Source organism: Diadema setosum, chromosome 12 (assembly GCF_964275005.1).
Source record: "Diadema setosum chromosome 12, eeDiaSeto1, whole genome shotgun sequence".
NCBI lineage: Eukaryota > Metazoa > Echinodermata > Echinoidea > Diadematoida > Diadematidae > Diadema > Diadema setosum.
In genome coordinates, this window is record NC_092696.1 from 1,552,228 (window position 1) to 1,624,316 (window position 72,089).

The window sequence follows — 72,089 nt, forward strand, 5'->3', positions numbered from 1 at the left end:
AGGGAATAAAGAAGAAGGACATTTGATAGACATCAGGTGATTTTTAAGGGGATAAAGAAATAGATAGGACCGGCAGGATGTTAGGAGTATATGTTTAATAAGGAGAGGAGGTGTTTAACGAGAATATTTTGGTAGTGTGAGTTAAATTGGGAATCCTGCTGGAGGAGTAAGTTAAAGGGCTCGTAGCGAAGCTAGGTTTTGTTTTATAAATATTAGGAGGAAGGGAGAGTGTCAGGTTGGGTTCGAATCGCAGGTAGGTTACGCAGGTGAGAGGAGAGGGTCAAGTTGAGGACAGGTAAGCGGATTGGTCGAAAGAGGGTGTCAATAATCCAGGTGTGGGAAATTAATTAAAATGATTGGATAATGGAATTGTAGGAGGGATTTAAGGGTTAGTTTAAAAGGGCATGCATCGTAAGGAAAAGACAGATTTTGGGGATTTTGAGATTTTTAGATTTCAGGAGAATTTTTCACATTCGAGTTAGATTTCTGCAGACATTTCAAGACAATTTCCGGCACCCACTTTTGGGGGAAAATTCCGCCCAGATTTCCGCACACATTTTGGAGAGATTTCTGCGAGCAATTTTTGTGAGAACTTTTGCCCGGCTCGAGAGAGAACTCTGTCAGATATTCGAAGTTTAGCAAAGATGAAGTCCTCAGAGTAGCAGATTTGAAGATGTAGCCCGTTGGCATAATTTCCTTCTGAACGTTTGTGGGGAAAGACCGAGTTTGGCAACACACAGGTGGACTGAATTGAATTATAGTGGGGTGTCGTCCTGAACAATGATTGAGTTTTGCCATACTATTTATTAATATATAGTGTCGTGGGCCGAACTTTGATTTCTGATGTGGGGAACGGCTTGCAATTCCGAATGACAATATAATTAGCGGAAAAATCGGAATCTGATTCGAATGGAACGCCTGTCCGTACCACTGTCCGACGAGTTGCCGTGTAAAAAGTGATTGTGAATTGTGCACAAACCCCACCCCTGATGCCCACTAATATCCCGATGAGGCCGAGGAGCAGGTGAAGCGAAGCCCAGACAGCCAGATCGACGCAGCCGCATACTAGCCGTCAGGGAGATGCTGCGACGAGCCGCCGGTGCGACGGAAGCGGTACGGGTCGAAGGCGACGAAGGCAGCCATCAGTAGAGTTACATGTAGTGCCAGCGAAAAGGACTGAGAGAAGGAAGGACTTCCGTACATGACTGCAGTTACCCATGGACAATTTCCCCTCCCAATTAACCCCCCCCCCCCTTTGCACTTGCACCCGAAGCAGTATGTAAGTACAATAACCGAGATGAGATTGTAATGCGCATGCCCAGTTAAATTGTGTAATAGTGTTTGAATCGCCAGTGTCAAGTAATCATTGATAGAAATTGATTGAACAAGAGGAGATTTTCCCCTTGAATAAAAGGCAGTTAATTTTATGAATTTGAAGTAACGTTTTCTTAATTTTTGTCCGTAACTTAATTTAATAAATTGCTGATGATGTGCCAGGTGTGTCTATTTATACGAGTGCACTAACCAAATCCCCTCGCGTCTTACAGACCGGGCGCGAGCCCAGCCATCCCCTGCCGCTGGTATCCCCAGCCCAGGGCGGTGTGTTGGGTCGGGAGTAGAGGGTTAGACAGAACTCACTCCCTTTTGGCCGCGTTTATCAGCACGATGTTTTGAATAAATTTTAATTAATTATAAATAATGCAAAATGATGCATTAGAAAAAAAAATCTCCTCTTGGTCTAATAGTAGCTGGCGATTTGTTTGTTGTTGAGAATTGCGAGGTTGAAGTGATTGTTCAATTTCAGCTTATATGTTGAGAGGCTGATTATCAGTGAGTATTGTACAGTGGTTAGGATAGCTAAAGCGAACTTTAGGAGGCACAGCGGGTAGGGTTATAATCAAACATTTTTCTATTACAGTGAGATTGGTTGATGCTTTAAACATGGATACGGAAGTTTGTATGAATTTTTTTGTCAAACATTGGTGGCTAATGATGTTTTCCGCGATAACCTTGTTGGTGTCGTTGATCGTTTTACTCGTTGTCGCGTGGATTTATGCCGTAATAGGGTTCTAGTATTCATTCATTTTGTGGTATAAATTGTTTTTAGTGGATACCGTCTATTAGATTTCGTGATTTGTTTTGCGTGTTCCAGTTTTTTTTTTTTTGCACAAAATTCGCATTGATTTGTTGATATTTTCTTGCATGGACGAGAGCAGCAGGGGAATCTCCATACCCTGGGGAGATATCCGGAAGCTAGCTGCGAATTCGGGGTATTTCGCCTCTATCCGAGAACGAGGGTGGGGTAATAGGCTGATCCACTTATTGATATTACCGGAAGAGATTCGCAGGCCCCGAGACGCCTTTAGGGTTTTCTATAGGTATTCTCTGCGACTGCCCTTGACCCGATCCCAGACAAACATACCAATAGAAGATCTCATTTATCTTTGCGGGTACTTGCAAGTCCCGCAGGGTATCCTCCGACATATAGTCACACGCTTTTACATAAGACCAAGCCGCAGCGTGGAAGCGCTTAGCGATGCGCTGCATTATTGCGCCACTTTGGAATACTATGACTTTGTTTTGTAAGGGACTCCCTTACCGGTGAGCCCACGGGCACAGCATACTGTGGCTTCAAGACAGCTGAGGAGGCGGCTAAGGCTAGAGAATTGAATGAAACGACATTTTTGGGGAGGAAAATTGGGGTAGCCTGCATGCCTCGCACTTGCCTTTCTTTAAACATTTCAGAACCCAGGGTCCCTGAACAAAAACCACAAATTGTGGTGCAAAACCCCTACAAATTGTCCTTTTTTAGTGGGGATCCAAAGCCGAAGGGGGGCGAAGTTTCGTTCGAATTGTGGAGATACGAGGTGGAATGCCTCGAGCAGGACGAAACGTGCCCCCCTGACGCCCTCAATAGGTTGGTCAGACGGTCGTTGAGGGGGGAGGCGGGACAAATGGTCCTTAAGATGCCTCCCGATACGACGGTCTCCGGCATTGTTTCAAAGCTGGAAGGTTTCTATGGGACCCTGGAGAGTGGGGCGATGCTCCTACACCAATTGCACTGCACTAGACAACTCCAGGGGGAGGCGCTAGCAGCTTACAGCGCGCGTCTCCAGCTGCTGATAGACCGCGCGGAAAAGAGGGGAGGGATCCCCTCCTCCTCCAAAGATGAGACCCTGCGAATCGTGTTTTGGAGGGGGCTGATGGACGAAACCGTGAAGCAAGCGATCCGGCATAGGTATGAGGTCGCGACGAGCTTTGACGAGTTAGTAAAAATAGCACGCGCGATGGAACAGGAGGCGGCGGAAGCGCGCGAGTTCCGAGGTAGTGGACCGTCGCGGCCTCGCGCGCAACACCAGCCGGCTAGCGCGCAAGCGAGCGCCGCCCCCAAGGAGCTAGTAGCAGGGCTAGAAGAAATTAGAGATAGATTACAAAAGCTAGAACAGGGAGGGATGAATCATATTAATAACCAAGCTATAGGCCTAGGCAGGGAGGGGCATGTTACCGCTGCGGCATGGTAGGTCATTTTGCGAGGGAGTGTACCTTCCCTCCGGTACCTCGCGGCCCACCCTATATGGCTGCACATCCCCCTGCCCCTTTTCGCCCACCGCCCCCTCAGCATGCCCCGCCACCGATGCCCCCGCCCCATGCACAGCCGTTAAACGGACAGGACCCGCGTCCGTGGGGCAGGCCGTGGGTTAGGAAATAAGCAGCCAGATTCCTCGTAGTAGCAGCGAAGAAGCCACGGTTGTTGACAGGTTAATAGGAGGGGCGAATGAGGGCATTGCAAGAATAGGGGGGAAGACGTGTCGATGTTTATTAGATACGGGCTCACAGGTCAGTACTTTGTCAGAGGGGTTTTATAGACGTTATTTATCGAGGTTCCCCCTACACCAGATCGACAATTTGATAAGGGTCGAGGCGGCAAATGGGAATGCCGTCCCGTATTTTGGCTATATTGAAGTAGACATTTCATTTGACGGGGCCCTCCCCCAGGCAGGGAAAACCCCAGTAAGTAGTTTGATTTTGATTGTCCCCGAGACCCCGTACAACAAAACCGTCCCCATGTGTGTAGGTGTCAATGTAATACGCGAGTGTGTTAGATTAGGGAGGGAGACCGTAGGACCTCGTTTTCTCGAAGAGTCTGGGACTATGGAGGGCGTGACTGCCGCCTGGAAGCTAGTCTACGCGGCCGTCAGCGGTCCAAACTCCCCGAACGCTAAGGGCAATTTAGGTGTAGCTCGAAATGCCAGTCGAAAAGCGGTCCCCGTCCCGGCCCAAAAGGCCATTGTCGTGTCCGCTAAGATTAAGTTACGTCCGTCCCCAGTCCAGTATGACGTGGTGTTTGAGCCGAAATTTCACAACCTCTCGTCAGGGTTAGTTGTCGAGTCAGGCTTAGTGACAGTTAGTGAAGAGGTGCAAAAAGAGCAGAGTATCCCAGTTGTAGTTCAAAACCCGACAGACAGCACATTGTGGATTCCCCGACATGCCAAATTGGGGGAGGTATATTTATGTGAGGAACTCACTACTGTACAGTCCCAAGAGCAGGTAATTGAGAGTCCCCCATCCCAGGCCGAGATAGTTGCCTCCCAGTTAGATTTTTCGGAGTCTAGCGCCCCGGAAGCAGCTATCGACCGCGTTAAACAGTTAGTAGGACAATACAGTGGTGCGTTTAGCACCTCAGAGACGGACATAGGCCATAGTAGAATCGTGGAACACAAAATCCCCTTGGTGGACCCCACCCCCATAAACGAGAGATATAGGCGAATTCCTCCCGGTCAGTACGAGGAGGTGCGGAAGCATTTACAAGAGATGCAGGACGCAGGCGTAATTCGCGAATCTTATTCCCCATACGCAAGCCCAGTAGTGTTAGTACGCAAGAAAGACGGGTCCATGCGCTTTTGTATAGATTTTAGGAAACTCAATCAACGCACAGTTAGGGATTCCTATGCCCTGCCGCGGGTGGACGAGGTGCTGCAGATGATGGGGGGTGCCCGGTGGTTTAGCTCCCTTGACCTAAAGGCGGGATACTGGCAGATCGAAATAGCGGAGGAGGATAAATCCAAGACTGCCTTCGTTCTGCCACCCCCTTTTGGCCATTGGGAGTGTAACCGGATGCCCTTCGGACTCTGCAATGCCCCGTCGACCTTCCAAAGGGCTATGGAGAGGTGTCTAGGTGAGTTAAATCACACGTGCTGTGTTGTATACCTTGACGACATCATAGTTTTTGGTAGCACCTTAGAAGAACACACCGAGCGCTTTGGGCAAGGTCATTGACCGATTGGCCACCCATGGGTTCAAGCTGAAGCCCTCCAAATGTCACTTACTACAGTCGAAGGTTAGTTATTTGGGCCACGTGATTTCGGAGGAGGGCATAGCAACGGACCCTGGGAAAACGGCCGCCATCGATCAATGGCCTACCCCCACAAACGAACGCGAGCTGCGAGCTTTTTTAGGTTTGGCCGGCTATTATCGAAAGTTCGTGCCGAACTTTGCCCGCGTAGCGCGCCCATTGTACGAATTATTAGGGGGAACAGGGGGGAAGAAGGGAAAGAAGAGCATGAAACCACCCCCACCATGGACCTGGGGGGCACGGCAAGCGGAAGCGTTTCAAACATTAAAGGCCAAATTAACTTCTGCCCCAGTGTTGCAGTACCCGGATTTTTCCCAGCCCTTTATTTTACACACGGACGCGAGTAGGACCGGTTTAGGTGCCGCGTTATATCAGAAGGACAATCAAGGGAGGGAGCGCGTTATTGCGTACGGTAGCCGCGCAGTTAACAAGGGAGAGCGCAATTACCCCGCCCATAAGTTAGAGTTTTTAGCCCTTAAGTGGGCCGTTACGGAGAAGTTCCACGATTTTCTCTATGGTAACGAGACCCATGTGTACACCGACAACAACCCCCTGACCTATGTGTTGACCACTGCAAAGTTGGACGCGACCGGACACCGATGGTTGGCTGCTTTGGCAAATTATCAGTTGACCTTGACTTACAGAACAGGTAGGACTAACATCGACGCTGACATTCTGTCAAGGAACCCCCACCCCCAGACAGAGTCCCATAGTAAGGAGACAGAGGGTGATGTGGCACCCACAGTAGTTCAGTTAATCACCGCCGTGGCCCAGGGGCTAGGAGAAGCCCGAGAAACAGGTACCCCCTTAGTGGAAGTGGTAGGACATGACGGACTGGTACACGCCCCACCCCCCTCCCCAGATACGAATGACGCTGACCCCTTAGGTGGCCCCCTTGACTGGTGCAAGGAACAGCAGACCAACCCCCACATAAGTAGAGTAATTGATTTGAAATCGAGTGATAGGTTACCCCCAAGGAAAGAATTAAAGAGAGAAAGTCCAGAGGTACAATGTTTAATGAGAGAATGGGATAAATTAGAATTACGGGAGGGAGTACTCTATAGGAGAAGACTGGTAGATGGAAACACCCAATATCAGCTGGTATTGCCTGCAAGCCGACGGGAGTTTGTTTTAGATTTATTACATCCCAAACATGGTCATTTCGGTGTTGAGAAAACTCTGGATTTGGTCCGAAGTAGATTTTATTGGGTTCACATGGGGCAGGATGTGAAGCATTTTGTAGGAACATGTGAGCGGTGCGTGCGCAGGAAGGGCGCGCCGGCAGCGCAGAATACAGCCCCTTTGGTGAACATTAGAACCACACGCCCAATGGAATTAGTTTGTATGGATTTCCTTACAGTGGAAGAGGGTCAGGGCAGCTGCGGAAATATTTTGGTAATAACCGATCATTTCACTCGGTATGCCGTAGCCGTCCCGACTAAGAACCAAACAGCTACCACTACAGCAAAAGCACTGTATGAGCATTTTTTTCTCCCTTACGGTTTCCCCGAGCAGTTACATTCTGACCAAGGTCGCAATTTCGAATCCCAGACAATTAATGAATTATGTAAATTGGTCGGTGTAAAGAAAACTAGGACAACCCCCTACCACCCCCAGGGTAATGGCGCCTGCGAGCGCATGAACAGAACGCTGTTGGGAATGCTCTGCACTTTGCCTGAAGAGCAGAAACGGAATTGGAAAGCGCATGTGTCAACTCTCGTCCATGCATATAATTCTACCAAGCACGGGTCCACTGGACACTCCCCATTTTTCTTAATGTTTGGACGCCATCCAAGATTACCCGTAGATGCTTTGTTAGGGGCTAGGGAAGGAGAGGAGTTTATCTCCTCCGATGAGTACGTGGCGTGCCTCCGAGAAAGACTGGAACATGCTTACAAGCTTGCGGTGGAAACCGATCAGTTAGTCCAAGATAAGAATAAGAAAAGGTACGACGCTAACACTAGGGAGAATAAACTTGAAGTTGGGGATAGGGTATTAGTGCGTAACGTAGGGTTAAAGGGAAGACAGAAGCTAGCCGATAGGTGGGGTAGGGATGTACATGTTGTAGTGGGGCAGCCCAACGTAGATATACCGGTGTATCAAGTAAGATCAGAAACGGGGGGAAAGAGGATGCAAATGCTCCATAGGAATTTATTAATGCTTTGTAATTTCATTCCTATTAAGGTGACCCGGGCCGTCGGCCCCAAGCGAAAACAAAATGTCAGCTCCCCTCCCCCAAGTGAAATTGAAGTAGTAGAGGCTGAACCCCAGGATGTAGGGCTGGGTGAGGCAGTCGCTTGGCGTGTAGAGCCGAATGTCACCGGTGAAGGTAATCAAATAATTGACAATGAGTCGCAGGATAATGTTAGGGAGTTGGACCCATCCATTGATAATGTAACAACAGAGGCTAGGGAAGGAGATAGTAATGATAGGGACGAATGTATTGAATTGGAAGAGGTAGTAGATACCAAACCGTGTAACGAAGAAATTGAGGAACAAGTTGAAGCCCCAGGGGACGTGCCTGCCCCTCGGGACGAGCCAGAAGCCGCCTCGTTAGAGGAAGATCCTCCTTTGAGGAGATCACAAAGGTGCTCCCGCGCTCCCGAGAGGTTGGCGTATTCCCAAGTACAAAGAGGTATTGTACAACCAGTTATGGAGACCTTAAGTAGGTCCATTATTGTTCATGTTTTGTGTATAGTTTTGTTAGTGAAGTGCATTTTTGCTTTCTTATCTGTCACAGAAAGTATTGTTGTATTGGTTTTAGTGTTGCTTTGTAATGATAATGTAAGAAGAGTTACAAAGCGCTATATTGCCGAGTGTTTACGTTTCATTATGCTCCAATTGGAGGAAGATGCGGAGTCTCCACAGAGGGGACGCCCTAGAGAATAAGTGGAATTGTGATTTTCATAAATCGATACAGCAATTTCAAAATAGGCGAATGGCCCAAATTCAGCCTGCTGGCGTTGCTGTTTTATGCCTTGTGTTTTATAATGTAATGTTTAGATGATGTTGTGTTTTGCGCTTACGGAGCGGTCGGTTGATGTGCTATCTCTTTTAATCGATTTAGTCATCAAGCTGACGGAGTTGGAAGTAGGGATATAATTTTTTTTGTACCTTTGCAAGGACTAAGGAGATTTGTGCTGACAAGTCAATGTAGCAATTCTGAATAGGAAATTGGCCAATTTTAGCCTACCAGTTTGCTGCCCTTACGTTCGCATAGGGAATATTGTTAATTTGTTAATTACATGGATATGTGCCTTAGGGGCGGTCACCGATGTTCCATATCACATAATCGATTGGCCATCGAGTTGACGGTGTAGTGAAGGAGGATAGTAATTTTTTTGTAATGAAGCAACAATTAAGGAGATGTGCTTCGAAAAATTGATGTGATGTTATTATATAGGAAGGAGGGCCAGAATTTAGCCTACCCATTCATCGTTTTTAGTTGACGTTGTTTAATGTTGTGAATGATATTACGATGATTATGTGCTTATTTGATTGTATTCGCGAGCATCAACCAGTGCATGTATAATAGACGCAGCGGTAAGAGATTCGGGAAATGCTTTGGTTAATCATGTGGTTGCCTCTATATGGGAGGTTTCGTAGCCAGCATGCTGTGCCTCCGTTTGAATAGTGTATAATGTCATGAGTACTCAGCTTAGCAGTTATTGTGTTGTTGAAATTTATGTGGCATGTGGTTAGGGTTTAATGTTATGCATATAGTATTATGTTGTAAATATTTTGCGGACAGTGGCTGGCGACATGACAGTGTTGGTTCCCCACAAGCATTCCTGGTTAAAGGGTAGGGAAGGCAAGACCGGGCTGATGGGAAATGATGAGGACATCATTTTGTGAACAGGGGGGAAGATGTAACGAGCTGAAAATAGGGGGCTTCCAAATAGGATGGGTATTATAAAGAAAATAATAAAAATTTAGAAGGTCAGGAAGAAGATAGGGCAAAGCACAGGGTGAAGGAATAAAGGGAATAAAAGGGAAGGGAATAAGGTTCAGATAGCGGGCTTAGGGCATGGTAGGACATTGTAGGGAATCAGACAAAGGGAATAAAGAAGAAGGACATTTGATAGACATCAGGTGATTTTTAAGGGGATAAAGAAATAGATAGGACCGGCAGGATGTTAGGAGTATATGTTTAATAAGGAGAGGAGGCGTTTAACCAGAATATTTTGGTAGTGTGAGTTAAATTGGGAATCCTGCTGGAGGAGTAAGTTAAAGGGCTCGTAGCGAAGCTAGGTTTTGTTTTATAAATATTAGGAGGAAGGGAGAGTGTCAGGTTGGGTTCGAATCGCAGGTAGGTTACGCAGGTGAGAGGAGAGGGTCAAGTTGAGGACAGGTAAGCGGATTGGTCGAAAGAGGGTGTCAATAATCCAGGTGTGGGAAATTAATTAAAATGATTGGATAATGGAATTGTAGGAGGGATTTAAGGGTTAGTTTAAAAGGGCATGCATCGTAAGAAAAAGACAGATTTTGGGGATTTTGAGATTTTTAGATTTCAGGAGAATTTTTCACATTCGAGTTAGATTTCTGCAGACATTTCAAGACAATTTCCGGCACCCACTTTTGGGGGAAAATTCCGCCCAGATTTCCGCACACATTTTGGAGAGATTTCTGCGAGTAATTTTTGTGAGAACTTTTGCCCGGCTCGAGAGAGAACTCTGTCAGATATTCGAAGTTTAGCAAAGATGAAGTCCTCAGAGTAGCAGATTTGAAGATGTAGCCCGTTGGCATAATTTCCTTCTGAACGTTTGTGGGGAAAGACCGAGTTTGGCAACACACAGGTGGACTGAATTGAATTATAGTGGGGTGTCGTCCTGAACAATGATTGATTTTTGCCATACTATTTATTAATATATAGTGCCGTGGGCCGAACTTTGATTTCTGATGTGGGGAACGGCTTGCAATTCCGAATGACAATATAATTAGCGGAAAAATCGGAATCTGATTCGAATGGAACGCCTGTCCGTACCACTGTCCGACGAGTTGCCGTGTAAAAAGTGATTGTGAATTGTGCACAAACCCCACCCCTGATGCCCACTAATATCCCGATGAGGCCGAGGAGCAGGTGAAGCGAAGCCCAGACAGCCAGATCGACGCAGCCGCATACTAGCCGTCAGGGAGATGCTGCGACGAGCCGCCGGTGCGACGGAAGCGGTACGGGTCGAAGGCGACGAAGGCAGCCATCAGCAGAGTTACATGTAGTGCCAGCGAAAAGGACTGAGAGAAGGAAGGACTTCCGTACATGACTGCAGTTACCCACGGACAATTTCCCCTCCCAATTAACCCCCCCCCCCCCTTTTGCACTTGCACCCGAAGCAGTATGTAAGTACAATAACCGAGATGAGATTGTAATGCGCATGCCCAGTTAAATTGTGTAATAGTGTTTGAATCGCCAGTGTCAAGTAATCATTGATAGAAATTGATTGAACAAGAGGAGATTTTCCCCTTGAATAAAAGGCAGTTAATTTTATGAATTTGAAGTAACGTTTTCTTAATTTTTGTCCGTAACTTAATTTAATAAATTGCTGATGATGTGCCAGGTGTGTCTATTTATACGAGTGCACTAACCAAATCCCCTCGCGTCTTACAGTCCGGGCGCGAGCCCAGCCATCCCCTGCCGCTGGTATCCCCAGCCCAGGGCGGTGTGTTGGGTCGGGAGTAGAGGGTTATATATATATATATATATATATATATATATATATATATATATATATATATATATATATATATATAATTTATATATATATATATATATAATTTATATATATATATTTTTTTTTTTCACAGCTGTATATTGCTTGTATGTTGTATCTCATGTCAATGGGTAGGATCCAAATTGAATGTTAGGATGAGTACTAAAGTGTGTTTACAAGTGTGTTTCGAAAGTCTGGTTGAAGGCCTTTGAAGTGTTCGTACATCGTATTAAAAAAAAAATACTAGTAGTAGTACTTCATGGTATTGCTGAGTGCGGAAGTACTAAGTGCTTGTGACCGTTCGGCTCAAACTCGCACGCAAGTGTACTCAGTATAAGTTAGGTTGGTATCTTGCGAAATTATGGAATCTGCGAAATGATGTCTCAAGTGTTGTATGAAACGTATGAACCCGAGTACGTGTGGGAGAATTAAGTTTTTATCCAGACAGAATAATGAGGCTGTTTTTCATACAGTAGGCCTACTATTGTACAATGATGAATCGTCATTTCATTCTCATAATAAATATCATTATTCTCCCTTATATTCGCTATACGTGATCCCATTTCAAGCTTGTCGATCGGGAAGGGGGGGGGGGGGTCAGGGAGCAGGTGCCCCTCACGAAAGGTGGAGGGGACAAACATATAATTTTGACCCCCCATATAGAAATGGAAAATCCTTGCTGTTTTGGTTAAAAAAAAATCTCCAAATTTTTCACCCGATGCGTGTACCAGATGGTTGAATTTTAATTTATTGATTGATTGATTTTATTTCCGCAAAATAAAAATAAAAATATGTACATCAATTCTTATTGAATAATACAAAGAATCACAAAAGTACATGAAACTGCGGCTGGATAGCTCTACTCTAATTCAAAACACACAACGAAATCTCCCTTTTCTGGCCTGGCAGGATATAAAATCGAATAAAGAATTACTCTCAAAATGTAATCAAGAAGACATGGGTACTGTTTTTCTGAGACGAAGATGGATATGGACTGGGCATGTGGCAAAACTCAGGATATGCACTTACTAAAGGGAAAGACACCGCCGGCGCCACGTTTTCAAAAGTGTGTACGTGTGTGTGTGTGTGGGGGGGGGGGAGAGGGGCATTTCCGCGTTTCTTCAGCAGACAAAAAACAAACAAGCAAACAAACAAACAAACAAGCAAACAAACAAACAAACAAACAAACAAACAAACAAGGTCTTCAGCGCATGACCGGGCTCAAAGGTTAAGGTTTCATTCTATTTTCTTTTTTTTTTTCTACTAGTCTACCACCTAAGTTTCGAGGTATAAAAACAAAAAGTGTGTGTGTGTGGGGGGGGGGGGGGGGCGGGGGAACCACCCCCCCCCCCCCTTTCCGGTTCCCCCGCCCATGAAAGATGGGACGTCTCAAGAACACCTGGAGAAGAAGAATGGAGGAAGAATTAAAGGCCCTAAACGAGATCTCTCCAGAGAAATGGAGGATGTTCGTTGCTGCCCTCCCATGGCAATGGAGGCATACCAGACAGTAGGCCTTATTAACAAGCACAAGAAGTAAGTAAAGTAAGTATGGGCCTTAAAGTAAGTAAGGACGGAAACTTAAGTAAGTAAAGTAAGTATACCTATAACAAAACGCATCTAATTGAGTGGGTAAACTCTTAATACTTGAATCCAAATAAAACGACCAGTCAGCGGGGAGCCATAAATGGGTGGTTCGGTAACTCTTGAGGCCTGGGTGGGTTGATGAAACTGCACTTTCGGAGCATGCGCAAATAGAGGACGTATTTTCGCACTGATGATAATTTGTCAGACTCAAACCTAACCGCACAGTGTATCCGGTCTGCGTCTAGGAAGGAACAACGTGAAAATCTGGGGTGTTTTAATGTATTTTGCGATATATCGAGTTGGAAATGATGGTTGGCGTTTGATGGTGATATCAAGAGCAGGCAGTTTTCAAACCGTACAATTAATGGTAAGTATGATAAAATAAAGCAGCGAAGAATCGAGAAGTTCATGGATTGTCGCAGTGCAGCGCCTACGTACAGCAATGTGTGTCACTGGAGGGGAGGTACGGACACAGCCCTCCTCCTAGCTCCGCGCACCGGCTTGCCGCTCCGCTGTTGTTGTTCCATGTACAGTACCGCCTCCTGACTTTCATTGGGTGATTTTGGCCTGTGCTTTGGGTGTAATGACTTCATGCTAACCATGCATGGCCATGCTACAAGTACAGGTACTCATGCAGGTACTGTACAATACTAATAGCCAGTGTTCCTGCCCCAGCCCACTCGCTGCACGGCTGCTTCCTGATGAAAACGCAGGCCAACATAACTTTATTTTTGTTCATAATCATGCCGTGTAACTGTAGCAACTCCACTGTATGCTGCACAGTTCTGCTACGTACCAGTGACCACTTTTGCTACCCAACGTTAATAGACATGTTGCTATATCCTGTGCTATATCTTATCGATCATTGTCAAACCACAAGTACAGCAGTTGGTGTAAGGTAAATTTAAGTACGTAAACTTTATGTAAAGATAATGGTAGAATCCTATGGATATTTGGCCTTTGGGTGTCCAACACATCGACGCCCTACATGTACACTGTAGCATTAGGCCTAATCAAATGTTTTTGTATCAACAGATAGACAGGGTCTAACAGTTAGGTGACAGGTCCCTACTTAATAAAATATCTCACAATTTGCCTGAAATTTTATTCACGTGTAAAGAAAATACGGCAGCCTCTGAATTCACAGGTGCACATTGAAAATTCAATTTGCAGTACACGCTGCAAGAAAACTGCTTTAAACGCATAAGGTTATTTTGACGCGCTCATTTGCGCCCAATTTTGAAACCAACATCCAAACTCCCTCTTGACATGACAATACATTGTACGTGTGAAATGCACGTAATGCTTTTCCTATGTGTATTTATAGTCTATGCCATCATTGTTTTGCCGTTGATCTTGTTTATTATTGGGTTTTCCAGTAATATATTTGGACATTTTCGAATCCCCAATGAAGAATGCAAAAACCACTGCGCGTAGTCTCATCCATGAAAGTTCGTTCTTTACGTGCGAAGCTATAATTAGAGGGGTGTCGGTTTCAGTGTACAGTGTTGATGTGTTATATGAAACAGGGCCCGGCCAGGCCCGGTTTCATAAAGCTGTTCGTAAAGTTATGAACAACTTACGAGCGACTGGTTATCAGCTGGACCCCGTTGCAAGAAAGTTGCAATCAATTGCAAATAATTGCTAATTTTTAAACAACCATTCTGATTGGCTCAGGGTCTGCCTTATTAAGAAGACATGCATGCAACAATGATTTTGATTGGCCAGTGACAATCAGTTGCAAGTTGCGTTTAAACGCAAAGTTTCTTGCAACGGGGCCACTTCTGCAGATGTGCTATACTTATCAGAATTTCCATAATTCAGCACAAGAACTGATCACCAGTCACTCGTAAGTTGTTCGTAACTTTACGAATAGCTTTATGAAACACCCTGGAGTACTCATAGTACTGGGCTCGACTATGCATGGGGCTACCAAATTGCAATTGTTTAGCATGGGCATGTAAGCAGGGAGTGGTGTGGAAGCACTGAAAACACTTGACAAACAAGACCGGCAGGGTGTTTCATAAAGCTGTTTGTAAAGTTACGAACAGCTTTATGAAACACCCCCCAGGGCATTTGAAAAGTTTGTTTGACTATATGGTAAAGTTATCCCTGTGAAGAAACCAAGTTAAACCTCAATGATATACAAAGCATTATACTTTTGATAGTGCTAAGCATATTACTGTTAACCCGTTGAGGACGAGTCCCGAGTATACTCGGGTCTATGGGGAATGCGTGTTATAGCAAAATCAGTTGGTCCTCAACGGGTTAAAGTAGACTACAGGGCTTTTTACACTTGCAAATTTTTGCTTAGTCACGTACGAACGGTTGGGCTAAGGGGGGGGGGGGGGCCTTAGCTCCACCATTGGTACATTGTACCGGACTTTCCTTAGCCCACTTTCTGTTTACACTTGTTTTTGCCAAAGTGGGCTAGCCCCTCCGATAATCCCGTACTACATGTATCTGGCCCTGCAAGAAAGCAGGGTTAGCACCGCAATTGCGGTGCCAAGCAAGCGAGCGTAGACAGAACGAAGAAATAATCCGGGGCTAAGCGACGGAGATGAAGTCCGACACGCACTGACCAATCAGAAATGAGATAATCAAGTGCTGCCGGTGCGTGCGTGTACAGTGCACAGCGTAATCATGAATATTCATGTGGTTTGGAAAGTACAGGACTAAGAATACGAGTGTAAAAAGGTCAGTTTTCTCTTTAGCCCAGGACAAGAGCTTAGTATGGGACTACAGTGCACTCCCGTTATAACGAAATGCTCGGGACCGGCAGTTTTCTTTCGTTATAGGGCAAGTCCAAGATAACACGCGCGTTACGTATGGGACATTCAGAGACTTTTATGACCTGAAAAATAGTGTTAATGACTCTTGATCATATCAAACTTTATCATGGTGATTGATATATAGGAGAAGTATAATCATGCAAAAAATGGAGAAAACTGACCCTCACAATTATATTCTAGAAGAGAAAATATGTGCCGTTATGTATGGGACCAGAAAAATTTTGTTTTTTTGAACATTTTTTTCAACCTCAAAACTCTCTGAAAGTATTTCATTCTACAACTTGTAACTCACTGTGATGAAAGTCACAACACTCAAGATTATCATAGGTAAGTTTCGTGTCATTAGGTAAAAAGCTCTAATTACAGGTTCTAATTAAAGACAGACATGACGTGTTACGTATGGGACAGTTACGTATGGGACAGTTTGTCCCCCATTCATTTAGTGTGTGAAGAACCATGTTTATGGGTATTTTGCATAATTATTGAAGTAAAATCAGTTGAAACTACTCAAATACTGATCCAGATTGTCAAGGAAACAATATTCCCCAAATATTCACCATCCTAATCATATTCAATCATATTTTTATATTTTTATGACTAACCTGAGTATGCATGCCCTTTGTCCCCCATTCGTTTAGTGTGTGGAGAGACACATTTATGGGTATTTTGCAAAATAATTTTGCAAAATACCCATAAACAAATTTTTGCATAATTATTGAAATGGAATCAGTTGAAACTACTCAAATACTGATCCAGATTGACAAGGGAACAATATTCCCCAAATATTTACCATCATAATCATATTTTTTAAATCATATTCTATATTTTCATGACCAACCTGAGTATGGGGTATGCCCTATTTTTATCAGGATAGTTACTACTGAAAAATTGAATAGTTTAAAGTGTTTACTTCCATTGATGAAGGGCATTTTGCCATTTCGTTTCAATAAAAAACAACTTGACACAAGAAATATTAATTTTTATAAATAAGCAATACCTGCTGCGTGGAACCCCAGTGATCGAGTAGATATACAATGTATGATGTCTGTCTAGCAGTCAGGTCATTGATTCGAGTCACACCTCAGTATGTATACCCATGAATTTTGTCGTGGCTATTATTGAAACCTGAATAAGGACAATTTGTGTATCACTTGCAAGAAAAAAAAATCATTTTACTTTATATTCTTTTTAAATATTTATATCACAACCATTTCAAATTGGATCTCCATCACTAAACTTTGAATTCCTCTAGTCTTAGGATTGTATGCTCTTTAGTAATTCATATAATTGGTTTCCAATTACATGTATCTCATTAAATGTTGAAAACTGAATCCCCATTTCCACAAAAAACTATACCATCCCTTTAATGCTGTTTTTTCATTGTGTATTTTGCCATTTTCCCCTCCCCCTTTCTGAAAATTGTTCAGTCAAGTACATGTATTCTTTAAAGTGTCTATAACTCAAAAAGTAGCGACAATGTTGGGATGCTTTCTTCAGGATGATTGACCATTTGTGTACTGAGAGACCTTCCCAGCTAGCTACATGCATTTACATGCATTATGTATGAGGATGTCCCATACGTAACACATTTGTCCCATACGTAACATTATTTCAATGCCTTATAAAAAATATTCCTTTTACTGTTTTTTCTTTTTTCTGTGGTATTTAATTTCTCTAAACAATAAATTAGAACTTTCCAAAAGGGCATTAACATAACCTTAGCAATTTCAGAAAAAACCTAAAAAAATGACCTCAATTTGTTACGTATGGGACATCTCATGATAGGACACGAGCTAATTTGCATAATCATTTGCATAATCCCTAAATTTTCATACCAAGTTAAACTATTTGATGAACTTCTTATGTCCACATATTAATCAAATATAATTTGCTTTCCTTTGAATTAATATGAATTTTTATAAATGTCCCATACGTAACGCTGTGTTTCACATTTATGCAAATGAAGCCCTTGAAATTTGCATAAATTTACGTAATATAATTTTTTCCTCCATGGAAATCAAAACTTCAACTCATAAGATTCAAAATGATACCAAACATGTCAATATTGAGCAAAGATGAAATTTTGCCTTCTGAGGGGACCTTATCTTGGACTTGCCCTATAACGAAATTTCGTTATAACCGAACAAATACAATATATAACGAAAACAAGGAAACCACGTATACAAGCATATTCTGTTTGCGGAACACTCATCATACACTGGAAAGCTATGTGAAATGTGATGGGATAACTGTATTACAATAATAAACGCAAGTTCCCCTCAGAAACTATGCATGACACAAGGAGCGAACACACAGTGGTGTCAAGCGTTCACCCATGCAGAGACGCTATAAATGCTTGTTCCGCTACGTATTTTTCGAAAGCAATTTGCATTTCGTTATAACGGAGCACATTTCTTTTTTTTTCTTTGTCTGTGGCGCTCGGAAAAGACTTCGTTATAATGGAAATTTCGCTATCGAAACCGTGTTCGTTATAAGCAAATTTTGTACCATAGACTTTAATGGCGATAATTTTGGGACCTGAAGATTTACTTCGTTATAACGAAATTTCGTTATAACCGTGTTCGTTGTAACGGGAGTGCACTGTAATTGGTGAGTGAAAAAAGCTGACAAAATTGATATGGGATTATCGATAATCTTGGGTGAGAGAAAGTACGGGGTTAAGAAACACAAGTGTAAAAAGGGCTTTAATGTACGAGGAGTGCTCATCCTAAAGTGACATTATTATGATGAGGCGCTCTCAACTCTGTTCAAACCGTGCCCAGGGTGCCTTGAAGTGCGCCAAGTATTACGTTACCCCTTTTGAGGCTACAAAATTTTGTATTCATCATTTGGGAGCTTTCCTTAAATGCTCAATGAATCAATTGATAAAACTGTAGGGACCAACACCATGCCTGCGGCATTATATTTCACGTTCTGGCTGGTCACAGTTAGCTCTGGAAGTGGTATGGGGTGTGCCCTTTGCATACGAGCAGAACTCTAGGTCCTTATATTATTATTAACGGTAAAAGTTCATGTGCTTTGTAACATGGGAAAAGCATGTTGTAGACTAAATCTCAGAGTTTTCAGTGTTTATACAACTAATATTTGGTTGGCGATATTCACTGGTTTGCAGCACATGCGGCATGGGCAGCTCCTAATGACAGCTCCTCTTGATACATGCTGTACTTTTACAATGCAGCAGTGGCTACTTTTTGCTGGTATTTTTTGAACAGTTACATTTATCTGTAAGAGATCATGTTGCTACTTTTGGCTACACAATGATTTGTTTAAGAGAGGCATAATCAATGTTGTAAGCTTCAGTCCACCGAAGCTGGAAAATCCAGTCTGAAGATTTGTGTCATGACCTTGTAATAATTATGATTTAATTTACCACACCGATAGAAATAAATCCAAGTTACAGCCTTCCTCTTTCCAAGAGATTATTTTTCTCTCTCTCTTTATGAATTCTCTGTCTGAGGCGTTACGCGTTATTAAAGTTTTCTGTCTAGATATTTGTGATGCTACTTTTTGCTATGTTGATTCTGCATGTCTTCCATTACAATACATACACACACACACACACACACACACACTCACAAAAAAAAAACCAAGAAAACACACCTCACAAATAAACAAGCAACTAGTGAATAGCATAACGATGCAAATTGACAATAGATAGTAAGTCCCCATTGATGGCACACGTTTACATCAAAACTTTTCAGAGTGATTGTGAAGCCATCTACGAAAGACCATTAGTGCCACGGAGAAAAAAAAAACTACTATTTCTACTAATCTGTTTAAACAGATTATAATCTGTAATAACAGATTACGGTATTTCTACTAATCTGTTTAAACAGATTACGGTATTTCTTCTAATCTGTTTAAACAGATTATAATCTGTTATAACAGATTACAGTATTTCTTCTAATCTGTTTAAACAGATTACATTATTTCAACTAATCTGTTTAAACAGATTATAATCTGTTATAACAGATTACAGTATTTCTTCTAATCTGTTTAAACAGATTACATTATTTCAACTAATCTGTTTAAACAGATTATAATCTGTTATAACAGATTACGGTATTTCTACTAATCTGTTTAAACAGATTACGGTATTTCTTCTAATCTGTTTAAACAGATTATAATCTGTTATAACAGATTACGGTATTTCTACTAATCTGTTTAAACAGATTACGGTATTTCCACTAATCTGTTTAAACAGATTATAGTAATTCAACTAATCTGTTCAAACAGATTATAATCTGTTATAACAGATTACGGTATTTCTTCTAATCTGTTTAAACAGATTACGGTATTTCCTCTAATCTGTTTAAACAGATTATAATCTGTAATAACAGATTACGGTAATTCTACTAATCTGTTATAACAGATTATAATCTGTAATAACAGATTACGGTATTTCTACTAATCTGTTTAAACAGATTACGGTATTTCTTCTAATCTGTTTAAACAGATTAGTAGAAATACCGTAATCTGTTTAAACAGATTAGAAGAAATACCGTAATCTGTTTGAACAGATTAGTTGAATTACTATAATCTGTTTAAACAGATTAGTAGAATTACCGTAATCTGTTATTACAGATTATAATCTGTTTAAACAGATTAGAAGAAATACCGTAATCTGTTTAAACAGATTAGTAGAAATACCGTAATCTGTTATAACAGATTATAATCTGTTTAAACAGATTAGTTGAAGTAATGTAATCTGTTTAAACAGATTAGAAGAAATACCGTAATCTGTTTAAACAGATTAGTAGAAATACCGTAATCTGTTAAAACAGATTACAATCTGTTTAAACAGATTAGAAGAAATACCGTAATCTGTTTAAACAGATTAGTAGAAATACCGTAATCTGTTATAACAGATTATAATCTGTTTAAACAGATTAGAAGAAATACCGTAATCTGTTTAAACAGATTAGTAGAAATACCGTAATCTGTTATAACAGATTATAATCTGTTTAAACAGATTAGTTGAAATAATGTAATCTGTTTAAACAGATTAGAAGAAATACTGTAATCTGTTTAAACAGATTATGGTATTTCTTCTAATCTGTTATTACAGATTATAATCTGTTATAACAGATTAGTAGAATTACCGTAATCTGTTATAACAGATTATAATCTGTTTAAACAGATTAGAAGAAATACCGTAATCTGTTTAAACAGATTAGTAGAAATACCGTAATCTGTTATTACAGATTATAATCTGTTTAAACAGATTAGTAGAAATAGTAGTTTTTTTTTTCTCCGTGGCACTAATGGTCTTTCGTAGCCATCTCAAGGCAATGTTTCAAAAATGTTGCTAGCAACAGAGCTGAGATCTGGCAGATTTGAAGTGCTATTCCTTGAGTGTCTAGCGCAGGACAGTAAACCAAACTTTCCATGGTCAATGCACAGGTTTCTTTTCTATGGCTGTACAACACTCTCTATGATGCACAGTTTTTTTCTACAGCCTTACAGTGTTTATTCGAGCTTCATGTATGATGCAGAGGTTTCATTTTTTACGACCTTGCAAGGGTCACTCTCTATAATGGACAAGTTTTATCCTTAAATACAATGGTAACTTGACAGATTGGCTCAGGGCAGTGGAATATTAAAATATTTCTTCCTCTTTTTGAAAAATTGATTTAAATGTTTGTAGATGAATGTTGGCAAGAAAGGGCAGTATATCAACCATTGAAGATGAGCTGATTTTGATATAACACACATTTCCCATACACACCTGCCTGAGTATACTTGGGACTCATATTCAATGGATTAATTGCTCCAGATCAAGTAATGAATGGAGAAATAGTTCTAACAGATTTACATTGTATACAGTGCAGTAATTAAGGTAATGATGACATCTTGATGTGGACAGGTATGCATCCAAATTCCTGCCAAGGCATGTCTGTTATACAGCATTGTAGTTCCACTTTGAAAGCACAATTTTGTAAGGTCTGTATAGCTTTTAAGCAGAAAGAATATCTGTAAGTAAGCATTCATCATCATGAAGGACAGCTACAAAGTGTAAAAGTAAGTTAGTTTGATCAAATATATCCCATTGACATTGTTATTATCTATGGAACATACCTTGTACCATGGTCTGTAGCAAAATCCTTTTGCATTTTAGATGCAAAGTCATGTGCAGATGTTAGAATATGTCCCTGTTTAAACATTATACATAACTAGTGTTTAAACTCCTGTATCTAGGGAAACAGATAGCACTGCCTTTTAACCGGTTGAGGACTGACTGATTTTGCTACAACATGCATTTCCCGTAGACATCTGCTCGAGTATACTCGGGACTTGTCCTCAACAGGTTGATTAAATAAAATTGATACAGTGTACTGATGTGAACACTGTCTTTAAAAACAGAGCTGAAGTTTTACAAGTGTATGCTTGAGTTGATTCAACTAACAACTTAAACATACAGTTTAGATGGACTATGATTTTAATTCCAGGGCTAAGTCATATGTGCGTATGTTGTAGTTTCTTTAAAAAAACAAACAAAAAGCAACAACATCCTTGTGCAGTGTGTTTTTTGTACTTCATGTGAGGTCTTGGAGTGAGACTAGCAAGCAACCATTATCTGATACAGAGGAAGTGTTTGTGAAATGAAAGGTGACATGCTAAGTACTATTATCCTTCATTATATCAGTTACAACCTGTAAATCACTGTACATTGGCTACACTTAAATGTATAATCACAGTCAAGTTCCTCTAGTTGAAATGAGGAATCCAATATCTACTTTAAAAGTCAAAATTACATTGTAGTAAAGTTATGGTGCAATAAAACTAGTGTCAAGGTATGCACTTCCATGTGTAAACTGTATATTTTAAATTGAAGCATGGAGTCAAAAGGGGTCTGAGCTTTTGATCATAGCAGAATCTTTGTTAGACTCAAAATGACATTTAAAATACAAAGTTTACCTTCTAGATTTTATGGGATTGTTATGGTGTAAATTGAAATATAAAATAGTCTTCTGAATGGTTAGAATTAAATCTGTAAGATTTGTATTTATGGTACCTTGCAAGGGGTCTTCAAAGATTATAGCCAAATTTGGTCTTTGGCAATTCATGTAGATACCACTTTATATTCAATTACTTGTTACTCTGAGTGAAATTCTGCATTTTCAAGAGAACAGGGATGACAACACTTAAAGGATGCAAACAAAAAGAAAAGAAAGACTCGCAATTCTCTAACTGCTTATACAAAAAATTGTACAATCTGTAAGGGGGCAATACAACTTGAATAAAGATTACCAAAACAGACAGCTCAATGCTTTAATACAAGAACAAGATACTAGCCCAAACTTGTTCACCTGAAGTGGATACCCCAATAGTATTCCCTTTAAGTTTGAAAAAAAAAAAGAATGTGGATGTACTGCACCGAAAAAAAAAACACCCCAAAAAAATAATGGGAGTGTGTTTGCTTCAAACCTTTCAGGTTCTTTGTCAAGTAGTGCACCTGCCCTGCTCCTTTTAGTGGGTGTAGATTGTACATTGTATGTTGTAGGGGTACAGTGTACAATGTAATGGTACAGTAGGAGGATGTGCATTGTACTGAAGTGGAATCTCCAAACAGGTGCAGAAGAGTTACACTTCATACAGTGAGTTGATAGCAAATCATGATAGCATTGAGCATTTTGATGATGACATTTGACAATTCAATACAACTTCAGGCATTCCTTTTTTTAAATTTTATTTTTACATTGTCATGTGCTGCAATGTACAGATGATGTGCTAGCAATTCATAGAGATATTTCACTTATTTTCAGAATAAGGGTCATCTAGGATTCTATATCTTTGGATAGTGAACAAAAAATCAAACCCTATTGCTATAAACGCAGGTAGGGAACGACACACTTTTGTACGATCTCAAATTCCGTTTATTTGTAAGTTAAAATTTCTAGCAATGGGTACCCAGTGTACACTGTGAAAGCTTTATAGATAATTAAATACTTAATGGATTTACCCCTTTTCTTTGTTTTTATCTTTGCAGCTTGCACAGATCATTGACTAAGGACATACATTGGATGTCAGCTTCTGAACCTTGTTTATAAGGAGGAGGAACCATACACTTTACAAACTGGTATTTATTTCATGACTCAGTGCCGTCGATACTGGTGTGTAAGTGAGAGTAGAGGTCAGGAGGCAAGATGAGTACTACTAGTGGAGGGGTAGCTCCTGGCTCCCAGGACGTCCAGGCCACCTCCCAGGAGGACCAGTTTGAAGCTGATATCCAGAGAGCTTTGGCACTCAGTCTCGAAACTCAGCGGATGGATGAATTGAGACGAGACAGATTTGGCATTCCATCTGTAGCAAAGACTACTCTAAGTGGAGGGGTAGCTCCCAGCCTACCACAACGTGTGACAACCCTACCAAGTAGCACTACCAAAAAGCCTCTTGCAGTGACCAAGTCTTACTCAGTAAGAGACACTCAGACTGTATCCCATGGCATTGATACCTCTGGTCGCCATGGAGCTTCGGCTGGTCTGTCCAGGAAAACTCCTTTGAGTGCCAGTATGTCGGTGCCACCAGCTGAAGAAGACCTCATGTCATTTGGATTTGATCATGTCATGAAAAACTACAGTGCCAGCAGTAAAGGTGCCACAAGTACAACGGCTCCACAAGTTGGACCAAGCCCCTTGCCTAGCCCCTTGCAGTCTGGCCTACCATCCGTTGGCCCTCACAGTTTTGGATTAAGCATGAGTAGACCACCTTCACTGCAGAACACTTCCACTAGGCAAATACAACCAGTAGGAATGACAAAATCCCTGGATCTAACGAGTGAATCACCCAAAAATCCTTTTGCTCCACCTCTTGTACTTACCGGTCCTCAGACTAGCCACATGTCAAGAGGTCAACCACCTTGGAGCAGTGTGACAGGTGGTGGAGATGTGTTTAGTCAAGGACTGAGTGTGCAATCACAGCGACACATGAGTAGATCTTCTCCCTCCAGTCCTGAGACTCGACATCGTGAAATGTCTGGACTCCCCGCAGCTACTGGTACTCCTGTAGAAGCCAACCTCACAAGTGGCAAAGAAATGTTTTCAGACCTTTTAACATCACTAGGAATTGACTTTGGGTCATCTAAGCCAAAAGCTGAATTTCCGTCAAGTGATAGTAAAACTCCTGCATGTCAGAGTGATGTGAGTCTTATTAATCTAGCTCCTACTTTTGAACAGATTACTGGTATCCAACAAGGAGTTCAGTCATCAAACCTTGGTGGACCACCACCCCAGACTCATGGTCAACCGCCTCTTCCACCAAAGATGCGTCGCTCCCAGCAAAGTCAAATGGCCCATCGCCTGGATGCCAGTAACAGTGGAATGCGTCGCATACACAGCAACCCCAGTTTCAGCTCTTTGGAAGTTCAGCCTGCTCCCCTCCCTCTTGCTACAACAGGACTGGGACCAAGAACTGGACCAAGTCCTAGCAGTCAGGTTTTTAGTCAACAGTCAGACTTGCAACCATCTGTACCAGGGACTCCCAAGGGCCCTATCGATCCTAATGATTTGATGGTGTTTAATCTTAGTTTAGCAGACAAGGCAGATTTCTTTGACTTCAGCTACTTTGACCCGTTACGGCCTCAGGTCCCTGACCCAGAGCCTTCCCCTGCCCAGGCCCAAACTCAGCAGCCAGGTGCATCTCCTGTTGACAGGTCTGAAGGAAAGATAGACTCAAATGCCGAGGATGAATCTCAGGCCGTTCCAAAGCTGAGGAAACCTAAACGTGAGGAGGGTTCCGGCAATCAGCGGCCAGCATCCATTGATGTGGAGGAGTCTGAACAGCCTGGAAAGAGACCAAGAAGTATCCATGGTGCTAAAGGTGCAGCTGTGGAGGTCGTTGAACCTGAGCCATGGATTCCAAAGTCTGCTGTCACTACTGCATCAGCCAAAAAATCAAAGGTAGCTTGACTTTTGGAAGATTAAAAAAAGATAGAAATAAAATCAAAGGAAAATGTATCTTGACTTTAAAACTCCTAAAAATCAAAGGTATCTTGACTCTAAAACTTCTAAAAATCAAAGGTAACTTGATTTTAAGCCTGCCTCATGCACCCTGTCTTTAAAGGGATAGTACAGTTTTGGTTGAGATGAGAATTTGGGCTTATAAAGTTTTGCAAGATACCAGAAAACACTTATGATATAGCACAGAGCATACCATTTTAAGAGCATTTCAAAGTTTATTTGATGAAAATCGGGTTTGGAATTACTGAAACATCCAAAAACAAAATAAAACAAAGCGATCGTTCCAAAGTGTGGGTCCCACACTTTATTAGAATCGCTCTTTTTGGATATCTCAGCCATCAAAACCAATTTTTATCAAATAAACGTTTAATTCCTCATAGAATTGCATGCTCTTTCATATTTCGTATGAGATTTCTTATTATCTCACCTAAAAATGTTAGAAACTTGAAATTGGGTCTCAACCAGTACTGTACAGTCCCTTTAATGTCTATAATATCTTGCACACATACACTGTACGTACTAAGGATGTGGCAAGCTCTCTTGAAATTTAGAAGGGTTTCTTTCATTAGTGACAAAAGTTACAAAATGAGATAGTCAAAATGATCAAATTTTTATTCTAATTTTTATCTTAACTCATGAAGTCTGCTCTCCTATAGTTAAAAGGGATTTGGCATTGCAGTGGATAATTTGTGTGTGTGTGTGTGTGTGTGTGTGTGTGTGTGTGTGTTGCATATGATGCATGCAGTATATCATAGTCATTTGTTGCAACACTAACAATGATGGTGCATTAAATTGAAAGAGAAATGATGGTCATGTCAAATTGGGTGACTTAAAGGAAGTCAAAGTCTGAATTGAGGTTCCTCTAAATTTTGAAAATGGTCTATGAAAAAGTGTGGGCATTTTTTTCATTCACAGTCTTATGAAAACAGCAGTTAGAATGCTTGAAATAAAATATTCAGTGCAAAACATGATTTGTGAAAATGCAAAGGACATCAGGACATTGCTGTGGATATATATGTTTCTGGTAATCTTGGTATTTTAACATATATGCTTCTTTTTTTTTCTCTTGTTCCATGACATTTTGTTATACAGCCAGAGAAAGTGTTTTTTGGTGATGGACTATTTGACTTGACTTCACAGAGAGATGAAGAAGGAGAGACATTTGCACAAACAATCAGCAGGTGTGTATCACTTCTTGACCTTAATCTCAAACTATTAGCAGGTGTGTATCACTTCTTGACCTGAATCTCAAACTATTAGCAGGTGTGTATCCCTTCTTGACACAACTCGTTGAGGATGGGCTGATTTTGCAACAACACGCATTTCTCATAGACACCTGCCCGAATGTACTCGGGAATCGTCCTCAGCGGGTTAAAGATCAAAGTGGGAAATGATTTTTGGAACACCTGGTATATCTCAGAATATGGCTGGGAATTTCAGTGAGTCTTTATTTCAGAATCGTTTTACAAATTTGATACATCAGATAATTATTACCTGCAAGAAAGACAATTTTAGATGGAAACAAACTGAAGATTCATGTAGATGCTGTGCTTTTGGTTTTCTGCTGTGTTTAACAGGTAAAATTGTGATTTTTTTCTTTGCAACTGATTGACAAATTGCCCTACATCATCGCCAATCAGTTGCAATGAAAACATCTCAATGAAAGAATTTCATGAATTTTGATATATTTCATGTGTTCTCAATTTGACAGGCTGAGAAAGAACTATCCAAGTATTGACACCATGACTAACAGAGGCTTTGTGAGTTCTCTCATCTTCTCTAAGAGATCTTATGAAGACATGGAGACCAGTGTCAAGGTGGTCCTACTCAGAAAAGATGTCAGCAGACCTATCATTTTCACCTGTGATGGTAAGACCTTGAATTGTAAATTTGTCTATGCATAAACTTTAAGGGTCAGATAAGTCAACTAAAAATCCTCAAATCCCCAAATACCTGAACTCTGACAATAGTCATTCATCCAGTTAAACCTACACGTATTGTAGTTCAAGGAAAGTGAACATTTAGCATATTTGTGACAAACCTTGTCATTTTGATATTTTGCCAACTCTGTGAAACTGTCATCACACATTGTCAAGACATGCTATAGACCTATTAGGAGAATCATGCATTATGGCAGAGGCATACCAGTCGACGTAGCGACATTTCTAGTTAATGTTGCGATTTTCACAAGTTGGCTGATATGTGTGAAATTAAGGACTCTCCAAATGAGATGTTTTGCTTCTGATGTTTTATTGTGATCGCAAATCCAAGCTCTTGTGAACTTGGATATTGTCCAGTTTGAAAAATGTCTGGCACATACAGTTGTTGGTATTAAAATGTGACCACTTTAATCGCTACTAAATGGAAAAGACAACGTGTATTCCAATACAATATATCACTCATGTTTACTGAAAGGATGAAAAATTGCTGTAATGAGCAGAGTGCAAAGGACACTGTATATCACAAATGAAGTGTTGGATCTCAAAAAAAGTGCAAGTAAAATCTTTATGTTTTGCAATATAAGAGTTATTTTACTCTTGAAAGCCAAATTGTACTCCTTTTAATACATTGTGCATGTAATAATTGATATCTGTGCTCAGTGTAGCCTTTTGTCAAGGCCCTCTCGCTGTAATGTTTTGAGATCTGCTTCACACATTATTATTCATGACACGTGAACCCTTCTGAATACTCATTTTGACGGGTTCCGGTCAACCAATGGAATGGCGCGCTCCCCGAATCCTCAGTCTTGGTGCTGTCATGCTTGTTCGTTTGCATGCATCACTGACCACCTGCAGAGGTCTGCCACAGAACTCTTTAGAGTTCTGTAAGGTCTGCGGCATGCATTTGCTCCATTCAAATTGGGTTCGAGCAGACAGACACGCTGATTGGTCGACTTTTGCTCCCGAAATCGGGGAGCAAAAGTTGGTAATTCAAAGGGCTAACAAAAGGATGCGAAGCAGATCTCAAAAGGCCCTCGCGCAACCCCACCCAGCTGGACTCTCTTCACCATACAGCAAGAGGGCCTTGACAAAAGGCTATGCTCAGTGCTGAATGTTCTGGTATTGTTTGCTTCCTCACTCTATGATGCAGTGAATACATCCATTCAACACGTCATCAGTCAGGCGCTGTGTTACATAGAGGGCAGTGTTGACATTTCCAGCGACTCATTTGTGCTCAGAGTCCCTGGGTTTTCTGAATATCTCTACAAGTGAGTTCACAGTCAAGACATTGGTTAATTAATGTTCTTTTTATATTGTGGAACATTCAGTGATATGCTTTGTTTGGCCTGCGTGTTTTGTTCTAGTACAATACTGTGACAGGGTACGAGACTTGCTGTCTTATTTTCATTAAATCCCTCAAGAAAAGGATCTCAGTTTATAATGACAATTCTAGCCCTACAATAGGTAGATACAGTAATGACATTGAATGGTGTGCCATACAGGTATTCAGAGAATTATAATTCTCCATCAATACGATCTTAGTGAGTTCTCTAATGCTATATCAACTTATGTAGTGTATTATAGTTTTGGTTGAAATCTATCTTCAGGTTTCTAACATTTTTTTTTTCTTTTTTTTGTGAGATAATTAAGAACCTCTCATGAAATATGAAAAAGCATGTAATTCCAAGAGGAATTCAACTTTTATTTGACAAAAAGTGGTTTTGAAATGGCTGCGATGTCCCTAACAGAACAATCTGAATAAAAGGTGGGACCCGTCTATTAAGATCTCTTTGTTTTACTTTGTTTTTGGATATCTCAGCCATTTCAAAACCGATTTTCATCAAATAAACTTTGAACTCCTCTTAGAATGGTATGTTCTGTACTATATCATAAGTGGTTTCTTGGTATCTCCTAAAAGTTAAATGCCCAATCCTCATCTCCGCCAATACTATACCATCCCTTTAACGAGGCTCTTCACTGGTTTTGTGTGTTATTATGTGGCAATGGTAATGCACTTGGTCACTTGAAATGAATATCATATTTAAAGTGGTTTCTGTTTTGCCATCATGTAAAATCTCAAGTAGTAGAATACTGTATATAGTATGGTCTTTGTTATACTGCCCTCAGTGAGACCTCCCTAGGTGACTATGAGTATGTCCAGGAGTGCTACAAGCTGGACAGAGATGTCCGCCTGGTTCTGGTCAGAATTGAAGACGTGGACACATCTCTTGGGAGAACAGTAAGTGACTCTCCTTACTTTTGGATACCATGCAGTCATATGATGTACTCAATACTTCAAATCTTGAATAATGTATAATGGATGTATGTGTATGTATGTATGTATGTATGTATGTATGTATGTACTGTATGTATGTATGTATGTACAATGTACAAGTAGGTTTCCTATGTATGTATGTACACGTATGTACAAGTATGTATGTATGTATGTACAAGTATGTATGTATGTTTGTATGTATGAGTGTACAGTTGTATCTATGCATGTATTTTTCTTTTCAAAACAATGAAGTTTAGAAAAAAGTTTCTGATAATACTTATCTGTAAATCTCTGTAGCAGTACTTAAATTGATGGCTTAGCCATAAAGTAAACAAACTAGAAACCCAAACGATTCACTGTGTAATGATACACTTTGTATGCTTTAGAAATTCTTGTCAAAGTATGGGCATTTTATAGACTTGCTATACTGAATGGCAAGTAGAGCATTTAAAGCACTAAGAACTGGATAGAAAGAAAGATAGTATTAAAGGAAGGATTGTAGTTTTGAATAATAGCAGGAAAACCAAGTAACATTTCTGCCAAGAGAAATGGACCAGTGGCTGGATAGGTGTGACTGTTCTTTCATTTGTAAATGTTCCTTGAGATGAGTTGTTTATTTGGAATGTTTGTTTGTGCTTGATACTCCTACAAGAGCTGACCAAATTACATTCTTAAAATGACATGCGATCTGTTATATATTCACCTCTAAAATCCCAAAAGCAGTGCATGTATAATCAACATTCCAATAAAGTTGATGTTACAGTGCATCAGATTTTTCTTACCCAGTGTGATGTTTTTCTTATTTCTACTATTAGAGTGCTGATGATGAGGGTGATGTTGGTATGAGCACCTTCTCCAATTTATTTGACCGACCCATCACTACATCAGTTTCAAAGTAAGTGTGCTCTACTACTGAGCCTTTTATACACAGACATAGATTCTCAACATTTTAACCCAAGTTTCCACACCATCACCAGTTCACCAGTGTATTACACTGTACACCTGTGTGGAAAGAGTGTGTAAATGTCATTTGCACAGTGTAGTACAGTGTTTGTAAGAAAAAGTGACTGAAGGGTGTTTCAATGCCAAATTCAATGGATGGGAAACATCTTCATGGTATGGCATTGAGTACGATGATGAAAATGACTGGTCATCTCAAAGCCTTTCAATTATGTTCCAAGGAGGATGTTATACTTCCACTGTGAATGAATTGATAATTAAAAATATGTGTAGATTCCACCAGGCAATATTCTTGAAAAATATGCATGATGATACCTGAGCGATGCGATGTTCATGGTTTTCAGGAAGTTCTTCTTGTAGACACTCTGGTTCTGAGTAATTCATTGTTATAAATTTTTTCCAGATGATGTAACTTTTATATTGATGAGCTTTGACACTATTTCTATCATGATTCTAGGATGGGGATCAATGTACTGATGGATGCCTTCACCACAGAGTCAGAGAAACTAAAGAAAGCTGTACAGGTGAGGCAAGATGGATGTCAAATAGATTTCAACCCATTGAGGGTGGTCTGATTTTGCTACAACACACTTTTCCCATAGACACTTGCCCGAGTATACTCAGGACTCATCCTCAATGGGTTTAATAATTTACCGCCAATGTTAATTGTCTTTCTTTGTTGATGTGCATTTGTCAAGTTCAGTCACTTGCAGACTTGTGATGTTTTAATGTGTAATGTAGATGTGTCTCATCTTTGTAGCATAATGCAAGAGCTCTTGAATCACTCTTTTTAAAAGGCAGTGAAAATAGTATTACCCTTTAAATTTGTCAATTACAAGTTGAGGAAATGTATAATTTCATATTTAAATTGTCTTTCATCTTCTTTGTTTAGGACATTTACTGTGTCTGCTTCAAAGCACTGGAACAATTTACCACTTACCGTTAGACAGTCTCCATCAGTCAGTGTGTTCAAAAAAGCCTTGAAAACACATCTTTTCAGTAGCAACTAGTTTGTAGCTGTATAACATTTATCCAATTATACATACTGTCGTACATGTTTTGAATTGATTGTAAGCGCTTTGGGCCTTGTGGGAAAAGCGCACTATAAATAATAGTAATAGTAATAGTAGTTTCTCGTTGCGCTATTTTGGCATTACATATTGTTTTAGTCTTACCTTCTAGTGCTGATGACACATGCAATTTACCAAAACTTTTAGAATTCATAACTTTAAAGTGGCTCGTCCATACGATTATTTCCATAACCATCACTGATGCGTTCCACTGATTTGTCTGCACTTTAATGTATCCATATGAAGAGTTTGTTTGCAAAAACCGATAAGTCCATATTTGCCAAATAGAGATATTTGCGATTAAAGGTCAAAAAAATAAAGAGAATAGTAAGAAAATTTTTGCTTCTTTTGACCATAACTTCAAAAATATACCTTTATATGTAGTGACCAATATATCATTTAAAAGGTATTATTTTGTACATTATGACAGAGATCGTACTTCAAAATCTTCAAAAATGGACTTATCGGTTTTTGCAAACAAACTCTTCATATGTTTGTTAAGAATATATTTCCCTTTAAAATCAAATACACAGAGAGGTAGTTTAATACCAAATGTTATGGATTCTCATGTTTTATTCATCAGTGATATTAGATGCAACCACTAAATGCCATCAGAGGTAGCTTGAATTCCAACCACTCTGACCTGTCCATGAATTCTCTTTTTTGTGCTGTGATTTTTAGGCCAAGGTTCATCAACCCTACGTGGGTCCCTTAGTGCAGACAGTGAAGGCAATCTGTGCTACCCTTGCCTCAGTGGAGTCCAACAGTGTTACCATGGCAGTCAAGATCCTACAGACCGGCCATTCTCCACTCCTTGCTCTAGAGAGATTGACGGATGCTGTCCTGCAGCTGGTAGACATTTATTGCCAGGCTTTTGATACTGACATAGGACCTGAGTTGACACCGGGCGTGGCCTCCACACGAGGAACAATAGAGGCTGGGTTGGAGGATATTACTACTATGGGACAGAGTCTACGAGTCAAAATAGCCTCTGCACATCGACTTCCGCTGGCCTGGAAGAATGCGTGAGTGCTGACAAGTCTTCTGCTGGTCAACAGAACCAACAATTTGTTGTTGTTTTTTTTTCCCAAAAAAACTTTGTCAGTAGTATGGAATCTCTATGATGTTTAATGAATGGACCAGTATGGATAAAGTGCTTTTAGAGAAGCTTAAAGAAAAAGGAGTTAACCTTAGCCTCTCTGAGATAATGCAAATTTGCCAATTGTGATGGATTTATTTTTTCTCCTATGTCAAAGTACCGGAATCATGTAAGGCTTGTGTGATGAAAATGTTCAAGTATTATGATAGAACAAGGGAATAAGTGTCTTAATTTGAGGATTTGTGGTTTTTAAGTGATATTCATTTTCTTATGTATATTATTTTCCTTCTTTGAATAATTTATGCACTGTCCATTAAAAATAAATTTGTCCCTTCTGCTGGCACATTAACTGAGATTTGCTAGTAATCATTGTAGCACATGACTTGACTCTATTTTGCAGTCAGGACATGTTTGACATGATTCCCTAGTAATCATTGTAACATATGACTGGACTCTGTTTTGCAGGCATGACATGTCTGACATGATTTCCTAATAACTATTGTAACACATGACTTAACTCTTATTTTGCAGGCATGACATGTTTGCGGTCACCTGTCAAGTCCTGTACGGTGGTCAGCCACTCCACACTCCAGTAGAAACCTGGCCTTCCAAGATTTCCAATGGATTTTTCGACAAAGTTTCCTGGCATGAGGAGTAAGTGAGCAGGTTGTGATTCAAGCTGCTTTAGAGACTGAAAGCTCTCATCTCATTTTATACAGATGGTGGACAACAATGAGTACTTTGTGCAGGTCTGAAGTAGCACTGCCATCAAATCTGTCAAAATCAGCCTTCTAGTGTCCGGAGTAAGGCATTCAAATAAATTGTGTACATCATGGTGCATCACAGTTTTTTTTGCTTAGGATTGTGTCATAGGAGATCTATTAATGTGTGAGAGTGTGACAAAGAGGGATTTACCAGAAACCTTTATAGAAGGATCACAGAAGAATCTTCACATCAAAACCTGTGCCAATGGTCACCTTAGATTGGACAGTGAAGTCATTTTGGGTGGGATCTAAGTATTGGACTAAATTGTGCATTTCCATAAAAAAGTTCAAAGTACAATTGTATTATACATACAAGAGATTTTCAACTAGCATTCTACTTGTAAATGATTTCAAACAGTGGTCGATATACAGTGAACTTCATATTTACAATAATTTTTTTTTTAGATTAAATAACTTCTGTAAGAGTGACAAATTAATGTAAGCTGGTATCATGACATTATGATGGGATGCAGTGATGTGGTTGACATGTAGTTGAGTAACAGGTGTTTTCAGTTGAGTGCTAAGACTGATGAATTAGTTTGTGTGAACCTCTTGTTTTGTTTTGTTTTGTTCTCGTCAGTGTTGAGCTGCCAATCCCAATTAGCCGGCTACCAAGAGAAGCTAGGATCTGCCTCTCACTGTGTGGAGTAGATATGAACAGTGGAGAGAAAACAGTGCTGGGCTGGGTGGCTGTACCCCTCTTCAACTTTAGAAGGTAACCTGTCTATTAACCTCAGCTCATTTCTCGTAGTGCTTTGATTGGCTGAATGTTTTGATGAAGATTCATTTTGAGAGGTAAAGGGAAGTGAATGATTTTGCACTCTCTGCGTCATCTCCTGTCACTTTTAGTTTCTTTTTATACATACACAGCAATTTCAGACCTGGGCCCCTTTGAGGAGGATATTTTGTATTCTTGACCTGTTGAGGATGGTTTGATTTTGCTACAATACACATTTCCCATAGAGGCTTACCCAAGTATACTCAGGGCTCTTCCTCAACAGGTTGATAGCCGTTATCCATTGCTGAGATGATTAATGGACATTCTAACTGCCAATGAGAAGGTTAATATGGGACACATTCATTGAAAGGTTCATAAAAATTATGTACGTATAGGACAGAAAGCATTGACAAGTTGACAATTGGCAAAATGGCAATTTCAGTCCAAGTAGTTTGAGGAGAAGGATTAGAAGCTTCCTCCATTCTGCTGTAGTAAATATCTTACTACATGACAGACAGGTGAAGGAGGCTCATCTTGGCATTGCTATATTGATTAACATTAACCGTTGACATCCTCCTTTAGATAAACAGAATGATGTGTTGTAGACTTCCAGTGCAAAACTTGCACAGAAGTTATCAGACAAATTATTTCAAGTTTTCAGAGGGTTTGTGTGTGAATGGGAAGCTTCACAATACTCTCATCTTTTCAGAAAGTAGTCAGAAAATCATTTCTACAAATCAGGTTTGTTGGACTAAAAATGTCTATGCCTATTATGAAAGCAGGTACATAAACAGAGTCATATAAAGTTATATCAGTTATTGTTTTTGTCTGTTTTATTTAAATCATTCCCACATTAAATAATGTGTTATGGAAGGTCTTGTCAATTGATGCCTGCATGTTCTATTACAGTGTGTTACTGACAGGTAGTCAGTTACTGGGACTATGGCCTGAGAACCAAGCTAATCCAATAGGAACCTGTGCATCCAACCTTCTCTCACCAACCAGTGCCATATTACAGGTACAAGTATCTCTCTCTCTCTCTCTCTCTCTCCAACTCTACTTTCTTGATTCCACTGAAAGATTCCATGGTCTGTACCACCATGATGATCTACTCTATTCTAGATTTTCCTCCCAAGTATGAAAATTATACAGTCATGTAACTCTTTACAAAGTAATGCAAACATGGATAACCGTATGAAACTGGTTTTCTTTTTTTTCTTTTTTGATTATCGTATATACATAAAATATAACATTTCCTTGCCTAAACAAAAAAGAAGAAATATTAGTGTAATTTAAAAAAAAAAATTATTTATTTATTTATTTACTTTTTTTGAGAGAGAGATAGAGACAGTGATTCTCTCTGATTGACTTGGATTATTCTTATATTCAGGTTTTCATATAAATTGATAAACATGTATGTGACACTGCATTACAAAACCACAAAAAAAAAAAAAAAAAACTCACCAAACATGGATTTCTATTGAAAAGCAGATTCTGAAAGAGCAGTCTTTAAGCTTTAAGATGGCATACTGTGTAGGTCAATACATTGATCTTTCCAAACTCGGCTAAATAATGGAGAGAAAGTAGACACCCTGGATAAGTGTGTAGTGAGAAAAGAGGCTTTGAAGAGTAGGGACAGTTCATGTGATCAACCTCACCAAGCTGTACTCTGGAACAAATGAAACAAAGGACAGGAAATTAAACTCCATAACAACCACTATGAAGCTATTATTGAACTAAACTGAAAGTTAGCACACCCATTAAAATTCATGACTGATACTATATTGTAGTTGTCAATACAATAGCATCATTCTTTCAAGTTATTTGAGTTTAAAGTGCTCTGAATCTGTAAATCTAAGAATGCCGTTGTCAAACTGAAGAAGCGTTGAAAAACTGCTAAATGGACATCTTCATTTTTGTTTTGTAATCACAAACGTAAGAAATATAGATAAGAAGATTGCTCTTTCAGAAAAAAAAGAAAGAAATTGACCAGGGGGGCATTTCATGAAGCATTTTGTTTGACAACTTTGTCTGACAAATTTGTTGTCAGCCAATCAGATGCAAGGATTTCTATAGCTTTTAACAGTTTGTCAGACGAAATATCTGACAAAAAGCTTCATGAAATGCCCCCCAGGTTAACCCACCTGAGATGAGTCCTCACTGAAAATCTGGATGTATAACTTTTTGTTGTTTTGTGATGCATGGCCATATTACACAGAACATGGCTTCTATTCTAAACAGAAGAAGCAACATACATCTGAATAGTACCCTAAATTTCCTGGAACCAAGCAAAGTGTTGTTAATCAGACATGTTCATCAGAAAACAGAGACTTATGCATAGAACTGCTCTTCAGTGTCTATGTGTTGATGCTACAAAATAATAGCAAAAGTTGTGAGAAAAGAGAAATACTTGTGAGCAATAAAAGAAAGGCCCTTGTTAAATGTAAGTCCTACTTTCAACAAGGACTTAGATTCAACAAGCAACATGCATAGGACTTCTCTTCATTTTCTGTGGTGCTGCTATAAAACAAGGAGAAATAATTGTGAGAAAAAAGAAATCCTTGTTGTAAGCAGAAAAAGAAAGGTGCTTGTTGAATGTAAGTCCTTGTTGAAAGTCCTGAAAGGAAAGTCCTTATCAAAACTACTAAAAGAGAAATCCATGTTGAACACTCTAGTAAACAGAGAAGCTGTAATGTGGAAAGCTCTGTTAAAGTTCTTGTCCATCTCTTTGTTTGCTGACAGGTGGATTTCTCTACTTTCAAACACATCGTCATCTTTCCTCCCATTGAACCCAAGAAGGCAGTCATCCGTCCAACCAGCTTCACTGCTTTGGAGGAACGTGAACAGTATCGTCTCCATGGCATACTCAAGAAAGACTCTCTCTCACCGTAAGTCTTACCAGACTTTTCTAGTTCACTTTCCATTGTGGAATGCTTCATTCATTGTGATATTTCATTTTTGCATTTGGCTTCTTCTTAAAGAGCCAAGGGAGCTTTAAAACAAACCTGAAGTTGAAGACTAGTCTTGAGTATGCAAGGGTAAGTGTCTAGAGGAAATGTGTTTTATAGCAAAATTGGCCCATCCTCAATGGGTTAAGTACTTTTTGATTATAGTTTGCAAATATTATACAACAAATCATATGTTTTCAATACTATTTGATTTAATACAGAGTTTTGCCTAAGAGAAGAACGTATTCCCGTTAAAATAAGAACAATTTTACTTGTTAGTGATAAAACTGTAGAAATATTGGTAGAAAGCTTTCAAGATTTGATAGTGGTCATAATCCTTCCACCATGATAGAACTTGCCAGAACATTGAGACATAATGGCACAAATTCACGAAGGTGGTACAATCTTGTCCACTGTTTAAACCATGGACAAAGACCATAGTTTTGTATGGGGTGCTAAGTGTGGCATGGCCTATCTAGTTACTAAAGAAGTCATTTTGTCGACGAAATGACAATTTCATTAACAAAATAACTGATTTTGTAACGAAATAGGCCATACGACACTTGGCGCCCCATACAAAACTATGGTTTTTGTCCATGGTTTAAACCATGGTTGCAATTTTACCACCTTCATAAATTCGGACCAATGTGTCAGAAATACCATACAGGAGAATGAGGCTCATGTGAAAAGGCTATGAAAATGACAGTAATGGCCTTACTCACAGGCCCAGTAGTCTGACATCATGTTGTAAAGTGACTCACTAGGAAAAGATATGTCAGGTTGATGTATGTATGTGTCTTCAATGACAGGCTGCGAGAGGAGGATGCTGTCTTTCTGTGGAACAAGCGTCATTTCTGTACCAGGATTTCCTGGGCTCTAGCCAGAGTCTTACAGGTGGCTCCCAGCTGGGACTGGGCCTGTCTGGCAGACATCTACGCCCTCCTGGAGGAATGGGTTCCATTGGATCCTCTTGATGCATTGCAGCTTCTCCATCCTCGGTAAGACCTTGTCGTTTCTTTGCTCCTTCATCCTCGGTAAGACCTTGTCTTTTTCTTTCTCTATCTCTTTCTTACTCTCCTTGTTCTCGAATATTAGTCATTCTGACTAGTTTACTGGAACACTTTGTCAATAACATGGTGTTTCTCAGAAGTTGAAGGCATCAACTTTTTGATCATCTGAAAATTATTTATTAGTCAGTAGGCCAAATCATATCAGTGCTAATCATATCAGCAGGGATTTGATTCTGATATTTGCGTGACTGTTGTCTTCAGTAAGAACTAGAATGGACATCATTGGCTTTCTTCACAATGCTTCAGACAAGGTTGTCTCTTTTTCATGGTGCCATGTGCCATGTTGACATCAGATTTTGAGTAATGTCTTTGTGTTCATTACTCTGTTTGTTGCCATGTAGCTTTGCCGACCAGCATGTAAGAGCCAAGGCAGTTCAGTGGATCCAACCCACGCCTGATGATGAACTCTGTGACTATCTACCACAACTTGTTCAGGTGGGACAAAGTAACAGTAGCAAGTCTATGATTGCTGTAATCAAGAATATACATTGTAGTGTTATGTTTGAGAATATGAAACATCTAAGGCAGGAAGTAGCCACTCTGAAAGTTTTGTGACAGCATAAAGTGTGACAGAATGCCTTTACTCTAGGTTTGAAATACTGTGGACATAGAACCCATAAGGCTAAATGATACAGGATTTACATTGTATCTGTATCCCATCAGAGATTTGCAAAACTGTTTGTAACATCACACTGACCTAATGTACCTGCAGCCATGTAGACTTTATTATCGTCATTTTATTGCAATTAATTGTGTACAAATACTTTAAAAAAAAATCAATTACAAAGTAGGGCTCCACAGGAGACACATATGAGTTACTTTCTGGTCACCTAATACTGTATAAAATGTGTTGCATTTCTACATCCATTTCGGTAGCTTGCCCTGTGTAATGTAATATGTAGAGTAATTAATATTTTGGATAATTGATATTTTGGAAAACACATTTTGCCACTGCAGTAAATTATCTTTACATATATGCAATGTATAAAGTACTTCACATAGTTTAGTCACTAATTGCTAATCTTATGTATTTTTATATTGAATTTAAAAGGAGGGTGTAGGAGAGATGAGGCTTTTGAAATTGAACACTTAAGCTTTAATCTACAATAAGATGCAATCTTTCAGTGAAGGGATTCAACATACTCGGTTTATATTGTAGAAATCAGTGTTAGATTGAACTACACCATACTGGGTAATTGAATGGGATTGATGATATTTGGACAAAGATATTTTGAGAGTGAAAGAATCATTTTAAAAACTTTTATAGCATGAGTATTTCTTCATCCATTTGAAGATTATTATGCAGCATTGCCAGTAAGTCTTGCTTTTTTATTTTCGGACTTGAGCAACCACAATTATAGACATTGTCTTCAGTTGTTAAATGTTCAAATCCTGTTAGTAAGACCCATATCTTGTTCTGTTTCTGTGTGGACTCACCTTTCAATCCTATCACTGTATGTTCCTTGCACCAGGCCCTCAAGTATGAGAGCTACCATGACTCAGCCCTGGCCAGTTTCCTCATTGAGAGAGCTCTAAGCAGTATCCGAATTGCCCAATATCTATACTGGTGAGTTATGACCTTTTACTGCAAACTTTGCTTTGAGAGAGCTCTTATCATAGCAGTGTTTGAATTGCCCAATACCTATACTGGTGAGTTATGACCTTTTACTGCAAACTTTGCTTTGAGAGAGCTATTAGCAGTATTCGAATTGCCCAAAACCTATACTGGTGAGTTATGACCTTTTACTGCAAACTTTGCTTTGAGAGAGCTATTAGCAGTATCCGAATTGCCCAATTCCTATACTGGTGAGTTATGACCTTTTACTGCAAACTTTGCTTTGAGAGAGCTATTAGCAGTATTCGAATTGCCCAATACCTATACTGGTGAGTTATGACCTTTTACTGCAAATTTTGCATTGAGAGAGCTCTTATCATAGCAGCGTTTGAATTGCCCAATACCTGTACTGGTGAGTTATGACCTTTTACTGCAAACTTTGCACAATGCATCTGCAAACTGTCACATGTAAAGATGTTAAGATAGGTGTCTAGCACAGAGGGGACATTTGGACACAAGTTGTGGGACTACTCGTTGAAATAAAGGCAATAATTTGCTGCTACTGAAATCATATTAAACTCACTCTTCAACTCAAGACATTCTCCCCATGGCTAGATGTGCTGTATGTACAGCAGCAATTTATCACTTTCTTTTATCACCGTTCTCAGATCAATTGTCCTGGGAATTCATAAAGCCATCATCCTATCTGTTGTAGAATATCTTGATTCAGATCTCTGGGCTTGCATTTCTTGTCAGGTATCTCCATGACAGCAAACATGATCACAAGTTCAGCCAGAGGGCAGAGATGGTGTTGTGTGCTCTTCTCAGCGTCTGTGGGAGATCGCTACGGCAACAGTTTCGTAAGCAGGATGCCCTCATGTTAAACCTGAGTAACATTGCAGAGCAAGTCAAGGCAGCCAAGGATTCCAGTCGACCGGTGAGTGTGACTCGGCTGTATAGCAGTCTTCCTCTCGTTTTGCTCCATGTGCTCTAGTGTATGCACCACTCTGTGTAAGACTTTCACATAGCCTTGACTTCACTTACTATTAGTTCCATGTGCTCCAATGTATGTATTGTTCCGTGTAAAACTTGGGACAGTGAGCATACAGCTGTATTTAAACTCTGGAAGGATAAGACATAACTGAGTCATTTTTCCATCATCATTGAGTAGTATCATGTTTCTTGTTCCTGTTTTTCGTGATGGATTTGACAACATTAAGTGAGTAGTCATCCGATTGGTTCCTCTTCTCAGGCTCTTCTTCACAAAGCTCTTGGTACACTCCCACCTGACTTGTCTCAAAGGGTCCGACTTCCAACCAACCCAAGTCTGGAGATCAATGGCATTGAAGTCCAGGTAACAATCACTTTAATTGAAAGGATTATTCCAGTATCATGTGATGTACATGTATATCATCAAATCACTGAATACTCTGAATTCCACATAAAAAGGGTGCTGCTTTCACTGAGTAGATTCTTTCTCAAAACCTGTGAAACATGTTTCTTTTGCCATCATTTGTTTACCATCCCCTGTATGCGTATGATCATAGCTTTGGGGTTTAACCCTAAAAAGACTAGACATTTCGCGTGATTGCTCTGCAACACGCAATATATGCTCTCGCCTCGATAGTGCGATCCACAGCTGAGATCTTAAGGCCCATTACTTCTTAAAATCACAGGCTCTTTCATATTTCGTAAGAGGTTTCTCATTATCTCACTCTAAGAATGTTCAAAACATGAATCCCCACCTCAACCAGTACTGTACAGTCCCTTTAACTTTGAATGGATATAGTAATAATTCCAGATAAAATGCTTTCTTCTCACTTCAAGCAAAATTTTTTAGATACTTTTATAACAGTGTGACCAGTAATTGCAAACATGATTGTGGTAAATGATGTTTGGGATTCACTCTTATGAAAAACGTTTGCTGGGTTATAAGGAAGGCAGTTATACGAGGGAAATCAATAATGCTGAAGTTTTTCATTTGTTCTTACTTTATCAGGTGACTTCATGTTTTTCCAATTCATCACAAAGTATGATTATACTTCTCCCCTTTTTGTCACAAAGGCGTGTTCATACTTCTCCTCCTTCACGGTTCCTCTGAAACTCAACTTCCACAACTTTGACCCACTGGGTGGAGATATCATCATGATGTTTAAGGTAAAAACAGATTTGAGATGGTGGTGTCTATGAAGTGTGTGTGTGAGATGTGATGTGCATGGACTAAGGCAGGGCTCGACACTAACGTCGAAAGTCGAAAGTCGGGCCACCAAATTTTTAAAAAGGGCAAATTGGTGGCCCGACTCAGGCCACCACAATTTTTTGAAAAGTCTCTCAATAAATGCGTAACTTTTTGCGCCGGAAATTAGCAGTTGAATTTGTTTAAACGATAGATGAAAAGGACTGAATGAGTGCCTGAGAGTGAGTGTTGCAAGTTTGTTGAAGTTTTATTTATGAGTAGATATGTCCAACTTCTAATTCTTACTATCATAAACCTTAAATATTTGACTCATTAAAAAAAAACAGGACTTTTAATGTTTTTTATTGTTTGTTTTTTTCGGGACATCAAATTTTTCTCTCGGGCCACCAAAAATTTGAAATTTAGGATTTTGGTGGCCCCATCGGGCCACCAAACAAAAAAGTTAGTGTTGAGCCATGACTAAGGGAATAGATGATTGTAAAGTGGAGCTAGGGATGTTATGTTCAATGTGGATTATGAGAGAGTGTTGTCATTGCGAGTTAAACTTGATTTATTATTGTTATAGTAGGTGTAATAATGAGTCATCTATTAAAATGTGATTGTGCAGAAGTATTGATTGTGCTATCAAGTGTTCTAAGATATAGCTAAGGATGACTTGAGTGTGTTTGTCATTCAGATATTATGTGTAGCTACATTGGTTATTGAAGTGTGAAGTAATCTGTGTGATTTTTGTGAGTTCCTTCTTTGAGAATGACACTGGAACTAATCTTCAGATATACTGTATACATGGGTGAAAAGTTATTGACCTATAGCATTAAGGTATTTCTGTTTGTGACAAGCAAATGGATGACACCAAAGTACAATTTTGTCTCTGTATGTGACAGGCTGGAGAAGACATGAGACAAGACATGCTGACCATGCAGATGATTAGAATAATGGACAAACTGTGGCTAGCCGATGGACTGGACCTTAGGATGGTCACCTTCAGATGTATGACCACAGGGGTCAACAGAGGTTAGATTCTACTCTCTCCTTGGCTGCCAAGATTTGTTCCTGTGATTACTTTCTGTCTAGACAGCTCTCTCTCTCTCTAACTCTGTGTGCATGTGTGTGTGTGTGTGTGTGTGTGTGTGAGTGTGTGTGTGTGTGAGTGTGTGAGTGTGTGTCTGTCTGTCTGTCTGTCTTTCAGTCTCTCTTATGTTGGATAGAGGATGATGACAAGTTTGATAAGCTGACATACTGACAACAATGACAAACTTGTAGTTTCTCATCATGATACTATGAAGATTTTTATCATTCAGTCTGCATGTACTTCCTGTGACTTTCCAACATGAAAAACATTCTATTGCTCCTTTAGAAATATCTGTTGGTTAAAATCTTCCTCCTACCAGTGATGTACTCATTGATTTTGAATTGAAAATCAAGCAGTCATAGTGAGAGTCTTTAAGTTTAATTTTGTCGTGAAGCCTAGGTGATACACTGACTCAAGTGGAGAACCTTCAGTAACACTGAGTCAGAAATGGTACAGAGAAAAAGAGAGATGACAACAATGAGGATGGACGTTTTCCAAGTATTCATGAATGTGTTCATCTTTGCTAGAGTAAATGTAAGTAAATACATTGATCTTTGCTATCACTTAGTTTAATGTTAATCTTTGCTACCATTCATTTTACATGTACATGTGAATGAATGTTTTGGTCTTTGCTCTAAGTGTGAATGAATGCATTAATCTCTGCTAACAGTCATTTGGGTGTTGATGAAAGTATTTATCTTTGCTACCATTTAGGATTGGTGGAGCTGGTCCCAGAGTCAGAGACCCTTCGTAAGATTCAGGTAGAACATGGTGTGACTGGTTCCTTTAAGGACAAGGTGCTAGCAGAGTGGCTTCAGAAACACAACCCTACTGAACTCAACTACCAGAAGGTATTAAAAAAGTTGGAATGTTGAAAGATAACCCTGCTGAACTATCAGAGATTTTATACCATACATTGTAACATAAAATGAGTGGGTGTCCTGTTATGTATGTCACTGTGAATTTGATAAATTGTTTGTGCACATATAGCTGATGTAACATTTTATATTCTTATTATACTGTATTCAAACCTTTATATATCCTGCACCATTTGTGTCTTTTTTTATCCTCTTGATTTCAACAAAATTTGTGCCTTGGCCTCATTACGTAGAACCAGGGAGTGACAGAATGTCAGCTGAAGTAATGGTATTTACTGAACATGACTATCATTACAGGAACCACATATCTTGGATTAATTTCAAATTTAAACATGTACATTCACCATTTCTACTTTAGTTGTCTAGAACATCATACACAGGTTAGACAGGACTTGATGTCATTTTCTAGACCTCACTGTAGGATGATCCATCAATTATTCACACATGAAGATAGAATGTTGAAAGGGTTTGTTTCTTTTTTTGTCTCTTCTCTACAAGTATGGTGGAATGTTGTGAGGTTTAATTTTTTTTTTGTCTGATGTCAGTTTTTCTTTTTAACTGATGACCTTCCAATTGTGTTTCATTCAATGATAAAAAGGAGAATATTTCCATGAAACAATGCCATAATACATGTGGATTAAAGGAAAGCAATGAAATGGGCCCATATTCTACTGTAGACCAAGCTTTAAACCCATTTTAAACTCACCTATGGTTTAGCTAGACCCGATATTTAATTTTGTATTCTGCTCGCGAGGTTTGATTAAACCCAAGTCTATTTCGGGTTTAGATTAAACCTGAAATAGTCTTGGGTCAAGCCACCATGGTGCCCTCTGTGGAAGAAGAAACTCTCCCTCTCTGAGTACTTTTCTTTCCACAAGTCCACTTCAATTTATCATTGGCAGTGTATCAGCCACATGAGTGTGACTTTCTTGGATTGTGAATAGTTTTTACGGGTATTTATGTCGAATAAGGGCATGCTGTATTTTTGCTTGCGACGACTCGTAAAGCACTGTAGTCTATACATTTGTATACTGTACCTCCTTGTTTGTGTACGTGTGCGGCGCACATCACAGGATACATGGTAAGCGTAGCGCTATTATTCCTGGCTAGCTAGCTTTGAATGCTCAGTGTACCAACAGCAGAGCCATCGCGCCGCGCACCGGTCGGCGGCACGGTTGCTGTGTGCGCTGGATGGGACATGGCTGTTTATAGTATGTCAATCGAATTGTGAATTAGGAATGGATTGGCGATTGATCAAACCAGGACCTTGAGGTAGGAAATTGAATAAAAGCTTTTCTCTTAAGGCATGCACTTAAGCATCCGAAAGATTGTCAGTTTATAAAAATGGAAACCATTCTAAAATTTGGAAATAGGCCTGTCAATCAAGCCTGTCTCAATATTATTATTAGAAGTAGATTTTACCTAGATACCTACCACACTAAACTAACTTTAAGGCCGTGTCACACTAGCCTTGCGTGCGACTTCCGAAGAACATTTTTGCTATCCGGAGGTCCCCGCAGATGACCCGCACATGACAGTACCTAGCATGTATCTCAAAAGTAGTTACCCGGAGGTGCGCACGCTGGCTCTATTTACCCGCTGCCAAAAAAGGCCCTGTCACACCAGCTAAGCGGGCTTATTGCGTATGGGGATTTTTCAGCACGCAGAATAATGTCTGCGGCTGGACAAGGTTTAGGGCGAGTTTGGCGTGGGTATTACATAATAAACGCGTGATACCTAAGTCCTTCTTGCGTGTATTCCGTTGAACTGCATGTTAGGCGCGTGGGTGTCACGTGATAGCTTCGTGATAGCTTCTTTTATGTCAGTTACGGGCGACATACGGGCTCTGCGAAGTACCTCCGCCACAACTGCGTGTTATCTGCGTACTAGTCGCCTGCGAGGTGAGTGCTAGCCTGAACAATAGGCTGGTTCGAGTGGATGGGTAAACAATCATTTGTCAACTAGCTTTCAAGAAGTGAAGATGCCCCGTAGACGGAAAGTGCACAAGGGCAGAGAACGTCCAGTGGATGGACAGCCACAAAGCCCGGAAGATTCACAGCAAATGCATCAAATTGCTGCTGAAGTCCATTCAGCGGATGAAGTCCTGTCCGAAAGGGACCAGGTAGTCCTCGACGCCACAGAGGACAGAGGACAAAGAAGAGAATGAGCCCACAAATGGCACGCACTCCCTTCACATAGGCATAGATCAGCGGGCAACTTACCTACTTCAAGTGGGTCAAATGCCTGTGAATTGTGGCGGCTACGGCCCTCCTACGGGTGTTCTGCGTGGAACTCTTCGGGCAATCCTCGCGACTCATCCGGAAATAGTTTTGGTCATGCTCAAAACTTTGCTGCGGGAAAATTGGACTAGCGTGAGCACCTTCAGGCAACTAAGGACGAGATAAGTGCTAGGTACTGTCAAGTTCGGGCCAACTGCGGAAAGCTCTGGGTAGCAAATTTGTTTCCCCGCAAGTCAAGCCGCAAAACTTCCCCAGATACGGTATGACAAGGCCTTGAGCATGCTCAAAATTTGTTCCGGAAGAGTCACGGGAGTTGCCCGTAGAGGTACGCGCAGAACACAAGTAGGAAACCATTACCGGTAGCACCTCACAGGCAACTCCAAAGCAGGTACTTCGCAATCCCCGTAAGTCGCTCGTAACAGAAAATGGATCGGTTTCAAAGCTCTCACGCGAGTCACACGGAACGCACGCAAGTAGAAGCTAAGTAGCACGCGTCTAGTAAGTAAGAAACAAGTGCGAAAATTGCAAACATTCTTGTCCGCCCGCGGAAAATCTTCTACGTGCTTTAAACTACCTCCTCGCCACAAGCCCGCGTAGCTTGCCCGGACAGGTGTGACACCGCCTTTAGATCTAACGTTAGTCCTAACGTTACAATTGTAGTCTAGCTACTAATGTTAGTATTCGAATAGGTCCTACGATCTAGGTTCTCGATCTAGTCTAGGCCTATGCCTAGATCGACCTCAGGCTCTACCCTCTAGACCCCTTACATTGAGTTCTTGGTCTAGTCTTCAGGTTATTTTCATCGTATAAGGTCTAGACTAACGTTATATTAGTACAGGTAGTACTAGGTAGTAGTATTTCTAGATCTCGTCTCTTCTGAAAGTGTACAAGTAGTAGACCCCTAGGCATATCTTGTGTGTACTACGTATGCGTGTGTGTGGCCAGCTAGCTAGCTAGCTGCATGCTGTATCCAGCCAGCCACTCGTTTCGTGCCATTGATCTGTACAACACAAGCTCAGTGTGCTGGTACCCGTACCAGTCATTGTTAGACTCGAATTAAGCTGAAAATAAACCTCCTCTTTGGTAGGTTTAATTTAAACCAGAGTTAGACCACAGCTGGACTTAGTAGAATACAAATTAAACCTGGGTTTAAACCTGGGTCTAAACTGGTGGTTTAAACCCAGGTTTAAACCCCCCAAACCCACTTATAGACCCAGGCGTGGGTTTAAAGTCGGTCTAAGTTTTTAGCAGAATACGGGCCATAAAGGTCAATGTCAAGACCAATGCCTAGGGTTCTATCCATGTATTTCACTGAGCAATGCAAAGTTAAGCGGTGATATTTTCCTGTTGCCTACTGAGCTATGCAAAGTTAAAGGGTGTGTACAGTTCTGGTTGAGGTGAGGATTCAGCTTTTAACGTTTTGCGAGATATTCAGAAACCACTCTATGAGATGTCAAAGAGCATGCAATTCTAAAGGGTATCAAAAGTTTATTTGATGAAAATCGGTTTTGAAATGGCCGAGATATCCAAAAACAAGGTGAAACAAAGAGATTCTAATAAAGTTGTGGCCTGTCGCCTTTTTATGCCTCCGCCACGAAGTGGTGCCGGAGGCGTTATGTTTTCGGGTTGTCCGTCCGTCCGTACGTACGTCCGTACGTCCATACGTCCGTCCGCTTTCGTTTACGCGATAACTTGAGTAATATTTACTGGAATTTTACCAAACTTGGTCCAAGTATGAAGTAGGATGGGGCAATAATTTGATTAGATTTTGGGTGAAATCGGCTAAAGGTCAAAGGTCAAAGGTCAAGGTCAAATCATGAAATTGTATCCGTTTACGTGATAACTCAAGACTGGATGGAGTAAATTTCACCAAACTTTGTTGGAGGATGATGTATGATAGGACAATTACTTGATTAGTTTTTCAGTGAAATCGGACAGAGGTCAAAGGTCAAAGATCAAGGTCAAATCCTAAAATTTATCTGTTTACGTGATAACTCAAAACTGGATAAAGCAGCTTTCACCAAACTTGGTCCAAGGATGATGTATGATGGGACAATTAGTTGATATGATTTTAGTGACATTGGCAAGAGGTCAAAGGTCAAAAGGTCAAGGTCAAATGCTACAAATGTTGCAATTTCCCCCATATCTATGCAATGCCCAAAGGTATTTTCTTGAAACTTGGTGTGGACATGTACTACTGTGTAAAGATTCTCCGGAGAGAGTTTCATGTCATAAGGTCAAAGGTCAAAAGGTCAAAGGTTAGGTGAAAATGTTGCAATATCAAATTTTCTCGCAAATGGTTCAATGTATCTTCGTGGAACTTGGTACTTACGCATGTACTGACTGGCAGGGATTATCTAGGGAATTTAGGGGTCATGGGTCAATAGTCAGGGGGTCAAAGGTCAAGGTCAACTCCTCAAAATTTTACTATTTCCCTCATATGCTAGTATATGCAATGCTTGCATTATTAGTTTCAAAACTTATTACATGCATTACCTAATGGAGATTCTCTTGGAAATTTCCAGCCAGAAGGTCAAAGGTCAAAGGTTAAGGGTCAAAGGCCAGGTTTCAATGCCCCCCCCCCCCAAAAAAAAAAAAAAAAAATCCATTTTGTACCATCATTACACTCTTTCTTCATACCTTGGAAATTACTCAATCGATGCATAAACTTATAAAAAGGTCTGTCAGAATTCAAGTAAAAATTCTCAATTTCCCAAATATGTGTACCTGCACTCTTAGAAAATTAAAGCAAACCCAGTTCAAGACATTTCTGACAAACCTGTCATTTCAATATTTTGCCAGTTATGTGAAACTGTCATGGATCACTCATTGTGAAGACATTGTACTATGCGCCTATTGGGAGAATCATGCATTATGGCGGAGGCATCAGTCGCCATAGCGACATTTCTAGTATTATTATCACTCTTTTGGATATCTCAGCCATTTCAAAACTGATTTTCATCAAATAAACGTTGAATCCTTCTTAAAATCACTTGCTCTTTCATATTTCATAAGAGGTTTCTCATTATCTCACTTAGAAATGTTCAAAACATGAATCCCTTACCTCAACCAGTACTGTACAGTCCCTTTAAGTGGTGATATTATTTTCCTGTTTGCAACAGGCGGTAGAGAACTTCACCTACTCCTGTGCTGGTTACTGCGTTGCAACCTATGTCCTTGGGATCGGTGATCGTCACAACGACAACATCATGGTGACAAAGACAGGTCACATGTTCCATGTCGACTTCGGCAAATTCCTTGGCAACGCTCAGATGTTTGGAAACATCAAGAGGTATGTGAGGAATGTGACATGAAATGTTTTCACTCAGGTGGCCATAGGTTCCAAGTTCATCACACATGAACCACAAATCTCATGATATTCATACCACCATCCATACGTACATCATGTACCTTAAAAAAAAACATGGAATCTTCTCGACTCTGTATGGAAGATTTCATGTCAAGTGAGACCATATTGTAGTTTATTGTTGAAGGACATTACATTGTACTTAATGTTATATGATTTCATTCCAATGTAAGTGTTGGATACCAAAACATGCCATGATAGCTGTACACTGATGTCACTTTATGGGTCTACCATTAGAGTGCCATGTAAGTTGTATAGTAGGATGCTACTACCACCTGTCTGTGCTTAGATTCCTACCAAGAGACTGACAGCCTCTCTCACTTTCCCCTCCCTCCCAGGGACCGAACTCCGTTTGTTCTCACGTCTGACATGGCCTATGTCATCAATGGAGGAGAGAAGTCAAGTAGTCGCTTCCAAGAGTTCATTGACCTCTGCTGTGAGGCATTCAACCTGGTGCGCAGACATGCAAACCTCTTCTTCAATCTCTTTGGCTTGGTGAGTAATAGTGTGATGACCTTAGGCTTGGTGATTAATAGTGTGATGACCTTTGGCTTGGTGAGTAATAGTGTGATGACCTTTAATCAGTGATAGTGTGATGACCTTTAATCACCAAAATGCACCTCAGCCATGAATGAATGACCTATAATGCCTCACTGAAAACAGTACGAGTAAGATCTGGGCCCCATTTCATAAAAGATGTTACATGTAGGATAGCAACTCTTGCTGGAATGGCAACTTCCAATACCAACAACCAATCAGGAAGCTGGATTCTTGTTGTTGCCATGACAATTGCCAGTCCAGCAAGAGTTGTTATCATATCAACTTTTTATGAAATGGGTCCCTGAAACTCTGCTTCTCATCTGTTATATGATCACTGTTTGACAGTATGTATTACTATCACCCAACTACTGTATACTCTGGTATTTTCGCGTACAGATATTTTCACGAATGATGAGGCCATAGACATTTTCGCGAGATATTGTCTTTACTAATTGACGCCAACACTTACGGTAATGCACTATTAACAGGGCGCATGGAGACATGTTTGCATGTTGTTAAATTTGTGATCCAACTGTGATTCGCGTATTCGCAAAAATTAAACCCTAGCGAAAATAACAGCTTAAAATATACAGTACATCTTGTTTAGGGTGTCACTTACAAGCACTAGTTGCTTCAAAGGGGTCCCAGCTCATCTATGAAAAATGATTCAGAATCTGTTAAATCTCCTGTCTTTTGCTCTATTTGAAGTCATCAAATTTTTGACCATTTAATGGAGATTAGCATAAAGAGTACACGTATGTCATATCAACATTAGATATTACCAATGAGGAGAAATTTATCGTGACAGTTTTGTTGAAGGTATGATTTGCTAATGAAATGTTATTTGAGAGTAAATTTGTGTAAACAGTAAATTATGATCATGTACTAGTACATTATTATGCTTTTGTCAGTGTCATGAAATACTTGTATGCTCACTGCTGTTGCTTTTGATTGGAATAAACTAGTCACTAATTATATCAAACTGTATGATAATCTAAACATGTGAGATTGACTTTAACAGCAAAACTCCTGATTCCACTCAGATGCTGAACACTGGGATATCTCAGCTGTCAAGAGCTGAAGACTTGAAGTATGTCCAAAATGCTCTCAAACCTCAGGCTAGTGATGTGGAGGCCACAGCTATGTTTACCAGGTGAGTTTTAGTCTGGTGAGTCTAACAACTTATCGTCGCTGGGGCGACAAGACCTCGTATCTACAAAATGTAAAATGTTCAGTAGAGCCAAAAAACATGGCGTCCAAAGCACTATAGCAAATGGGATAGGCTTTCCTTTGACATGCTGTGGTGGCTTCATTTTTGGACTAAGACAGTTGGGATTTGGACAGGGCATCACTTAACCCATTATTTGACCATTAATCAAAAAACTCATTTTCACCAAAATTTCAGATACATGGTCTTGTCACCCCAGCGACGTTACATGCTTATTTGTACTAGGTAAGTTATTAAAGTCTGGTGTGTCTGATATCTTGTATGTTTACAAGGCGAGATGGGGCTGGTGTTTTTAATAGCCTGATGATTCCAGTGTACATACAAAGTGAAATGAGACTAAATACATTAAGTATGAGATGAGAAAAGGCTGGGGTCTTTATCAATTTGAGTCTTTGTTTATATCAGTTTTGTTGACAGTACCCCCTCTTCACCCCCAAAAGAAAATAGATGAAACATTCATGCAGAATGATAGATGTCATCCATTATGGTGATTTTGTTACTGTATTTAAACACTCACAGAATGGTATGTGATCTTTTCTTTGCTGTAGAATGATTGAAGCAAGCCTCGGAGCCAAGTCAACTCAGATCAATTTCTTCTTCCACAATCTGGCCCAGATGAGCTTCTCTGCATCAAGTAGCACAGAACTCTCTTTTGCTCCCAAGAGATACAGGTGAGATGTGTGTGCTTGTTTATCTCTACACTCAAATTACTACATTCATAGTATCGTCTAGTTTGTCAAGTGCCAACTGGATGGACTCTAGGAATCTTGCCAGGTCTGCTGTAGAAGTTTGAAGAATGGAATGTGGTTACTATTGATGTTTGCCTACTGTGCCTCTGCCCCTAAAGGGTGATGACAGCATTATACCTTTTTCTATCTTCTTGTCAATCCACTCATCTGTATCAATAAGAGGAAACATCTTTTGGCACTTTTGTTCATTCTCTGCCACCAACAAAGGAGAAATCATATAGCAATTAGTATTCATAGCTTTGAAGTATCCATTGCCGTCGTATTGATACAGTTTGATAACTCCCCATTTTTCACAACATCCATTCAATCCTGAGAATGGTCTGTCTGTCTGAAAAAAAAAAAAAAAAAATCTATCTTCTCTAGGAATGAGTAATGTTAAATTGAAGGAGGCCACAGTGTGGATATCATGATGTGGAATGTAGATATTGTGTTGTGTGACTCACTCCTATTGAATTTGTATAATGTAAACATGTCAAATTAATGTCAAAAGGACCATTTTGTGTACAAGTATGAGCCAGTAGTAGTATTTGCTATTTGTTTCCCAGGGACTTGTTCAAAAGTTTGTTTCAATTATTATGACTGGTTTTTCCATAATCATAGGGCTTAAAAATATCCATTGAATACTGTGATATTTAGCATTCCTCTTGATTGTATGCAGTCATCAAATTTGTCATCTATCCTTGTGTGTGGTACTTTCCTGACAAAGTGACTACACTAACAGGTAGTATGATTGTTTTGTTCTCTCCATACATCAGTCTTGCTACTGATGGGAAGATCACGTCTGCAGCTGTGTTTGGCATCCAGAAGAGATATGAAACAGAGAAGTATTATGTGAGTGTCCAGAAGAGATATGAAAACAGAGAGAAATATAAGATAAACATAACTGATCTTTGAACTAACATTGAATGGATGTTAGCTGAGTTAATGGGCACTTGTTACTTTTTTATTTGTCATGGTGACAGGATGTTAGATGTTGGCTGTGATGAATTGACAAAAAACGTGTGTGGCTGGATCAAGGCTGTGTGAGCTAAAACCAACTGAGGATGTTATATGAAAGACCTGATGGCCCCACCCCCCCCCCCAAAAAAAAAAAGAAAGAAAGAAAGAAAAAAAAATGTTCTTGAATGCTGAGGACTCATCATGCTGCCTTGATGCTGTATGCTGGTGTCCTGTTCAGACTGCGGATGTTGTATGGATGGTAGTATAAGGTTCTTTTCCCATCACTACCGGTAATTGATTTATGCAGCAAACACCACCCATCGTGTTAATTTTGTCTTGCCTTCAGAGTAGAATTTAAACATACCTATTTTTTATTTTTTTTTTAACTTTCTAGAATCACCAGACTCTTTGGCAGATACTTGTCCTACAGATTCATGTGACTTTTCATGTGAAGTCACCTGACTGTTCCCCCTGCTGTCACCTGATATTTCTTCCCCATACAGTCACATTGCTCTTCACCTAATTTTCAGGAAGTCACTGGACTGCACAATATCTCTTCCCCACCTCTTTTCTGCAGTAGACAGTTTCCTGGTGTTTTACTGCAAGAGTCACTGATTGTGTTATTTTGTATTTTATGTTAAGAAAATGGAGTACTAACTCCTGTAACTAGCCATGCCACAATGACTACTTTGTGTTCCCTAAACTAACAAGTTTCTGACTGCTCTCTACCAGGTCTACATCGTTCGTATCCTGAGGGAGGGGTCTACTGTGCCAACCTTTATCTTTCGACGGTACAGTGAGTTTGAGGAGCTCCATGACAAGCTTGGCTTGCTGTACCCACAGTATGGCCTCCCTCCTCTTCTCTCTCATAGGAGGGTGGGACGTACTCATGTCAAGCAGGTGGCTGAGAGAAGAAAGGAAGAACTGGAACGTTACCTGCAGTGGCTCTTTACTATGCCTCCAGCTGTCTCACAGGTAACGATTTCAATTTTGGCACACGATATAGATTTGTTTCATATTTCATTTCTAATAAGACATTTTTGTTGCATGTCCTTGGAGGGTAATGAGAGATGACATTTGACATTTTTATCTCATCCAGTTTATGAATGCACAGTTCTGACTCATATTCCTATTTTTTTGTTTTTGACAAAACAAAATTTTCAAATCCTATAACTCTTATCATGTACATCTCTATATGTAATTAATTTTGAAGAAACTTCTCTTGTCTGTGTGTGATTTTACTTTGTTGATAAAAGTCAGTGTAATATTGAGCAAAAATTCACTTTGATAATCATTCTCTGCAGTAAGTGGAGTCAAGATTTGAAAATAAAATAAATTGGAATGGATCATGTTGATCAAAATTGCTGGAGTTAATCCCTTATGCTTCTCAGCTGGAGATGTACTGTAAAACACTATAATTATATTCGTGGCATGAAAATTTCGCGAATTGGAGCCTATGGCCTTTCTAGCGGCATGAAATTTTCACGAATTACCACTGGCATCCCATGCATATTGTGTAGACTAGAATTTTAGTGTGCAATTTAATTTCGCGAATGTTGACGCTCGCGAAATTCGTGAAATTAAAATGCACACAAACATTCCTCGTTTTACAGTATTGATATAAAACCTTGGCACACTTTTCACTCTGGGCAATCAGACAGTATAGAGAATAGGATGTCCATGACTGCTGAGTGATCAAATTTACTTCAATGAGAGATAGAGACAATCAGAGTTTGAGAGTACATTTATCTAACATTGTGACTTATCTTTCCCACAGTGTGACTTGGTGTACACATTTTTCCATCCGTCTCTACGAGATGAGAAAGATGCAGGCCAGGCAGGAAGTGATAAGGTCAAAGGTGAGAAATAAATCTTTCAAAGTCATTGTAGATTCTGTCATACTATTAATCAATTTGCAATATTCATATTCTTACCCACTGCTGACTATTTTTGCACTGCTTATAATTGCTCTATTCTTCAATAAGGCCTTCAAAGCAACTATGCTTCAGAAGGTATTGATTGTGAATAGCTACTGGTGGCATTAGTTGTAATATTGATCTCAGTATAGCTTTCCTGGAGCTGCTGCAAAGGATTAATTTAGTATTCAAATGTCAAAGTATTGCAGGATGTGGATTGTGTGGTCATGTGTTTTCTATTACTCATATGTTTTTTGTTGCTGTGGCAAAGTCCTAGTTTATGCCATATGTTATATTTGTGTATTACTGACCCACTGCTTGAGGCATATTAGATAGAAACAAGAAACCAGTGAAGAATTATGTAAAGTAAGAATGGGAAGAAAGTTAAAGATTAAAACTCTCATCCATACATAGTGTATGCAGACACATTAAGATTTCCCTCACAAACACACACTAGGAAGACAGGAATGTATTCTCACCTGATGAGAGCTAATTTTTAAATGTGATTGTATCTCGGCTACACCTGACGAGAACTAATTAAATTTTTCAATGTGATTATATCACAGCTACACCTGACCAGGACTAATTTTTGAATGTGATTGTATCACAGCTACACCTGACCAGGACTAATTTTTGAATGTGATTGTATCACAGCTACACCTGACAAGGACTAATTTTTGAATGTGATTGTATCACAGCTACACCTGACAAGGACTAATTTTTGAATGTGATTGTATCACAGCTACACCTGTTGAGACTAATTCTATAATGTGATTGTATCTCGGTTACACCTGAAGAGGACTAATTTTTAAATGTGATTATTTCACAGCTACACCTGATGAGGAGGAAGAGGCGGCTACTCACTCTAAAGGAGGTCAGATTGGTGGCCAGGTCAAACTTGCTATCCAGTACAGACAGGGGGCGCTCTTCATCATGGTCATGCATGCAAAGGATTTGGTGAGTTTCACACCAAAGAGTCAATTCAATATGATGACAAGAACTCTGCTGTTTCGCCCACATGCCTGAACTTTGTCAGTGTTTCACATTTGTAAGAAAGGAAAAACCCAGTTCTAAATTATCAGTCTTTAAATAATCTGTTGAAGATTATTTTACTGGGAAAAGCTCTATTTCTTGTTGATCTTGAATACGAGTTCTCTGCACGGTGGTTCTCATCAGGTTGAAATGAAACAATGGTCTGCCTGCTAATTCAAGTAAATGGAACGTGGTTGGTTTGAAAGAATTGTACAGACTGCAGTGCACTACTTATGGAATGGATAGAAATAAGTTTCAAATGTTGTGGGTCCTGTGACCTTTGACCTGTCTCCAGGGGTCAACGGATGGAGGAGATCCTGACCCGTACGTCAAGACGTATCTGACCCCTGACCCCCAGAAGACTACCAAGCGAAAGACGAGAGTGGTTCGTAAGACACGCAATCCTACCTACAATGAAATGGTGAGTTCTTACTGGTTTCAAGAACAACACAACATAGAAAACAAAAATGTAATACATGTATGTACCTGTTAGCCATGTGTTGTAACCAACGGACAAGTGAAGTCAGTATTTATTGTTTGTGGTTTAACCCTAACTAGGCCGGGGGGGGGGGGGGCTCGGAGGCCCCCCCCCCCCTCGACGTTCCGCGCGATGTATCGCAATCGCAAAAAGCTATCGCCGCGACGTTTCATGACTTTTTTTTTTCGAGTCTCCCGCATCTTTTGACACCAAATTTGCGACGCCCGGGCGCGCGGTTCCGAAGTTACGCATAAATATGTACATGCATGTCAGGCCAAAAATTGCTCATAAACGTTAATTCGTGTACAATTTCAATGCAAACTGTGCTTACAGGCAAATTTCATAAAAGCATGATTATTTTGGTGTTTTATTGATTAAAATCAATGAATAACATATTTTCTTGTTCAGAGTGATGTCGCGGACAAATTTCATCGAAAAAACAGTGGAAAACCTAAAGTTGAAAAAACAGAGAAATACATAAGAAATTTAAAAAAAACAATAAAATACTTCACCATTTTTTCTGATATCACAATTTTTTTCATTACATTTGCTAAGGACACTAAAAAGAATATTTACACAAAAAATGTGCCTGTTTTGACCTTTGTTTTGTGATTTATACCAAATAGTCTGATTTATGCATCATCATGCATAAATTAGCATAATTTAGCATAAATGATGATTTTTTGAAAAAATAACTTTATGGTATTTTAGATTACATCATAGGCAATGTGTGTGCCAATTTTCGTCGCGATCGCGCGGTCGACGGCTGAGATCTGGAGGGGGGCCTGGGAGGCCCCCCCCCCCCCCCCGGCTCTATCAACTACCTAAATAGCCCGGCCTTGTTAGGGTTAATAGTGGAGTGATTACACTGTGACATGAGATTTGCTCTGGTCTTATTTTCTCCAAGGACCTACAATTAGGGCGAGGGTTAAGGTTGTGATAGGATTTTAGGTTAAGTTTGATGTGAGGATTAAGATTAGGGTTAAGGTAATGTTTGTGGGTAGAGTTTATGTTTGGTTTAGCATGCAGATATTTTATGGAAACAATTGTGGCAGGAGCAAAGGTCATAGAACCAATTACATAGATTCATTCAACTCACAAACAAATAATCAGCAGTTACTCAGAAATACTTATTAGTGTTAATAGAGAAAAGAGGAAATGGAGGAATTGAGTTGAACATGAATCACTGTCTATTAGGATTGTCAACAATTACTTTCCATTTAAGAAAAAACTCAGCCCATGTTATCCAGTGTATTACAAGCTCTGTCTTAAGTTAACACCTTTGGATGGCAAGAGATACTCATACTCCTTTTGTATGAAGCTCAACATAGTTTGGTTCACTCCAAATCAGTTTTCAGCATGTATTTATATGCAAATAATATAATGATGATACTAGCGTGATTTACCCACCATAGGTTTGGATGTTGAGATTAATGGAAAAAAATAATATGCCTTAGTTTGTGTGGATTTTTAAACTACTCATATGACAAACAATACTAATGACAACTTTGTTTAATTCTGTGAATGTATAAATATGTGATTAATATATCAAAAGAAAACAAACAAATAAGGGGACATTTGGATTGATGTTTTCATGAGTTGCTTGAATAGTGAGGTGTCGTATAATTGACAGCTGTAGTTCATCTGCTTTCATGTTGTAGCGTAAAATGTTTATTGTCCTGGTGTAAAATGTTTATTGTCCTGGTGTAAAATGTTTTTTGTCCTGGTGTAAAATGTTTTTTTTTGTCCTGGTGTAAAATGTTTATTGTCCTGGTGTAAAATGTTTATTGTCCTGGTGTAAAATCTTTATTGTCCTGGTGTAAAATGTTTATTGTCCTGGTGTAAAATTTTTATTGTCCTGGTGTAAAATGTTTATTGTCCTGGTGACAGTGTAAAGTGTTTATTGTCCCAGTGTAAAGTGTTTTTTCTTGTGCTGGTGTGAAGTGTTTCATGTCATGCTATTTTCCTTGTGTTCCTAATGTTACAGCTGGTGTACAAGTTTTCTCACCATGAAATTGAGAGGAGGAATCTTCATCTCACTGTCTGGAACTCAGATCTTCTCAAGGAAAATGCTTTCATGGGAGCCACTCACATCCCCCTCAACAAAATGGACTTGTCCGTTGAAACGGTCAAGTGGTATCATCTGGAAGATCTTATCTAGACTTCTGTCAAAATTGATTTGTGTGTTGAAGCAGTCAAGTGGTATTATGTGAAGGATCTTATACACCATCTAGACTTCTATCAAAATGGACTGGTCCATTGAGACAGTCAGGGGGGATTGTGTGAAGGATCTCATCTAGATTTCTATCAAGATGGACTTCTCGGTTGAAAAAGTCAAGTGGTATCATGTGGAAGATGCTATACACCATCTAGATTTCTATCGAGATGGACTGGTCAATTGAAGATATAGTCAAGTGGTACCATGTGGAAGATCTGATGTAGATGTCCATTCGTCAAACAGTACCAGGAAATCACCTTGACTGTTGAATCTTTGCTGACTGTTCTAACATCGCCAAAGAGAATTGTGCATGCCACTAATGGCCTCCTACACTCTACTTGTGTAATCTGGCACCTCTCTCACAGACTGACTAAAAACTTGGATGTGATTCTCTGACAAGAAATTGCTTGATTCTCTCAAAGATGGTTGCTGGGTCTTATTCACATACTAATGTTGTGTTTACTCCTCATATTTTATTCTTGTCGATAGATATCGACATGTTTCTATGTTGGTATGTTTCACTTTCAGACACCATGAAGTTTGCTGACTTTGATCCATGCAATACTCACTGGACCTGTCTCTGAGGTGTTTTAAAACAAAACCATTTTTTGACATTTGACCTCAGTACAAAGTGTCAACGTAGTTGTGGATAAAACATGGACTCTGACGTGCCTCTGACTTTTTTGTGACTTTGTTTAATTAAGGTGGGTGTATTGAAGGAGGGTGGCTTTTCTAAGGAATCCAATTTCTGTGGCATTTGTCTCTTTACTAGCAGACACATCTTTATCTATTTAAGCTGCAAAAGAAAAGAAGAAAAGTTATTACTCTTGACATGTAAGATACAAACTCCTGAAATCATATCTGTTTAAGCACAATTTCCATGAGGAGAATGCTCAAATTCTGTCAAAGTGCATTTTGTGTTTTTAATGTTGCTGAGAAAGTCTGATGAACTTCAATTGCTGAGTTTACTGCCTGTTCATTGAAGACAAAGCTGGGGAGTCAACTATTTACTCTTTATTTGCACAAAAACTGAATGTTTGGATAAAGACATTAGTGCAGCTGTCCCATAAGACCAATGTTTTCTTGCAAAACTGCCCATTATAATAATATTCTATTAATGAACATTGTGATGTAATCTTTAATGTGGATTTTAACAGGTTTTTGAAATGTCAACTGGAGACTCTCACTGGAAAAAATTAACACAACAATGTTGCACTCACTTGGAGGAGTTTAGGGATGATATTGACACCAATGACTGAGATGGCACTTCAGGTTTTCACCTTTTTTTGTGAGTTAATGAGAAACCTCCTAGGAGATAAGAAAGAGCATACAATTTGAAGAGGAATTCAAAGTTTGTTTGAAGGTAATTGGTTTTGGAATAGCTGAGATATCTAAAACAAATTGATCCTAATTAAAAATGGGACCCACTTTTTTTTTTTACTTCATTTTTGGATATCTGAACAAATTGATCCTAATAAAAAATGGGACCCACTTTTTTTTTCACTTCATTTTTGGATATCTTAGACATTTCAAAACTGATCTTCATCAAATAATCTTTGAATTTCTCTAAGAATCGAGTGCTCTTTCATATTTCTTAAAGTAATTTCTAAGCATCTTGCAAAAAGTTAAAGGCCGAGTCCATACCTTTAACCAGTACTATACCATCCCTTCATAACTACATGGTATCATCACTTGCAAATGTGGGAAAACTTTGAGCAGTTAGTGGTTTCACACTTTAACAAGTAAGATGAATTTCTTTGCCCTTTCCTTGAGGTTTTTGTCAGTGAATACTAGCCTAGTACAGATGATAGTGAAGATTCTTTGAAACAAACGCCAGTCAACAGACTAAACCCATGATAACAGAGGTATTGACTGTTTAGCAATCTTGTGAAGTGAACTAGATTTAGCTGTGATTCAAAACCAGCTCAAAGCTCATTGAATATCTGCCTGTTTAGTTTTATAATTTTTATGCCTCCGCAACGAAGTGGCCGGAGGCATTATGTTTTTGGGTCGTCCGTCCGTCCGTTCGTCCGCCCGTACGTCCCGTTTTGTTTTTGTCGATATCTCAAGAACCGTGTGGTGGTTTTACATCAAACTTGGTATGAGGGTATATCCTTGGGGGATAATACTTTGTGTGGATTTTAGGGTCACAGGGTCAAAGGTCAAAGGTCACAGGTTATTTTGTGAAAAAAGAATTGAAATTTCATGTTTTTCTCCATATCTCACAAATGGTTCAAGGTATCTTCATGGAACTTAGTATATTTGCTTGTACTGACGGGCAGTGATTATCTAGGGAAGTTGGGGGTCATGAGTCAAAGGTCAGGGGGGTCAAAGGTCAAGGTCAACTCCTCAAAATATCACTACTTTCCTTAAAATGCAATATGCCTGAAGGGTTTTTTTTTTTTTTAAACTTGATGTATGGCATGTATTACCCAATATATATTTTTGGGGAAGTTTCTTGCCAAAAGGTCAAAGCTCAAAAGGTAAAAGGTCAAGTGAAAGTGCTAAATTGCACTTTTTCCTCCATATCTCAAAAATAACTCAAGGTATCATCATGAAACTTACATATTTATGCATGTTCAACCTAACAGTAGTTCTCTTTGGAACTGTGAGGTCAAAGGTCAAAGGCCAGGTTTAGATAATGCTATTTTCCCATTTGATACTGAAATTATACTTTTTCTCAATACCTTGAAAATTGCTCAATGCATAAACTTATAAAAGGGTCAAAAGTCAAGTAAAAATCATCAGTTCCCCAAATACCTGCACTGTGACATTTTAATCATTCATCCAATTGAACCTAGTTCTAGGAAAGTGAACATTCAGCACATTTGTGTCAAACCTGTCATTTTAATATTTTGCCAATTGTGTGAAACTGTCATCACACATTGTCAAGACATTGTACTATAGACCTATTAGGAGAACCATGCATTATGGCGGAGGCATATCAGTAGCCGTAGTGATATATCTAGTTTCCTGATTTTATTTCAAGTCTGAATATCTACATAGAAGTATATCTTGTCATTCATGACTGAATTTTTATATCAAGATGTGAACATCATGTGCTGTATAATCTGTGCTGTAAAAATGGCAAGTGAATATGAAATATCAAAACAAGATATGAATATTGGAGTCTGTAATCTTGTTGTCAAAGGAATGTAGAAGTTCAGAAATCATGGATGGTCATGGTTGCTCCCTGGTAGACTAATTATTGGTTGCCATAACAACAGCTCCTCTATATTCTGCTGTAACTAATGTAGAGGCTATTATGTGATTTTTGTTTATTTGTTACAACCATTACAAAGCTTGTCAGTACCCATGATGTGGATTGTAGAATGCTGCTGAGAGTGTACAGTGTTGACATCTCATGATGGTGGGTATTTTCATTATGCGCACTTTGCTCATCCAGCAAACATTAAAGATTGAAACAAAGTTACTAGACCAGAATACTGCCAAATTAAAGTCTTGAAAATGAATCTGCACATCTTCCAAAACGAAAAACAAGAAACTATTTTATCTAGTTAACTTACATTCTATACAGTGTTACTTTTACATGATGTCATGGAATAACGTAATATGTGGCAAAAACCATGCATACGTATACATGGTACAGCAAGCAGAGTGCATTCTATATAGTCAGCCATCACGATAATTATTTGCATTTATTTGAGGGTAATTTACAGGGAGTAGTGTGGATGTGACTTGAATGAATTAGCTATGATGTAGAGACATATATACATTACGCATAGAAATACGTAACTGAGTGGACCAAAGTGTTGCACACAATTCTACATTTATTTACAGGTGACATTGCAAAAAGCAAAGCTAGCAAATATATGAAAACTACAATAATGCATTTTGTTAGAATGTGTTCTTATAAACGCTATCCCACATCAAATCTCCATATGTCCTTTCCCTCATACTTATGATTTACTTTCATCATGATCATAGATCAGAGAATATGGTGTAGAGATCCCATATCTATGACATTATATCCTATGGAAGTGTGACTTATATGAGAATTGAAAAATAAAATACATTCTGTAGAGCAACCACAAATCTGACAATGTCCATACTTCACTACATCTTTATGTGAACATAACTATGTTATATATGTAGATATTACTGTAAAATGTATTATGTACTGAGGTCTGTATATCCTTACTGTAAATTATCATTTAGTGATAGTGAGGGATGCTTGGCACTCAATGCTTATTGCAATCTGCTGATTGGAAACCTTTGTTCTTTGGGACTGCTCTGTATATAGTGGCATATCTTGACTGGAATAACAGCTTTGCACATGGTGAATGATGAAACTCGAAGGTGTAGTCCAAGAATGCTCCAAATATTTTGTTTACTGTTTGTAACTACTACTATGTTTGTCAAAGTGGAACCTTTCCTTTCAACGTTTAGTGAGTGTTAAATAGCGTGTATATGATTCACTTCTACACAAATGCATACTCTAATAATTTAGTTTTTATTAATCCAGATTTACAATTTGTCAGACAAATTATTACATACTGATCGACCATAAACATATATTTTTATATTTTGCCTGTACATTAGCTCGACTTTTAAAGTCAACTTGAAAACAAGAATGTGATGAATAGAAAATTGCAGTATGAGAAATTATTGATGTAAATGATGTAAATGATGCCATATAGCATTCTTGTTTTTGAAATCTAGTGTTTATATCTATGTTGAGCAGACAAAGAAATGAAACAAATGTTATATTGACCTTCCTTACTCACTGTAGGGATATACAGTGTAATGAATAATTAACTATTAACTATTCTTCTTTTTGGAGCATAATTATGTTGTGACATTTATTTTGCAATGAATGGAAGGCTAACAGCAAGTGTGAGGTATAATTGTGGTGACATGATATCAAACAGATCTTATTCTATTAGAATATGCACCTTTTGAACATTTGATTTTATAAATTCATGGTTGTATTATGCAGAACTACAAGAAAGAAACAAGATAAATCCATGGTTGTCATGCAAAGGCTAAATCATGTATGTAGTATTGTTTGTACCTTCCTTTTTGTATGATGATAATTGTGAAGTCATCTAAAGAAATCACAACAAAACAACCTCCACTCCAGGATTTTGTTTGACGTAGGACCTTGAAACAATCTGTTTGTGACATACTAGAATGGGAGAGGTTAAGTTGAAGGGAAACTTTAAGTAAGTCAAGGAGGATGTTTTGTTCCTCATTTCATTTCCTTTGATTACAATGAATTCATTCAATTAGTGTTGTGGTATTATCATTTATTCTATGAATGTGCAGAGTAGTCTTGTTACCAGGCACATTGCTTTTCTTAATGTGTTTGAAAGTTTGAACTGGTTGAATGGATCTAGGCTGTGTTTGAAATACAGTGAAGATGTCGGTAAAGTTGATGGTAACTTGTCTTTCTACCTAATCTTTGATAATACAATCTGTAGCGTGTAATCAAACATGCAATGAGTATACATGATGATAATTATAAACTAGTTTAGAAAAGATAGAATTATAGAGTGTTAGTCATTAAAGGGTGTGTGCAGTTCTGGTCAAGGCAAGGATTTAGCTTTTAGTGTTTCTCAAGATATTCAGAAACCACTCTATGAGATATGTCAAAGAGCATGCAATTCTAAGGGGTATCAAAAGTTTATTTGATGAAAATTGGTTTTGAAATGGCTGAGATATCCAAAAACAAGGTGAAACAAAGAGATCCCAATAGTAGGCGTGACAGCTGCCTTTTAATATTATCACTTTTTTGGATACCTCAGCCATTTGAAAAGCAATTTTCATCAAATGTTGAGTCCTTAAAACTGCATGCTCTTTCATATTTCATAAGGGGTTTCTCATTTTCTCACTTAGAAATGTTCAAAACACGAATTTCCACCTCAACCAGTACTGTACAGTCCCTTTAAGACCTGCATCAGACTGCTCAATAAACACATTGGTCATTGATACATGTTTTGGTTGCTAGAGTAGGAAATGTCACATGAAACCACAGAATCTTTCACTCCTCACTGTAAAGTTTCATGGGATATGGTGAATCAGAAGGATTGGCTGTATACGTGTAGATCACATACCATGGTAACTCACATCATCACAAGACAACTAGCTGTAAACCAAGGCCCAGCTACAAAGACAGACGTGCAGAATGTCTATAAATTATTTATTTCATTCATTTAGTAGATTAGAAAGGTTATAACGTGTGCTATTTTCTCTGCCCAAGTGAAACATACCTATAGTTATGTGGATTTGATGATCCAGTGGTTATGACTATCTAAAGTGTTTTATCTTACAAATGAAAACAGTGAACTCTCTTTTCATTTTGTCAACTGGTCACTTCCTTTAACTGCATCTTTTCTTCTTAAAGCTATTATACATGTATTGCATTCTGAACATTTGATAGACAATAATTCTATCACGTCAAACTGTTTAAAACAGACCAAGAGGAACTCGAAACATTTCATCTTGAGGTGTGGGCATGTTTTACACTGTGTATGGATGTTTGGATACTTCAGTGTAGTTTGGATGTTTGGATACTTCAGTGTAGTTTCTTAGGTGCATGATTTTCCAAGGGTATTTCATGTCAGTGAGACAGTTGCCAACACATCCTGCAACTCGAGATCAATAGCAGGAATCCAGTGTGTTCACACACTCTATGTCAATACAATAGGTTACCTGTGTCATACTGTAATGGAATGGCAAGTGAAATGCTATGTGTGTATACGTCTTACTGATGGATTAATGTTCACCAAAATTCTTACTAATTTTGTCAATAAATGTTAAAAAGTCTCAGAGCATTTGTATCGTGTGACTGCCCTTACTTAGCAAAGTGTCAGATTTAGATGCTAACACGTTGCTACCTCATTAAGTATCTTGGAAGTTGACATTCACGAGGGTAGGTGCTGCTGGTGGTGGTAGATTGTGTCGTCCTTATGCTGTGTGATTGTTTATGTGAGCTGTGTATCTGTCCAATGTTAGTTTCAAGTACCATGTATGATACTGTGACCTATGACCTACAATCAACCACACCAAAGTGATTATGAACCAGAAAGTGATCACATGGCAATTAAACATTAGTTTTACAGTTCATATAATAGTGGTGAGAATCTGGTTGATATCAGGGGTCAAAGGTGACAGGATTTTCCAAAGATCAATCTAAAAGCAGGGCATAAGATATACAAGCTTATATACAGTGGACACGTGCATAATGTCAATGAATTGTAATATGTTTACTCCTTTTATTGACAGGTTAAACCAAGGTTAATAAAGTGAGGCATGTAACAGGCGATCTTTTTGTGGAATACATACATATATCGAAAACAATTACAAACGTGTACCTGGTAATTGAATACAAAGTTATGGATTGAAAAAATAATCTTGTGCGTTGCATCAAACTCTGATCTACGTGAATGTTACAACTTATCTCACTTCAGATTAAGACGTGTCTTGCTTTTGTCACTAGGGTAAAAAAATCTACACGTAGCTGGCTGAAAGCGAAAATCTCAAGTTCAGGTCAAAGATAACCAATATAATACTTAAGTGAAAAAAAATAATAAATCGAGAAAACTTGCAACTTTGTCTTTTATGAATGAGGTAAGCCAGTCTTGCGCGTCTTCTAATAATAATACCAAACTTTAAGAAAGGACTTACGATTAGAAGGCAATGGGGCATATTCTAAGTCGGGCTCGAGCCTTGCCGGAAATTTCTGATAATCAAACACTAGAATTAGCATGAAATGAGATACTCGTCATGATTGGTAGATTGGTATTTAATTATACAATCAAGTATTTCCTGTGCTTGAATATTTGTGTAAGTTCTTACGGTCAAGGGTACAGTGGGTGAACATTTTATTTTTGGTCATTTTTCGAAACATTATTATATAACGTGTATCTAAGACCTTACAGAGACAATACAATGCAAAATAATTGATTTGACTAAAGCTGTTTTAATGTTGTATCTATGTTAGACCTTGATGAATCAAGTTTTTTTTTTTTTACCACAAACATAATTTCCATGGCTTTCATGAGTATTTCATGAGTAAAAAAGATCAAAATCATGCATAAATGTGCGTACATAGGACCTATATATAGCAAGAAATGAACCGATTTCGCAAATCCATTAAACATGTTGGGGGGGGGGGGGGTCGATAGCCTCAAAAGCCCAGTCTGATAAGGATTAAACATTAACTGTAAAACAATTATTTAAACGGCTATAGAGAAACAATGAAGAGCGCGCACACACACACATACACTCACACATACACACACATAACATTGTCAATATCGACTTTATTCATGAGCAAATATCACATGTCCGTAACGTTTTCTAAATGATTCAGTCTAACACTGCTGTTGGAAAAAAAACAACAGAAATGCTGTTAAAAATGGTCTATTGGCCCTGTATGGATCTCACAACTCATTAATCCTAAAATTGTTTCAAATCAATGCTTATTTTTCACCACTTGTTCATTATAATTCTATGTTTGTACTAGTCAGACAAGACTAGCAAACGGAATTTTGAAAACTGTCTTAAATTGTAGTCGAATGAAATGTGTTCATTCAAAATTTTCTCATGTCACTTGAAATGTTAAGTATTGAATTTGATACAACCAATATTCCATCTAATAACTCATTTATTTCGATGAACTGAAAACATTACCTTAGACGTTATTCGCTATTGGTTGGTTGTTCATTGTTTCACTTGACTTCATGTCGATTTTCTCAAAGAGCGGAGCGTTTTTCCCAGCGCTGCATGTCATCATTTCTTTGACAGCTGCTCTAAATTCAGGAAAGCGAGCTGCATAAATAATTGGATTGGCGCAAGAGTTGAGAAAGCCAAGGAACACCAGTACCTTCTGCAGAGAACTGTGGTTGAAGGAGGCAGGAACCCAGCCCAGGTTAAAACCGAGATAGGCGATCTGATTAGGACTCCAACATATGATGTAGATGGCGATCACTATAAACATCATTTTAATGACGCGTTCTCTCGCCACAATATGGAACGAAGGAGTCCCGCCAGCCTTCCCCCCAGTGCGTGAAACGTGGCTGAAGAGGGAGGCTTGCTTACTTAGCTCACGAGCGATGAGTATTTGGGTGATGACCATGGTCAAGCAAGGAATGACCATCCTGAGAGAAAACCAGTAGTAGGCGATAATGACCTGGCCTGTTGGATAATGATAGTCCAGTTGACATGTGTGAGTTTCGTCATCTACAGTTTTCACAATAAATCCAAAAAGTACAGAGATAACAGACATAACCCAAACAAGTATGATAAACATTGAGACACGTCGTCGGTTAAAGTTCCGATTGAAATACAGTGGAAAAACGACGGCTATGTAACGCTCCACAGAAATGGACATTAATAGATAAGTCGACGCAGTTATTGAACTCCAAAGAAGGATTGCAGTAGAAACTACCCGGCAATAAAGCTCTCCAAGAAATGATGTTGGGACTGATGATGCAACTGGTACTGGGATAATAAGAATTGAGGTGATAAAATCTGCGCCAGCGAGACCGCCAATTAAAGTGTCTGTCGAACGGCTCTTAGCTCGTCTTTTGAATAGGACGGCCATCACAAGAAAGTTGCCTACAATTCCTGCAATAGCAAATATAAGTTGGATGCATTGACTTAAAGTCCAAGCTATGGGGATCCATACCCAAGAGACTTTAGCTCCATCAGATGTATTAGTACTTTCGATGCTGTTTTCACTGGATGTTGATACATCAAATGAAATCGATGATTGATCTATCGATACCGTCTTGGACGACCATTTTGAGCTGGTTTCATGAAGTAGACTGCTTGTCATTGGTTCGAATCCACCCTCGTTTAGCAAGCTTGCATAGTCCGCCGTCGTCTGCGGATAGTCGCTCCTTTTTGGCGCCATTGTACCTGACGTGACGAGGATCAGTTGTGCTGCAAAAAGCATCGCATATGATGCCATGGCAGCAAACCTGATTGATATCATGGTTGCTGAATCTTTCGTCGCACTGAGATTTGATCTGTGGAAGGAGGACAAGGAGGGAATCTTAATATCATCTTCAATATTATTGATACCTCATGAAGGTTAAGCAAGGTTTACAATGTATTTCGTTGTTTTGTCAGGCGCCTGCCGCTTTTTCATGTGTTTCCGAGGTTATACAATATGCACGTGTGTATGATGAAGGATGTGTTCTACAGTGGAATCAAAGTTGAAAGTGCCAAACCGTAAAGACAATGAAAGACAATATCTTTCTACGGATGGTGTTAACCCTTCCCCAACCGAAACAGCAGAAGAAGAAAAAAAAGACACTTTTCATGTCACAGCAACGAATAAAAACAGCAAAAAGAGCAAGAAGATTTTGAATCAAAGTAGTAATGCATTGGTCAATTGGCATAGTCAAAGAAAATTTTGAGGAAGCCTAAAGAGAGTATTTATCAATGCAGTCTCGGTATCAAGAAAATCAGGCATATCTCTTTGGATTTCCAGACTGCGATATTACCTACTGACCTATACAAGAAACTTGATTTATGTTGCTTACTTCCCTCACATGTACAATTTCATTTATTTAACCTGACATATTTACCATGTTTTCTTATTACGCCCCTGTCAGACAAACTTGGTAATTCGCCTTCAGAAAGTAGAGCATTTGATTTCATTTATGGAAAGTTTCTTTTTGGACAAATTCACGATTATGCATTCAATTTCCAAATTGAAGCATGCAATTTCAGGTTTTTCAATTTTACTAGAATTCGTTGGTAGATCCATTCATGGCACTGGATTATTATTCGCAATCAGATTTAAATCTTGAGAAAATGAAGTTGATAGACTTGAATACTGGTTCTATTTAGCAAGTGTTTAGTTATATTTTAGATAAGTTATTAGGCCTTAAGCTGTTAAAACTATTTTCTTACTGCGTTTTGTTTCGTGATTTGTTTTATCCCTCGATTGATCTTCCAAATGTTTCAACTGTAACTGTCAGTGAGATAGTCTCATAATATATATTACATGTGTATATCACATAATTTTACTATGCTTGTACATCTTATCAAATAATTGAGGCAGAAATGAATGTGAAAGCAATGATGGCAACAAGTGGTTTTTTTTTTCCCCAGGTCGTTCCGTTTTACTTTGGAAATTCTATAGAATATGTAATGCTTAGATGCCAAGTTGAAGATAAACAAATTGTGGTAAACAAAGTATTAACTAGTGAGAAACACCTTCACACAATATCAATCAAATACTTAAAGTAAATCAATTAAAGTCAGAATGCCTAAACAATGAAAATGACGTAGACAATGATGACAGTATGCGAAAAAAAAAATTAATTTTTTATTACAAAATATCAACAGCCCTTAAATGTTCGCTCTCACATCATACCCCGATCACTGATACATGATTAACAGAAAAATTCATGCACAATGTTATGAACAGAACCAGCTCTCTGTGCTCGGAGATTCATTCAGTTCACATTTTTGAATCCAAATTAATCCTACCATCCACTTAACAAACTCAACGTTAGAGAGAGAAAAAAATCATGAAATCTGTACAGTATCATAATCTTTAAGACACCATGGATTTTGATGAATGGAACACCTTGCCTGACGAGCTTAGACGCTGTTCTTCTGTATAATATATATTTTTTGTATTATCCTATATAAGAAATAAAATCGCTTAGTTAAATCGTTTGTTAATATCGTATAATTTCTCTTAAAGAATCGGGTAACGTTTTCTCCTTTTTTCTTGGTATATCATATAGCTCCTTATTAACGCCCTTACAATACCTTCTATTCTCTCAACTTCTCCCTATTCAGCTATCTAAATCCCTGTCTCCTATATTCGTCTTCGTCTTGTTATACATCTCCTTTGTCTTGTCCTCCTTGGCTAAATGTTATTGAAAATACTCGACTTCAAATTATTTACTTCGCGTGACGTTAGTTATTTCGGAGATTTGTTCATCCGAAAATCAAGTAAGATTCGATATTCAGAAGGTTTATTATTCCGAAACACACAAATTCCCCATACCTCATAGATGTTCGGGGAATGAAAATTAAAAAAAAAAAGTTCATTAATCCGAACAATCCGAAGGCTTCTTGTTCCGAAGGTTCGTTTATCCGAAGATAAAATAAGGTTCGTTACTACAAAAGCCTAAAAACCATGAAAACCATGCGAGATGGTAACGAACCTTCGGATAATTACGAACTTTATTTCTTTTTGGTTTTTTTTTTTTTGTTTGCTCAATGAATAACAACTGAAGGAGAATGAAAAGATATCATAACGTCCAGAAGCCGTTATCCCAGTCAGGCAAACTGCTTTAACAGTCTCTACTATGTGCCCAAAGAAAAGATAACATTTATGTTCGTGTGCATCACAAAACCAACAAACGTCGCCAAACATGGATTTTTGTTGAGCATATTTTGAATGTGCAGACTTTCAGCTATGAAATGATGTATATCCCAATTCAGATACATTTTCCTTACCTATCCTGATATTGGAAAGAAAACACACTCTCTGGAAAGTGTGAACTTGAGAAAAAAAAAGGCTCTGAATTAACGGGAATATTTAAGTGCTTTATTAAATGTAACAGGATGAAAACCACCGTAGCAGGGACAATGAAGGGACTATCAGATTATGCTGAAATGAGCATGTTTTATAGACATTTTCTGTAAATAATTACTGCCAACTTTCATAGCAGTAGTTAGATGTGTCTCATAGAGTCAATTTCCATTTCTTAAAATTAAAAATACCCTGCTTCCACTAGTGGAAGCAGGGCATTTTTAATTTACAAAAAAAATATTTGAAAAAAAAATGCTAGAAACACGATTTCCTGTTCGTTCTATGATCCTAAATTTCAGTATGATGTAGTAGACGACTTGTGCTTGGAGAAAATATGAAAAAAAAAATCAAGATTGACTGGTTTGACCCATTTCACCTGTTTTCAGTGCTCACACAAAATGAGTGCGTGCGACTTTTTGTTGGTTTTTTGATGCACGGTCGCATATTATACTATTATACACGGAATGATAAAGAATATGTTATATGATTACACTGTAATTTTTTTTTTACAATATGATGTTAAGATTATTGGTTTTGTCTTAATGATTCTATTTGTAGAAGTGGAGGAATGAAACAAATTAAAACTAAAACTGCAACTGAAACAAGATGTGGATGATATAACGACACCTTTTCCTTCGCGTTGTCAAAAATTTGGTTATAAAAAAAATCAGCGTTTACGAAACATTCATGAAAGAAGAAAGAAAGAAGAAACCTTTTGAAACACGAGAATTTGATCGTTTTATCTGTAGCGTTGAGGGCAGTCATGAGTTGATTTATTTAACTATTCATACAGCGTTGGTAAATGAGAGGATCATGATTTACATTTGTATTTAAATTTCTGTATTGCGGGATTATTGTCTCTATGTTTTAGAATCACTTCTAGAATC

At 39.1% G+C, this 72,089-nt stretch overlaps 2 protein-coding genes across 2 annotated transcripts; one reads left to right on the forward strand and one right to left on the reverse strand.

Annotated features, from left to right (window-relative positions):
* The first annotated feature begins 12,902 nt into the window (after positions 1 to 12,902).
* On the forward strand, positions 12,903 to 58,787 carry LOC140235656 (phosphatidylinositol 4-phosphate 3-kinase C2 domain-containing subunit beta-like). Its single transcript, XM_072315665.1, has 31 exons — positions 12,903 to 13,012; positions 23,449 to 25,357; positions 26,510 to 26,598; positions 27,129 to 27,286; positions 28,508 to 28,625; positions 29,485 to 29,596; positions 30,448 to 30,527; positions 31,050 to 31,116; positions 32,344 to 32,687; positions 33,293 to 33,415; positions 34,106 to 34,240; positions 35,153 to 35,261; positions 36,986 to 37,131; positions 38,001 to 38,189; positions 38,603 to 38,696; positions 39,734 to 39,828; positions 40,573 to 40,753; positions 41,069 to 41,170; positions 41,881 to 41,973; positions 42,898 to 43,027; positions 43,800 to 43,936; positions 49,326 to 49,495; positions 49,909 to 50,065; positions 51,154 to 51,263; positions 51,887 to 52,009; positions 52,843 to 52,918; positions 53,759 to 54,001; positions 54,804 to 54,885; positions 55,772 to 55,899; positions 56,270 to 56,395; positions 58,440 to 58,787. The coding sequence occupies exons 2-31, from the start codon at positions 23,606 to 23,608 to the stop codon at positions 58,611 to 58,613; spliced, it is 5,643 nt and encodes a 1,880-aa protein (XP_072171766.1). The 5' UTR covers positions 12,903 to 13,012; positions 23,449 to 23,605; the 3' UTR covers positions 58,614 to 58,787.
* An 8,542-nt stretch (positions 58,788 to 67,329) lies between these two features.
* On the reverse strand, positions 67,330 to 68,553 carry LOC140236276 (QRFP-like peptide receptor). Its single transcript, XM_072316233.1, has one exon. It carries the CDS (start codon positions 68,551 to 68,553, stop codon positions 67,330 to 67,332), a length of 1,224 nt encoding a protein of 407 aa, XP_072172334.1.
* Between the last annotated feature and the right edge of the window lie 3,536 nt (positions 68,554 to 72,089).

Excerpts from the sequence above, each read along its gene's own strand:
- LOC140235656 (XM_072315665.1), top strand. The coding sequence starts at position 23,606 with ATGAGTACTACTAGTGGAGGGGTAGCTCCTGGCTCCCAGGACGTCCAG. Across the intron at positions 32,688-33,292 it reads CCGCTGGCCTGGAAGAATGC|GCATGACATGTTTGCGGTCA; the intron begins GTGAGTGCTGAC and ends CTTATTTTGCAG. Across the intron at positions 51,264-51,886 it reads GCCACAGCTATGTTTACCAG|AATGATTGAAGCAAGCCTCG; the intron begins GTGAGTTTTAGT and ends TCTTTGCTGTAG.
- LOC140236276 (XM_072316233.1), bottom strand. The coding sequence starts at position 68,553 with ATGGCGCCAAAAAGGAGCGACTATCCGCAGACGACGGCGGACTATGCA.